Source organism: Oryza sativa, chromosome 4 (assembly GCF_034140825.1).
Source record: "Oryza sativa Japonica Group chromosome 4, ASM3414082v1".
Taxonomy (NCBI): Eukaryota; Viridiplantae; Streptophyta; class Magnoliopsida; order Poales; family Poaceae; genus Oryza; species Oryza sativa.
Genome location: NC_089038.1, coordinates 8,336,051 through 8,405,583, shown reverse-complemented (window position 1 = coordinate 8,405,583; position 69,533 = coordinate 8,336,051). Strand labels below are relative to the sequence as shown.

The following is a 69,533-nucleotide window of genomic DNA, read 5'->3' as shown; positions in this document are numbered from 1 at the left end:
CCTAATCAACTTCTTTGATCATCCATGCATTCATTATGCTCGCCCTCTTTTCCTTCGTCCAAGCAAGTACCTCTGCAAACGAAAACACACAAAACTCATTGTGTAGCAACGTTTGTTCAAATATATAACAAGCAAATCTAATGTAGAACATATGCACATTTGGTTGATTAATACATACGGTAGTCATGGTTATATCTGAGCTAGTTACGTCCTCATCAAGTATGACGGTGGTGGCATGGCTAGCACGTGATGCTCTCAATCCCATGATCTCCACACTTTTTCTTGGGATTTTTGGTGAGCCTGCATTGTGGGCAACTAGTTGGGCTGTTGACTCAGTCCATTAACTGGTTATATCCGGTCCGATTGCATGCCCGATCTTTTAAGGGGACCAGACCGATGGAGGCCTTGGTTCCGGTTTTTAAGGGGACCGGACCAATGGAACTGGTTTTTCCAATTGAACCGTCGGTCCGGTCTAGTCCTAATAACTACAGAGACTCAGTAAACCATCGAAACCAAAACTAGTGTATTGACGTGAAAAACAACACGAATGCCTGGGAGATCTGCTTAGCGGGCGTGTCAGTCAGCTTGATCCTACAACTAACAAGATATATAAATGGATGATCAAAGAGCCGATCGGCTATTAAACCGATGTAGTGATACTAGCTAATGTCGATAGGGTTTTTAACAATCGGCTATATGTCCGATCTAGATTCTGATACTTGGATAAATAATGATATAAAGGCAATTGGGTGATAATAATGTAATGAAATAAATATCCAATGATCCAATCAGCTGATATGATAGAATAAATGTTGATCTGATGGTTAAAGCCTATATCGGCTGGAAATCCAATGTCACTGAATCCAAATAATTAAGTAATTAATGAAGCTTTGCTGCGATCGGCTAGATTAACTTGTATATAATCCTTATAAGCCGATGCAATACTTCAACATATGACTCGTCGGCTAACACTCTTATGAAACATTAGTATGAACCTATCGACTTAACAAGATTTAGATTATCAACAGTCTAGTAGATCGAACCTAGCCGATGCAGCACCAGATTATATATAATAATAATATAATACTCAATAAGCCGAGAAATCTGTCTAATGTGATGGATATAATAAATTTATTTAAAACAACATTGTGGTTGTAGAGATATATCGGCTAAGGCAAAAGATCAGATCTAACCGAGATAGTCACAACTAAACCGATCCATCTCTAAACACAATGCGATGTTAGGTAGGAAATATATTAACCAAACAAGAGCAATTTAAGAGGACGAAGCGATGCAGCCTTGAACAATGCCAATGTAGCCAATACAATTGCTAGGGCTGATGGAACTAAGGACTTACTCCTTCGCCGGAGATCGAAGCCGATGTAGCCTCGTGTCAGGTACCAAGTTCTGCCGGTGATAAGTAAAAACCTCAGAAAAGAGGGTGACGATGTGCCGAAAGTAATTGTATTGATTTGTGGAGATAAATTACAGGGGACCTTGCATGTACATATTTATACCCATAGGCCGATAAGAGTCCTAATCGGACACGACACAAACTTTCTAAAGATAAAAAGAAAAAAAACATAAGTCTTGATCGGACATGACACAACATTTCCTAAATACGAAACGTGCCTAATAAATAGATAAACTCAAGCTGCCATGCATGCCATGGTCTTCGTGACTCCTTCTCGAACCCGTTCTCTTCTAGATAAGCTTTTCATCGGCTGATTGTAATCTTTTCTTAACTGAATTCACTAAAGAATCTTATCAAATTTTTGCATTAACACAATGTAAACTATTAAACTTACTTCTAGTGGATTGTATACAGAGACTCAATAAACTATCAAAACTAGTGTAAACTATTAAACTTGCTTTTAGTGGATTGTATGGTGGTTTTGGTCAACATGGCATCTATGTAGCATTATGACCTTAAAAAAACATATAAAGAGTTGAGACCTACACCTAGTGACACCTTCCCTTGATCTTCTTCCCCACTATCTCATGGTGGGCGGGTGTACAGCAACGCCTCTTGGTAGGCAATGGTCAATGGCAGCGAAAGCTGATGTACTCACAGTGCAGGTGGCGAAGTCAGAGGGACGCACAACAGAGGCGTGCAGCGCCGAGTTTCCATTGGGAAGACGAGGACCTTGATGCCTGGCAGTGGCCACTACGCTACTCGCCTCTCCCCCAAGGGTTGAGGCCCACTTTCGAAGCAAAGTCGTTCTCCTTGCCACCAATTGCCGCTCTAGTAGTATTGGGCCGCATCAAGGAGAGCCTATCCGCCCGGACCATTCCCCGTTCAGGCGTTCACAAAGCATCGAGGGACTGTTCGAGTGAGCTCCAACTCCATCGTAAAAAGCAAATCAACGCCGCCATGCTTAGGGAAAGAGAGGTAATCCACCACCATATCTCTATCTCCCGGCTTTGGAGGAAAGGAGGAAGAGGGGCAGAGCCTTTCCATCATTGTGGCAATCAAGATCCAAGTCCGCATTGTCCTCTATGAAGCAGCAGCGGTGATATTCTCTTCATTGATGGGGGATTGGAAGTAGCCACTGGCACAACGGTTGCAGGGATAGTAGGCAGTGACAAATAGGGAATGGGATGAGAGAGCTTGTTGCAAGGACCCACGGAGGAGATGGCAGATCTGGGCACCACCACTGTTACTGGCCAACAAGTGAATGGCCATCTCAAGACCGGTGGCTGAGAGCGGCTAGTGAATCTGGTTCTCTCAATTCGCCTTTGACTCCTATATCTAGTGTCATCGTCCACCACCGCTACCGCGAGACCATCCTGCTTGCTCCCCCTTGAGTGGTAGTGGACCGGTGGCATTCTCCATTCCTCGTCTCATTGTTGTGATTCATTTGGCCGAGAGCCAATTGGGAAATAGAGGAGTAGAGATCATGTTGCTGACATATGGGTCCCACTAAGATTTTTTATTTTTCTACCAATAATGCCGCGTATATGCCACATTGTTGCCACGTCACCCAGTCCATATGCCACATTGGACGAAACTAGCATCTCAATCACTGAAGGAGGTAAATTGATCTGATATTGATAATTGAGAGAGACTTGATATCTATCTGGTTTTGTGTCTGAGGGATGCGAATCAAACTAGGGTTATGGCTGAGGGAGGCAAAATAGACTATTTCTAGGAGAGAAAGAAAGTGAGATGGGACAGGCTGAGAAGAATTGGCTGGCGATAAAGAAGAGAATAGGCTGAGAACCGGGTAGTCAAATTTTTAGAGGGGGGAGGGGGGGAGGATATGGGCTGTGGTTTAGAGTAGGAGAAAGAAATGGACTGAGGCGGCTTGTATAAATGAATTGGACTTGATCAATATAGTTATAGAAATTAAATAGATTGTAGTCCGAACCCTATGTGTGCCTATATTATTTTGCCACTGGACACAAGGCCATCATATGCCATTTCTAGCTATTTTTGTGAGAGAAATATCGTCAAATGATGGACGTGGCTACACAGCTAGTGGTAGCTGGTTTACATCTTGTCTAGACCAGCTACCACTCCATCTATTAAAGAGAGTTACTTCTCAACCATGCAAAAGTTACTTCCAATTAACATTGAAGTTACTTTTAAAAAAAAATGTTAATCTTACTTCTGTTGATCTGTACTGATTAAATTTAATTTCTAGATAAAATCATATTTTTATCCTTATAATGAATTTACTTCTAATATCGTGACAAAGTTACTTCCGTTTTGTTTTAAGTTACTTTTATAATATATGTAAATTACTTTTAGACTTTATTGAATTTACTTTTATATGTCTAAGAAGTAATTTAGTCAAATCTAAAAGTAACTTATATATATGATAAAAGTAACTTATGTATATAATAAAAGTAATTTATAAATATAAATATTTTTTCATCATAATATAATCATGTAAGATCTTGTTGTGAAGATTTAATTGTAATGAACATAATGGTATAATCGGATTATAGATCGGATAAGTAATTTGAGAGAAAACTTTATTTGAAGAGGAAAAAGACATACATATCTATTAAAAAAAAGGCAGGCAGGCACTACGTTGATCCTTCTCATTGAGCCATTAGAGCGCGACCACGCGGATGTACGTCAGGACGACAGGCATGATCGAACGGCTGTGAGGCGTGTCGCGTGATACGACTAAAGCGGGAAGGATGGAGCCTACATTGGGGTAGAGCCGTTTCTTGACCTCTTCCTCTTTTACTATGAGTTACGCTGGATGGAACCTAAAAAGGTGTCCGGGTGTGTTGGTTTCCGACTTCGGGATGGCCTGAAGTCGCGACACATCCCCTTCCAGTTCCCCTCATCTCGCAGCAAATGGCGGGGGAGGTGGTTCTATCTTCAGATAGAGGATTCGGATCCGGTCTTCGTTGTTCCTGAGGAGCAACCAGACAAGATTCCACTTGGGCCACCAAACCCGCCTTGACCCTATCCCTCCAATCTTTCATCGATATCGTTGACGACCTCCGAGAACGGGGGTTGTCGGGGTATGAAGTCGCTGCCGACTTCATCGGTAGGCGGATCCAGCCACTTCAGGCTCGAGCCCATCCAGCCTTTGATTATTCTGAGCCAGAGGACGCGACCCGGGTTTGTCCTCGGGGTATTTTCCTTTTTAGTTAAATTGACTCCCTTATGCGCGTGTTGTTCCCGGCTTATCGGATTCTGGTCTCGATCTACAGGCTTGGACAGCGCCACCGTGGAGCGCCGCGTCGGCTAACTGATGATCAGTGGCCCGACAACGGCGAGCAACGTCCCCGTCCCCCCTTGCGAGAAAGGGGCAGCCGAGCGCGACGCTACCATCAATGTAAGTGTGCTCAGCGGTCCTTTTGCATTTTTCTTCCGGGATCGCATTATGACTTCATGAAGCGTAGGCTCTCCCTCTGACTGATATCATCGGGCCACTTGTGGACCATCAGGTGGCGGCGTCGCTGAGGGAGAAAGTCGCCAAGGAGGCGTCTGACGCTGCCGCTGCCGCTGCCACAACGAGTGGCGGCAATGTTCCGAAAAAGAGGAGGAGATTCTCCTCTGTGGTCGGACACCGTCGGAAGACGCCCACCCCCTCGGTAAGTTCTCCTGCCCTTTGATCGTGTAGTCGGAAAACTTCCACCTCACATCATATCGGTTGTACTCCAGGCCTCGGACGCGTCTCCCCCGCCTCCACGACGGCAGCGGCTAATGACGCTTGGCGAGAAGTAAGTGGATGACTTTGAGGTCTTGTCTCTTCATCAAATTTTTGTAGCCTGTTTCAGTTGCGGCTTTTTGCAGGGCGGCGCGGGCGAAGGCGGCGCAAGACGGGTCTGGAGGGACCTCCAGCGCGTCACACGCCATGGCCTCGACGGATGTCGTGGTCGCGCCCAGGAGCCGCGAGGCGACACCTAGCGGCCCAGCTATTGATCTTGCGGCTGGTCGGGGTCTGCTGGCTGCCGTTCTCACCTGGGAGGAGCTCCAGGTCGAGATGGGGCGCCTCCTCGAGGCTGGTGCTCACGGTATTGGCCGCGAGATCGCGGAGGCGAAGGCGGCATCGTCGGCGAATGAGCGCGCCGATCGGCTGGCGCGCGATTTAGCGGAGGTTCGCGAGGACCTCCAGAAGATGCGGGAGCTGGTGGCTGGCAATGAGCGACAACGGCAAGGGCTCGAGCACCGTATGTCGGAGCTTGAGAACCACTTGTCGGAGATCTGTGGCTCACTGTGGGTCACCTACACCGGCCTGCACCAGCTCGCCGGGGAGTGTGGCGTCAAGGCCACCATCCCGGCGAATCCCGACGAGTTCTCGTTGACGTCTTCGCTTGCGGAACTGGCAACGGCGATGGAGGCGATCCCCTCCAAGCACGCGGCCAGGGTCGGAGAGGAGACGTTCAACGGGATCTATACCGGGGTGTGCCATGTCCTTGCGTGTGTGAGGCTGGCACATCCTGAACTCGATCTGCGGAAGATCTTGGATCAGGGGGCGGCTAGCGATGCGAGCAAGGATGTGATGGAGGAGGTCGGCGACCTGGGGGAGTCCGTCCTCCCGCTATTTGAAGCGTAGGATCTTAGCTCTCTTGTACTCTTTAGCCATGCTTTGTAAAACTCTTATTGGTTCCAACCGCCTTTGTGTGTGCAGTTATCGCCTTAGCTTTCTTTAGCATTTTGATCTTGAGTACTTTGTTGTCGTTTGTAGAGATGTTGATGTCGAGGATGTCCAGCAGCACGGGCAGCCTGAGTTGCCAGTGGTCGTTCCGTTACTTGCGTTCGAGCCGCATGCGCCGGAGGGCGATGTAGCTCAAAATTCACCTGTGGAAACGAGCATGGCAGCGACTCCCTTAGGTTGGTTGTCTTTGTTATCATTTCCTTTACGCTTCCATCTGGGTCGACTTGATTTGTTGTATTCTCGGGAGAGAAGAGCAGCTTGACTTAATCGTTTCCATGCTGCGCAGACCAGGATCGTTGCATCCAGTATTGGAGGATGAAGTTTGAGGTCGCGGAACTCGAGAGGACTATGCTGGAAGTGAAGAAGGATCAGGCCGTAGAGACACTCCGGGGTCGTGAGGTGTGGTTCAACTCATATCTAAAGAGTTGCTGCACGTCCATGTCCAGAGTCTGTAGAGACCTCCGAGTACCCCGTGGGGATCCTGAGGAATCGGCGGCCGGATATATCTCGTGGCTGAATGGCGCCTGCACCCAGCTCGAAGGCATCGGTCAACGTATCGACGAAGCCTTGAAGCAGGAGTGTCGTCGGTCAAGCCGATATGCCGGGGGGCATGTGTTGGCTTGCATACGAGATCATCGTCCGCAGCTGCACCTCGAGTTCCTCCGCGAAGGGTTTTCTCGTTCTCGGAGAACTCCTACGGAGATAGATGGTCTAGCGAAGTCGATGGCGCTGCTGGCGGAGAAGGTCTTCCAGTCAATCACTGGCGTTGGCCTTCCTGGTAGTCTCCGTGTCCTGTGACAAATGTCTTAGGGAAAAAGTGTAATATAATTTTGGATTTTGATGGAAATGTAAGAAGTACTTGTGAAATAGAGAAGAAATCTATCTAACTAAGCTTTCTTACTCTGGATTTAGCGTGTATGAGTGTCTTCTCACTTCGCGACTTCAATTAGTCGTTTGTGTTATACACTCTCCCTAGCCCCCAGCCTTGTCATCGGAGAATTCTTCTCGGGAGATAAGACTTTTGGACCTTTGACCTGCCTCGGTTGAACCAGCACTGATCCTAGCCCCCAGCCGTGAAGTTGGAAAATTTATTTCCGGTTACACGGCTTGGTTAATACGCACGGCGAGAACTCTTACACGACCAGATCTTACATGGTCTTTCGTCTCAACAGGATCCGACAAGGCCTTATCGGCTCTGGGCGTCCCCAGCCGAAGTTCCCTTAGGTTCCTCGGAGGCCTTGTCAAGACGGCGTAAAGGGACATGAGGATAGGTTTCAACGCTAGGTGTCATTTGGGTAAGGGATCATCGGGAAGGAACACTTTGATTGTGGTCTGGACCTGAAAAATAGGCTTTATTGAAGCTGTAAGATGTCTTACAAGTATGGATACTATTGACTTATACATAGAATTTACGTAATTGATCAATGTTCCAGGAATTTGCCAACTCGCGACCATCGCCGTCTGCAATTTTGAATGCACCTAGCCGCAGAACTTGTGTGATCGTGTACGGTCCTTCCCATTTGGGTGAGAGCTTGTTTCGCCCTGCTTGGCTTTGAACCCATCGGAGGACGTAGTCGCCGATCGAAAGCGTGCGTGCTCGGATGCTTTTCTCGTGGTAACGGCGAAGGCCCTTTTGGTAGCTGGCTGCTCGAACAGCAATTCATTCACGATGTTCCTCGAGTAGATTTACATCGTCGTGTCGCTGCTCCTCCTGATCCTCATTGGAATACTTCTGTACTCGTGTACTGTGATGTCGTAGCTCGGTGGGGAGCATGGCCTCTGAGCCGTACATAAGGAAGAAGGGTGTCTACTTGTTGGACGTTGTCGGTGTGGTACGCACGACCCATAGTACTGATGGAAGTTCCTCGACCCACTTCTTGTCATGTGACATGAGCCTGTCGTAGACGCGGGTCTTGATTCCTTGTAGTACTATGCCGTTTGCCCTCTCGACTTGTCCATTGCTCTGAGGGTGAGAAACCGAGGCGAAGCAGATCTTGACTCCCAGCCTAATGCAGTAATCCTGGAAATCGGCACTGATGAACTGGGAGCCGTTGTCCGTTATGATACGGTGCGGCAATCCGAATCTGCAGAATATCCCTTTGATGAATTTGATGGCATTGTCGGCCTTGATTTCCCCCGTGGGTGTCGCTTCAATCCGCTTAGTGAATTTGTCGATCGCCACGAATAGGAACCTGTAGCCGCCCTGTCCTCGTGGGAATGGCCCGAGTATATCTAGCCCCCAGCACGAGAACGGCCAAGTGAGAGGGATAGTCTGGAGTGCTTGCGGTGATAGCCTTGTGTGTTTACTGTGGAATTGATAGGCTTCACACCGCTGAACCATGTCCCAGGCGTCTTTGAGGGCGGATGGCCAGAAGAACCCTTGTCGAAAAGCTTTTCCGACTAATGTCCGATCGGCTGCATGTGACCCACAGATCCCTTCATATATGTGGAGGAGGAGATGTCTGCCGTCGTCGGAGAAGACGCATTTTAGGAGTACCCCGTTTGGTGCCTTCTTGTATAGATCGTTGCCGATCATACAGTAGACTTTTGCTTTACGGGATATTTTCTTGGCTTCTGCGTCGTCCTCGGGCAACTCTTCACTGCCTATGAATTTAATGAGTGGGGTGCGCCAGTCGTCTGTGGTCTCGATATCGGCAACGGCGTGTTCTGCCTCTGTAACCCCGAGCTGATGTTGGGGGCGACCGGGCTACCTTCGCCGCTTGCCTCTTTCACTGATGGCCTTGTCAGGATGTCCAAAAAGGTGTCAGGTTCAAGTGGCTCTCGTCTGGACGCACGTTGTGCTAGATCATCCGGTTCGATGTTGTCTTTACGGTATACATGTCGGACCTCGATCCCATCGAACCTTTTTTCTAGCTTCCTGACTTCCGCGAGATACTTGGATAACTCGGGGCTAGAGCACTTGTAATCTTTATGCACCTGGTTCGCGACTAGTTCGGAATCCCCTTTCACAATTAGTCGCCTAACTCCGAGTGCAGCTGTAGCTCTTATCCCGGCGAGTAGTCCTTCGTACTCGGCTGTGTTATTGGTCGCCCTGAAGTTGAGGTGAATTGCATGCTTGAATTGATCTCTCGAAGGTGATGTCAAGATGAATCCTGCCCCTGCTCCTTGGCTATTGAGTGCGCCGTCGAACGCCATTGTCCACGTTTCGTTGTGGATTTGGTTATCTGACCTGTTATCAGGCATAGTCCAATCGGCTACGAAGTCGGCAAGTACAGCTGGGACTTGATGGCTGTTCGTGGCACAAAGCGGACATCAAACTGGCTTAGCTCGACTACCCATTTTGCAATGCGGCCGACAACGTCTTTGTTTCTCACTACTTCACCAAGAGGGAAGGAGGATACGACCGTGACCCTGTGGGCTTGGAAGTAGTGGCGTAGCTTTCTTGATGTCATGATTACCGCGTAGAGCAGTTTTTGGATCTGTGGATATCTTGTCTTTGCGTCGTGGAGAGCTTCGCTGACGTAGTAGACTGGTCGTTGCACCTTCTCTCTCTCGACAACAATGACAGTGCTAACGGAATATGGCGTGGCGGTAATATAGAGAAATAATTCTGCATTAGGTTGGGGGGCAACAAGTACAGGTGGATTTGATAGGTAGCGCTTGAGTGCAATGAATGCCTCTTCGGCTTCCTGTGTCCATACAAATTTGTCTTGCTTTTTCAGCAGAGCGAAGAAAGGTTGTCCTCGGTCTCCCATCCTAGCGACGAACCTGCTTAGTGCCGCCATGCATCCGATTAGCTTCTGTACTTCCTTGAGTCTTGTAGGCGACTTCATGTTCTCGATTGCCTTGATCTTCCCGGGATTTGCTTCTATTCCTCTGCCAGAGACGAGGAAGCCGAGTAGCTTGCCCGATGGTACTCCGAACGTGCACTTCTCTGGATTGAGCATGAGGCGATATTGTCGGAGGTTGTCGAACGTTTCCCGCAGATCGTCAATCAATGAGTCGCTTGTCTTGGTCTTGACAACAATGTCATCGACGTAGGCTTCGACATTGTTTTCGAGCTGGTCGCTAAGTGCACCTTGGACCGTGCGCTGGAAAGTGTTTCCTGCGGTTATTAGTCCGAACGGCATCTTAACGTAGCAGAATACCCCGAACGGCGTGATGAATGCTGTCTTCTCGTCGTCCTCTTTCGCCATGCTGATTTGGTGGTAACCGGAGTAAGCGTCGAGAAAGCTCAACAACTCACAAACCGGCTGTTGAGTCCACCAGTTGGTCTATTTGAGGAAGAGGGAAGTGATCCTTGGGACACGCCTTGTTGAGGTCGATGAAATCGACACACATTATCCATTTCCCATTGGCCTTCCACACCATGACTGGGTTGGCTAGCCACTCTGGATGGAGTACCTCTCTGATAAAACCGGCTTTGAGAAGTTTGTCAAGTTCTTCTTGTATGGCTTGTTTTCGATCTGGTGCAAATCTCCGCAGTTTTTGCTTTACTGGCTTGGCATCGGGTCGCACCATGAGTTTGTGCTCAATCACCTCCCTGGGTACCCCCGGCATGTCGGACGGCTGCCAAGCGAACACGTCAGCATTTGTCGCGGAGGAAGGTGATAAGCGCGAGTTCCTATTTCTCGCCTAGTGATGCCCCGATCTTGACGGTCTTGTCGGGGTTGGCACTGGAGAGTGGAACGATCTTGATTGCGCCGTCCGGTTTCGGCGTCTTGTTTGTTTTGCTCACTTTCTTGGGTGGCTCAGCTGTGGCGGGTGGGCTGGGCGTGTGCTCGACCATGTCAAGGCTCCGCTTGTCGCATTGTATTGCCAGCTTAGTATTCCCTAGAATAGTGATTGTTCCCTTCGGTCCTGGCATCTTGAGCACTTGATACGTGTAGTGAGATGCGGCCATGAACTTCGCAAGTGCAATTCTCCCAATGATGGCATTGTATGCTGTATCGAATTCAGCGACATCAAAGGTGATCTGTTCCGTTCGGAAGTTATTTGCTTGGCCGAAAGTCACAGGCAACGTAATTTTGCCCAATGGTTTGGACGATGACTGAGGAGTGATTCCATGGAAGGGTTGATCGGTGGGTGTCAACTTGCTTCGTGGGATCCCCATCGCGTCCAAGGCACTGGCGAAGAGAAGGTTGATTGAGCTGCCGCCGTCGATCAGAACTCGTGCGACCTTGATATTCCGAATAGTGGGTTCTACCACGATCAGATATCGCCCTGGGATGATAGCAGTCTTGGGGTGGTCCTCTTCTGAGAATACTATCTTCTGTTCGGACCACTTCATCTTGGGCGCAGCCTCCTGCCACATCGAACAGACTTCACGTTCCACCTTCTTGTATTCTCGCTTTGAGGAGTATGCCGTGGAACCTCCGAAGATGTGCGAAACATGGAGATCGGAGTCTGGATATGCTGATCGGAGTCTGGATATGCTGAGTCTGATTCCTGAGTAACCGCCTCAGCGTCCTTCTCGACCACACGTACTCGCTTGCCTTTTTCCAATGCCATGTGTTTTGCGAGCGACTTTTTGAAGACGAGGCAATCTTCTAGAGAGTGTCTATCTGACTTGTGTATAGGGCACCATATTTTCTTCGCGTCGCTGCCTTGTGGGTCTGGGCGCTTGGGAGGGTCCACGTATTCTGTTGCGAGAACTTCCGCTTGAGCCTTCCTTTTCCCACTCTTGCGATTTTTCTTCTTACTTGACTCAGGTGCGTCCTTGGCTGGTTTCTTCTCTCCTCTGGTCTTCGGTTTGTCGTTCTTGCGTCTCAGTGCGTCGTCAGCATGAGCGCATCGATCGACAATTTCGAATAATCTCCAAGTAGTCGTGACGTGCCTCATTGCCAACTCCTGAGTAGTATAGCAATCTCTGACACCGGACTTGAAAGCGCGAATTACAGAAGCGTCGGTGATTTCGGGGATTGTATTTCTGCACTCATTAAAGTGTCGAACATAATCCCTCAAGGATTCACCCGGGTTCTATGTCAACGCATGTAGGTCGTCTTCGATCGCGTGGCGCTTGTAAGTTCCTTGGAAGTTGGTGACGAATTGCTGCCACAGGTCTGCCCACGAAGAAATCGAGTAGGGGGGAGATGCATCAGCCATGAACGTGCAGAGCCTTTCAATGCAGTTGGCAAGTAATTCGCCAATGCGTTGTCGTCCGCTCCGGCAGCGTAGAGTACCGTGGAGTAAACCTGAAGGAATTCTTCTGGGTCGGTGCTCCCATCGTATTTCTCTATTGCTCGAGGTCGGAATCTTTCAGGCCATCGGACATCTCGAAGTGAACGACCGAAAGCTCTACACCCGGCGCTGGGGGCGGTGGGTTGTCGGCGATCATACGTCCTTCGTGGATGTCTATCTGATGATGAGGATGAGGAAGATGACGACGATGACGATGGGTCGCTCGGTTCCGGCGTGCGGTTACGAGGACGTCGGCCGGGTTCTAGAGACCCTTGTTGTCGTCGCCCGTTGTTGTCTCGGCGCCGATCTCCATCATCGTCGTCATTATGGCGACGTCCTCGACCAGTATCGCCCAGCACCCTCCGTTCGCGATCGTCGTGATCGCGGCGGTTGTGACGGTTATCATGGCCTCGGTCTTCGCTCGAACGGCCTCCTCGATCTTCGTTATCGTGACGCCGTGAAGAGACGCGATGTCGAGAATGGTTCTCGTTGTCTCGTGTGCGTCGCACCTCTCGGCGGCCATTCAGGTGATCGCGGAGATCACCGGTGCCGCGAGGTGGAGGGGTGGCTCGATGAGGCGATTCCCGGTGTTCAGGATTTTCACCATTAGCATCGCCAGTTGGTGGCTGTTCCGGGTGTGCTGCAGCAGCGGCCTCTTCGAACGCGTTGCTGAGGTTGGTCACTGACTCCCGTAACCGTTCTGTCCATCGTGCGAGATCGTTGTTCAGAACGGGGTCGTAGGGAGTTTCCCTCAATATTTCGTTGACGGCTCTGATATGCTGGGCCGGTGTAGTCACTTGATTCTCCGCTTCCGAATTGGTGCGTGCTGACGTGCCGACATCGTCAATAGCCAATACCTCACGCGGCATACTCGTTGTCGATGAACCATAGTCTTCGAGCAGGTGCAAGACTGATGGTTCGTGGGGATCGATGTCGATTACCCCAACAAATCGATCTGAAATCGGCGTCGCTCCTTGTTCCTTGTCCTCATCCCTGAGGGGGATGCGTGACTGCTGGACCTTAGGAGGTGGCATCTTCATGGCGCTGAGAAAGACCTTGCAGCTCGAGAGGTCGTGATTCTTTGTCTTGTGAATAGGACAATAGACATCACGAGTTGGAGAGGTACGCTGAATTCCACACTCTTTGCATGCACGAATTTCAGCATAGACGTTGAGAAAAACCCAGCAGGCTTGCAAGGTGTGTTTTCTGGTTTTGTGGATAGGACACCAGGACCTTGTCACCTCGGAAGTAATCCTCGTCGGCTCGTGATTCCTGTCGGAAAGACAAGGCTTGGCCGCACTAGGATCCTTCTCGGGCTCGGATGTCGTCGACGTTCCGATCTCTGCTTCGGCGGGAGGATCCTTCGACATGGAGTCGTCCCGGGTTGTAGCCACTGCGTTCTCATTTTCGGCCATTGGCGGACCAGCTGAGATCAGCACTGTGGTGTAAACCGGAAAGACGATTTCACCGACTTGAGTCCACACCAGTGTTGTTGAAGTAGGAACTCCTTGGTTGAGGTTGGTGTTGACGCTGTTGTCGACGAAGCTAGATGTCATAGTAGTAGAACCTTGAGCACCAAGTCCCCCTACCTGGCGCGCCACTGTCGACGGGGGATACCCGTAGACCGGATATAGAGGGTATTGGGGTACGCTGGTACGAGGATCTACGTAATACGACATCAAGCAGGCAGAAAACAAAGATTATACTGGTTCAGGCCCCTTGATAGGTCATAGCCCTAATCCAGTTGATATGGGATTATATGATGGAAACCACAGATTACAAAAGGAATAATGGAACTCGACGATACCGACGAGATCGTAGCCGAGTTGATTCGACTAGATCACCCGGCGACTTGGTTCCTGTAAGCTCCGGCTTCGTAGGCTGTGGTGGATGTGTTGGCGGTAAGATTCGATGCCTTAGTTCCTCCCGGGGGGTTCCTTTTATACCGCAGGTCAACTGGTCTCCAAGTAGGACTCGGAGACGTCGGACCCGACATGATACAATGACGACCCAGTTCTATCCGAGTAGGACTCCTTACATCTGTGGACTCCATAATGTAATTCCTTAACTTATGCCGAAAACGTCCGTATACGCGCAAGCATACCATATCGATATGTGACGCATATCGAAGGGTAGAGGGTATACCTCACCCATAACCCTAACATATGCCTCATGGCTTTGGTGTAAGGAGAAGTGCACAACGAGGGAGATATGCTGCTAGTGTAAGTCACCACGGTTACTGCAATATAATCGCCACCGCTACCATCGTTGTCATGCAGCTAGGGGTCATGAATGCTTGTGTGGAATATGGTCGCTATTGTAGACGAAAAATTCGTCATCGTCAGATGTGGATGCTGCTGCTGTTGTTGGACTCACTACCACCAGCTTTCTGCATAGGTTTGGCAAGGGGAATGTGCAACACATCCTAAGGGTTCAGGAGAGCTAGTATTGATTTATTCGATCCTAAGAGCATTTTAGTTATTTGATAAAAAATCTTTATCCAGAACAATTGGGAATGATAAACAGTGGGTGTGTTTTTCAACATAAAAAACCACATTCGATCTCCAGTTTGGGGATGGATTTTTGTTGCATGTAAAACGAGTTTTACAAGAAACCTCGTTGCACATGATTAAAAAGCGTGCTAATGGAAAACGACAAAGTTAAAGTTTGGAGTTGAGGAATAGGGTGCTGTTTGGGGGTTCTGCAGCTTCTCCCACAATTAGAAACTATAATTGTAGTTGTAGTTGTAGTCCAGTTTTTATCTAGATTATGAAAAGCTGTAGTTGTAGAATCCAGAAAATGAACTAGAAACTAAAAGCTGGATTCCAGATTCTTAGAAGCTGACTATTTGCCAGCTGTTTCTCATAATCTTAAACTCATCCAAACAGGTGAGCTAGGCCTAATGCTGTGTTCATTTGTTCGATTGGGATGAAATCTTCGTACGCAAGCAAAACGAGAAAGATCATTAGCGCATAATTAGCTAAGAATTAGCTAGTACTATGGAAAATGAGGAATTTGATCCCCATTGCATAGCGAAAACATTAAAAAAGAAAAGAAAAACGTTTGGCTCTAAACTCCGCTCTTTGATTGGAGCGGGTGTCACTACGTGCTTTGATTTGGGGGGGAATGGATGACTCCGGCAGCAGCTCGCCGCCGGCGCCGGCGCCCTCCTTCCGCAACAGGTACTGGATCCTCCGCCATGGCCGCAGCGTCCCCAACGAGCGCGGCATCATCGTCTCCTCCCTGGTACCGATCCGTGCATCCCACCTCGCTGTCTTCACCCTTCTTCAATTTCTTGCCTCCAAGAACTTCGTGTCCAGTTAGCAGTTTAGTTTGATTCGGATCTTTCCTTCTAACTGCTCCAATCCTCGCAGGAGAACGGCACGAAGCCGGAGTTTGGGCTGGCGCCGCAGGGCGTCGAGCAGGCGCGCTTGGCCGGCGAATCGCTCCGTAAGGTATCCGATTTGGTGTGCATTAGTCGTGTCTCCATGAGCTCTTGGAGAGGATGTGCCATAGTGATTTTGGGGGACTGATTGCGTGCAGGAGCTTGAGGAATTGGGTGTGCCACTGGATTCTGTTCAGATCCGATATTCCCCATTCTCACGGACCATGGAGACTGCCAGAGAGGTTGCTAGAGTGCTTGGTGTCCCCTTTGATACTCCCAGCTGCATTGTGAGTGGTTTGGTCCTGCATATAAAATCTGTCACTGTTTATTGTGCAGTTATTTGTGAGCATAGATATTCTAACGTTTAGGAACAAGTAATTTCGCATGGAATTTATTCGAGTTGTAACTTGTAACTTTCCCTATAGGCTTTGGATTCTTTTATCTATGATAATCATGAATGTGTAGTAAGATTTTATAATTAGTTACTGATTTATTGTCCAACTTGCGTGCATAAAGATTGAAAAAGGGCCAGGCCGCAGACAATTTTGTATGGAAGGATGAAAAAAGACATGCAACTGATATTTCCATGTGTGATATTTAAAATGTGATACTTCCCAGGAGTACCTGCTTCTGTTCGCTGGAGTTAAGTGATGCGCTGGCACTTCTTAGTTCTTATTAATGCAAAAGTTAAAATGAACAAATGTAGTCTTTTGTTTAATTCACTCTAAACAATTATGCAATTCTTTGTTTTCCCTTTTTTTCCCTGGGCATGTTTACATAAGTCATAGTAAACCCTGTTTAAACTTGTCATTCTTTAGAACAAGTTTACAGCTAGCAAGACCTGTAAATAATCTGGTAGGAGAGAAGACCTGTGAACCTAACAGAGGCATGCCAACTAACTTCTACCATTCAATAACTATAATCATCCCCTTCAAATGTATGATTTACAAATTTGAAATGTATTAACTCCAAAACATTGTCCAATTTTTTTGCTTTGCCAAATGTTTGTTTCCTGAGCTATTCAAACGTGAAAAGCAGTGTGGAGTTTCCTTTTGAAACACCTTTTACATTTCTATTCTGCTTTCTTAAGGTAATAATAATTTCTTTGCAGCCAGCTGTTGAACTTCGGGAACGCTATTTTGGGCCATCGCATGAATTGCTTTCACATGAGAAGGTGTGTTTTGCTGATCTATCAAACTGTGCAGACTCTAATTCGATATATAAATAAACAACTAAGCATACTTACAGTTGGTGGTACAAACTGAGACCTATTTTAACTAATAGCACTGGCATGATTTTTTTTTAAAAAAATACAGGAACTCATTTGAATCAGAATAATTTTCCTTCCTCATTATATTAGCTGTAATTTTTGCGAAATGCCATCTTCTAACGAACAGAACAAGAAATGCCCAGACTTTCTTTCCCATGTTTGTCTGAGCAGAACAAGAAAAAGCCCGATATTCTCGAATTTCTTTGTGTTCTTTTATCTTATTGAAGCTAATGACAAAAGTTAGGGAACTTTCATGAAGCTCTAAGCAATTTTTCCCAAAAGAATGATTTTAGAAACAAGCCCTCCTTGTTTGTCTTATTCAAACTAACTCCAAAATTTAGCGGTTTTCACAGACCGAGCTTGTCATATGAAGCTATAAGAAATTGTGCAAAAACATGTTATGTAACAAATACATCCTCCATTAAAAGAATAAAAAAATTACATCTATTAAAATTGATGAAAAGATCATTCTTGTTGTAAGCAAAGAAATGGTGGCTGACTTCTTCCAAGCCAATTTTCAAATTATAGTTCTCTAATCTGTTGTTATTAACTGAGCCTTTCTACGGATATTCGAGGATTGATTGCCTCTGTGGTCTGTACCACTAGAAAGAGGTTCAATTGTTACATTGTCATTGCAAAAAAGTCTAATTATCCTTTTCAGATGAATATAATTTATTTACCACGTTTGACATGAACATCAATCTCTATTATTAAAGAAGTGAACCTAATGGTGGTAATAGTGAATCTGCCACCTGCGAGCATGTCATTGGCATTGGGCCATGAGAACGAGGCCCAAGGTACCGGTTGAGGAAATGCTATCCCATCCTCACCTCGTACACACACGGTAGCTCAGTGGGTTAGAGTCGGTTGGATAAGATTAGTTTGGGTCCTTCCCTCCATTTATATAAGGATGGATTGTATCATCATTTGGATTAAGCAACTAATATCAATTAGTCTAATCTCTCTCCCCACGTTCTTCTTCCCAGTCTAATTCCCCTCGTCCCTAACAGCCGACTCCGCCCAGCTATCCTCCCGGCAGTGGTTATCTTATCTCGTCATGGCTTCGGGTCCGTCACAGAGCACCTCTGGAACTTCTGGATCTTTTAAGTACAATTTGATATTTGTGCATGTGGTTTTTAATAATGTAGCTATGGAATTATGTTAGATTGCAAATTACATATGATTTCTTATAATGATAAGTAATGATTCATCCAGCAGAGACTACCACAAATCAGTGGGTCTACTGTTAGTGGCAACACGCAAGGTTGCAACCCACCACAAATCTATTCATCCTCACATGCGGGAAACAGATGTTTCATCTCTTTTTCACGATTACAGAATGAACAAGAAGAAAAACAAGGCCATTTCCTTCTTTTCAGCTCAGTTTTTGTTGGACACTAAAATGAATCATAATAAGATCTTAATCTCCAGAAGGAGTTTTTCTTTCCAAATAAATGGCAATATGGTCCCTAACTGCATTACTGGTCATGCATATCTATTTCAGAGGTTTTAGCTTTTCCAAAATCCCACACGTCCACACCACATAAGCACATGTTCATCTTTTTCACATTCTTATGATCTTATCTTTTATTTAACTTACTAAGTCTGATATGATGTGCTAGTATGCAGAAGTATGGGCAGTAGATGAAGTAGATCCCTTAATGGCACCAGATGGTGGCGAGAGCGTTGCAGATGTTGCTACTAGATTCTCTCAATTCCTGTCTGCTGCAGAAATGGAGCTTCATGGGTACTTCAACTCAAATATTGAAATTTGGAATATATCTATTTTTCAAGTTTGATATTTGCTTTTTGCTGCGTTATCGCCATACCTATATGGACATTTCAGCTTCTAAAATTGGGTCTAGGCGTAGCCCTTCTATATGAAGACCCACGTATGCAGAGAACCATGCTTACAGTTTTGCCCTTATGTGATTAAAAAAAATCTCATTGTAATAACAAGCGTTGACTCCGTAGATCATTGTAAACTGTAAATGCCTTGACAACCCAGTAACCCACTAGTAATGATTATGGATATAATACATTCTTCTTCCTAGAATAAACATCAAATTTACTACCATGCCTCAGGGCACGCACATAAACTATTTGGGATATCTGTTGATTTTGTTCTGCTGTGTGTACAAATGTTAGAACAGATGCTCTATATTACATAGAAAAAATTAGGCTATTTTGGGTTAAACAAGTAACTGTAATGAATAATTTCTAGGGTAAATTTATTGATGTTTAATTTATCATAATGAGTCAACTCTTGATGAAAATAGGGGGAAAGATAGCACTGGACTTACATAAAACTTGTCACATGCTAACATGCTAGGATTGGATAGCCGTAGACATGAGAAGCCTGAAAATGCAGATGATCAGTAGCCTCACCACAAGGGTAGAGGAAAGATAGACTATAGGGTCTTTGATTTCTTCTTTCTTAGTTCTACACATACGCATGTCCGTATATAGATGACACTAATATGTTGCTGCCTCCTCCATGCAACTGCTGTCCCTCGCCGTGCTAGTTCCCGTTTCTCAGCGTGCTCAGCCATGACCAAAATCCTCTAGGCCATATCACTTGGTTGAACATATGAACTATGAAGGCATAATGTTGAATCACAATAGGGCTTACATTTTGTTACAGGACTTTTCAACTAGTAACAGTATTCAGGAGTCGATTGCACACAATGACTAATAACTGTCCAGCCATGGCCCAGACTAAATAAAAAGAGTCTCATCATATAAGGAGCATAGATATGCAGAAATAGGAGTCTCTCCTATATGTATTGCTGCCTTGGCAAGTTATCCCGTCCTTGGATTTTGGAGTCCTAATAATTTGTTTACAAGCTTGAGGAGGGGTGCCCATAGCTCTCGTAGACATGAGTACTATTCCTGGCACAATAGAACAACTAAATTAGACATAATCACCATTGTTCCACATCCAGTTGCTGCTTAGTATTTTTTTCAACACACATTTCCATATACTGTGTTAGGGAGTATTATGTGGAGTTGACTTGTATGTTCAATTCCATGCAGCTCTGCAATTCTTATTGTCAGTCATGGGGACCCACTACAGATCTTTCAAGCAGTACTCAAAGAAACAAAGGAGAACCCTTCTTCCCTTGATGAGGTAAGTGACCTTAAAAAGAGAGGCATGATAACACTATCCGTGTTGTCACAGCACCGTCAGTTCGCACTCCTCACTGGGGAGCTGCGCCGACTTGTGTGACTTGCTGCAGATATGATTTTATGTTTTTATTTAGTAGACAATTAATTTATGAAGTAGCAAAATTCAGTTGGGTGTATTTTTTTACAACTCGGCAGTGATCCAACAGCAGAAGGATGTTTATTTTGCCCATAAAATATTCTGTTCTTTAGTTGGAATCATTGTGTTACTGTTACCCCAGTTCTTCTATTCTTTAACCAATGCATAGATTTCCTGGTTCTGCATCCGACTGGCCATAGGCTGCAATTGGACTGGCTATGGCTAACAGCCTGATATGCTAGTAGTAACCTTCACCATCCAGGCTGATCTTGGTTCCCACATTCTCAATTTTGCCGATCCAGTTGTGTGGTTGCGTCACAATTTGGTGACTGCTTTTTATGCTAGTTGGAGTCTGATGTTCTTTAAGCAAATGGGTGTTTGTTGAAAGGGTCACTTAGGCCTATAGTGTGGGGTTAATAGGCTAAATTAAACTCAAGTAAATGCGGAAGCTGGAATTTCGGATATATCCGAAGGAGCTTCGGATATTTCCAAAAATAGCATAGCAGCGACAAACTCACTAGCAAAATGGATCTAGCTAGTCACAACCAAGAACATCAAGCTCAAACAAGCAAGCAAGCAAAGATAGTGGAAGGGAGAGGGAAAAGGATGTCACAGAAGTTCTTGCAAGATGAGTTGTTCCCGAAGTTCGAATCCTTGAGGGGATTCTAATCTTCGTTGAGGATCTCACAAAGAGCCGAGTCCCTTTCCTCGAGAGGTTACACAAAGCACTACTTCTTCCACTAGTGGTCTCTTATCTTTTGGAGGCAAGATCCAACTACGGGGTACACGGTACCTAGGTACCGAAGGTTAGGCGTTTGGGTTGTGTAGCATGGGGTGGGCGGACTAGGTTTAGGCCCATGCCGCATGATGTAATTTCGCAAGGGGATTAAAGATAAGAATACAAGTCTTATCTCATGTAAATAGGCGACATGTACCCAGATTATAAAGGATATCCTACTGACTTTAGTCAGCCTCCCCGGGTCTATATAGGAGCTGGAAACCCTAGCGCGGGTAATCCTTGGACACTACGTGCTACTCCATACGCCGTACCGCGCATACATCTATACAGATCCAATCTACTCTTCTGAGGGCCTGAACCTGTATAAACTCAGTGTCACCATCTCTCCTTGATCTAGTGCACCCTATAAATTTACTTGCTGATCTAGAGAATCGATACCAACCTTAACAAACTTCTCCTGGCCAACCACACGTAGATCGGTGGCTCAAGAATGACCTCGCTGTTTAGGAATCCTCGACCTCCAAGAGTAAAAGATGAAGCAAGAATATCCTAAGCAAGAAACAAGTGTTGAACAAATCTTCACGCAATCAACACCAAGCACTCACAAGAACTCAAATCCCTAACTCAAACACAGACACACAAAGTTTGGGCATAATAAAAAGAACAAGGCTCAAAGTGGATCTCGAGTGCAAAGCAAGCCAAGGGCATAATAAAAAGAGCAAGCCTTCACCGCGCTACCCAAGCCGTCGCCTCCTTCACCGCCTCTAGCCGTTCCCCACTGGCGAGAGAAGCCTCGCCCGGCCGTGCTGCCAGCACCAACGGCTTTGCCATGCCGTGCCGCGCCTCGGCCGCCTCTTCGCCTTCACCATCCACAGCCGGAGCCCTCTTCTTCCTGTCAAGGTCCATCCGGTGGCCGTCCGCCGCTTCGCACCCGCGAGATGCCGTGGAGCTGCCGCCGTTGTCCACACCCCGAGGAGCCCACCGTCACCGTTCCTCACCACCGAGCCCTCTTGGCCGCTGCCCCACGGTGAGCTCCCACTTTTCGATTTGTGTTTTCTCAGGTGCGGTGGTCCAATCGGCGAGATATCAGCGGTCAGACCGATGGCATCGACCCGGTTAGATCGGCGGCTCCATGGCGGTCAGACCGGTGGTGGCGACAAGCAACAACAGTACATCAGGCGGTTAGACCGGAACAACTACACCGGTCAGACCGACAGATCTACTCCGGTCAGATCGATCTCCATCAATAATAGGTTAACTTTTAATTTCGCTAAAAGTTTTGGATTTGGATACTTCAATCATTCACCTCCATTTTGGTTAGTTTAATTCTTGCCGTGCGATCTTACAAGTACCTGCAAGGGTAGGTAGGCGATCATGTTTTTGCGGAGTGCGTTCTTCACGTGACTGCTTTCGGCATTGTTTCATCTGCATCAGGCTATTCTTCCTCTTCGTCACCGGCAACGAAGGGAACAACGGCAATAGAGGAGAGAAAACTACAATGGCAACACGGCGACAAAACCAACAACACTGTCGCCTCCGGATTCGGAGCGTTCTCTAGGTATATTCTTCTCATCTCGGTGTTAAATGTGTTCTTAGATGCTATTGTTACTGGTAGCATATTCATGTGTACCACCATGGTAGAATCACTCTCTTTTTCACATGTCATGTTTATCACAAGTCATGTTTATTATGATTATATTTATGGATTAAAATATTTGGAATTATGACTATATTTCCAAAAACTTTTAGAAATCTCAGTCACCTATGGTTCCTATAAATGAAGCCTTTGTGCGGGTGCTTGCGTTTTTCTTCATTGCTTCCTACCGTTAGGAGATTTTCACCGTTTCAGGATTTTTCGGTTAATCCTCACAAGAAAGAGATCGGACAAGATCGAGGGGATTAAGTCCACGTCTTTTCTCTTAATTCTTTTCAAGTTTCTTAGGGGATTAACTGAACAAGGTTTCAAGGTTTCGGTGGAGCTGGACCCATGATAATCACAGAAAAAAAGTCACCGTCAATGCTTAGACATGCATGGCAGATAAAATATACGGAGTATATATCAGCACGGTATTATTGGACAATAAGAAACTGGTTACCCGATTGTAGCGTTGAAAATGCATAGTACATATACAGACAGATCCACAAGGTTCATGCAAGATATTCCCAGGTACACCTGATGATGGATACATATGCGCTGTGTTGGCACCAGATAAAATTCCCGCAAGAAAGAAAATATCTCAAAGATAGCTTTGTTCATGAAGTTGTGTTGAGCTCACAGTTCGCCAGCTGTGATCCGTGGCACTAGAAAATCTGCAATACTAGAATACAAAATGAATCATGACCACAATAAACTTCAAGTTGTAATAGCACGAGCCGACTAAATCTGAACCCATGGGACAAGAGATCTGACAATTTTCTTAATTAGAGGGATACATATGTGTTCCTTTTTTGGGCTATTTCACCGGATTATTTTACTTCACAACTCTAAAAAGGTAAAAAGTGTGTTTTCTTAAAAAATTGTATTATTTATGAGCAACTCTAACAGAGTGGTCAAATGACTCTCCAAGCCAAATTATATCCAACATAGGCAAAAAATGCCATCTGGTTATGCAACGAGGTCAGCTTGCTCCCAGTTGGGCTAGCCAGTTGATGTATGTGACATAGATAGCCTAGCGAAGGTGGTATTTGCCTGGGAGTAGTGGGCCACCGGAGCCAGCCCAAGAAGACCAGCCGAGGGGCGCTAGGCCGGTTGCTTGGCTAGCCAAGGGTTAAAACAAAGGAATAAGTTCATCTAAGGTCCCTTAACTTGTCAACAAATCCGATTTTCGTCCTTCAACCGCAAAACCAGATATAACAGGTACCTCAACTATCAAAACCGGTGCAGATTAGGTCCCTCGGCGGTTTAGATGGCGGTTTTGCCTGATGTGGCGCCTATGTGGCTAATTTGACTCGGTCTCGATCTGACGTGGTACCGATGTGGCGTTTACGTGGCAATTCAATCAAAAATAATAATAAACCTTGTGGGACCCACATGTCAGTTTTACAAAGAAATTAATAAAAAATGGTGGGGCCCACGCGGGCCCCACATGTCATTCTCAACCCCCTTCTTCCTCTCTCCCCATCCCCTCTCATCAACTCTCTCTCCCCTCTCCTCTCTCGCGACGGAGGCATGGCTCTGGCGACTGCGGGGGCCGGTGAAGAGGAGTTGGGCGTCGGTGCTCATGCCACCGCCTCCTCCATTGACCTCGCCGTCACCGGCGACCTCTCGCCCAATCCGCCGCCATGCCTCCGGTGGTGACCCACTAGCCCTGCTCGCTCCCATCCCCCATGGCTTCCGAGCGCCCGATGCCCGATGCCTCGCTGCTGCTGCCGACGTTGTCGCTTCTCCCGCCGACGTAGCCGGAGCCACCCATCCGTGCCGAACGCCTCGCATTCTCCCTCGAGGTGCCCGACCCCTTCCGCCGGGAGCCTGACCCGTCGGCCGTGTCACAGCGGGAGGTGGAGGAGGAGGAGGAGGAGGAGGGGGGCAGTGAGGAGGAGTCCCGCGCAGTTGTTGTCAGGGAGCCCTCCTCCGCGGCGCGCAGCGGCCGGGCGAGGAGAGGCGGCCCTCCTCTGTACCGTACTTATCTACTTATCATCTACGTGTACCGTGTTTATCCCATCTGTTTTCCCCTTTATTTCTTTACCGCTGAACTAATTTCCCAATCTCAAAAGGCAGGCAAAATTAGTTGAAACAGTGGCGGCGGCAACCCACTGATGAGCTCCGGCCCTCCGCAGATGGTGGACGAGCGCGCTTGGCTGGATGGTGGCGGAGCGAGCTGGAGAGGACGGCGGCCAGCCACCGCGAGCTTGTGTGGAAAGGAGGCTCGTTTTGCTTCTTCTTCATCCAACCCCCGTTCTTGTCTTTCTCTTTGTTGCTTGATTGTCTTCCCCTGGAATCGACATCAAAAAGGAATTTTTCTCACAGTTTTCCCGTGACCACTTACTGTGATCAATAGGAAAGGAAAATGGCGCCTTCAACACGCGGAAGCGGCGAGCCTTCTCGGTGGCGTCCTTGTACGTGCGCCCGTGCTCCGGCATGCTTCGGCCGCCGTTGTCGTCGGAGCTCGTAGGCGGCGGGAGTGAGGAAGAAGAGGGAGAGCCGAGAGGGGAGAGGGAATGACATGTGGGGCCCACGTGGGCCCCAGCATTTTTTTAAGCTGACATGTGGGCCCGTGGTTTTTATTATTTTTCGAGGTATAATTGCTACGTAAGCGCCACGTCAATGCCATGTCAGATCGAGACCGAGTCAAATTAGCCACGTAGGCGCCACGTCAGCCAAAACCGCCATCGAAACCACGAGTGACCTAATCTGCACCGGTTTTGATAGTTGAGGGACCTGTTGTATCTGGTTTTGGTGTTGAAGGACGAAAATCGGATTCATTGACAAGTTAAGGGACCTTAGATGAACTTATTCCTAAAACAAACCCAAGGCCCAGCCTCCAGCTAGGGTTGGCTACCCATGGCGGGCGCCGCCACCTCCACCACCCCCAGTCCAGCGGCCGTGCCCTCTTTCGTTCTTGCCGCCAGTCCAGCCGTCGTTGCCCTCGCGGTTGCCGCCGGCGTGGGCTTGGCCACCAGAGAAGTCATCGCCACCACCCTCACCATTGGAGAAGATCTGGCGTGCGCTGCCACCACCCCCACTGCCACCATCCCCACCAGGAGGGAAAGAGGAGCCGGGGCTGGCGCTTGCAACCAGCATCGTCGCTGTGAAGCTCGGGATGCGCAGCTCCTTCAGCAGGAGGGTATTGCGTGCCGATGTGAAGCTCGGGAGAACGGCCATGCCTACGATGTTATCAGCGGTGTTGGAGAAGTGATCGTTGAGGCATCGGAGAAGGTTGAGCACAAGTTAGGAGTTGGAGACGGCGTGGTCGATGTCGCGAAGGGCGTCGGTAGCGGTCTTCATCTTCTGCAGTAATCGGTAATGGAGGAGTCGCCTTGAATCATGGAGTGAAATTGGTGCTGAGGAAGATTGCTCAGCGTTCTTTGTTAGCTCGGAACATGTCTTCCATGGCGACCCAAAGCTCTTGAGCGGTCTGATCCTGCTCCATGGCGAGGTCAAGGACGGTGTCGGCGACTGATCCAAAGATCCAGCTACAGATGCAACAGTCAGCCTGTTTCTAGCTACGAAGGTAAGAGCCTAAACTCGAATACCATGTAGAAGAAGTGGAATAGATGCCTCACACACAATGTGGGGAGGTGATCTCTCATATATATAGCTGAATTGCAATCAATGCTAATGAGTTATATTAGACCAAAGGTCTGGGGGATTAACTATCTAGGAGAGTAAAGGTCTAGGAGATAAACAACCTATAAATAAATAATCCTATTATAGTCCAAATACCCTCTTTGCAAGCGTATTTGCATTTTCCTTCTCTAACCTTCAAATAAGATACCAATCATTAAGCCTGTATTGGTTGAGTGTCACATGAATGTATAAAGTCTGACATAAGACTTGATGTTTCCTTAGAAGTTCCATTTACTTGGGAGTTAGGATGTATAAAGTCTGACATAAATCTAGGTACTCCAGTAAACTGTTTAAGTTAGCTAAACAGGGATCATTTAATTAGAGGACATTGAAGCTGTTTCACAGCGCAACTACTTCCAAGAATTAAACTCCAGGTTGTATGCCATGATTAAAAGTGGTAACATCAATATATAGTGGGGAAAAGAATTAAAATCCTGTGTGATTGATATGACCATATATTTTGCACTTGTTCTTCACAATTAGAAATGTGCAGTGATGATTATTGATGTTCGTATGACTCCTGCATATGTATGGTTTCTATACTATGATTATTGCTCCTGGCTGTCGTTACCTGACCTGCATCTGTATATGGTTTCTATACTATGGTTTCCCGGAGCCAATCCCCTAGCGGTCCTGCCACCACGCCGCAGAACAGGAGCTCAGTTCGTGTTTCTCAGTAAAGAGGGAAGTGTACAGGAATTTTTTTTATAAGTTAGCAGGAACAAATGTGTAAGTTTGTTTTAGTTAGGGGATATCAAAAATCCTTTTTTGCCGGGCCAACCAAATTAACTGGAACTCTAATCACAGACTCCTTCAGAATTTCCTCATCGCACCTGCTGGACTGCATAATGAACTAGTTACAGACTCCTTCAGAATTTCCTTTGGCACTTGGCATTATAAAAGTTGTGCAACCTGTGGAAATCATTAAAAAAATGCATTTTTTAAGGAAAAAAAAGCGTTTTTGATGCATCTACTTAATTTCATGATACTGTCGATAGGTTGATCTACTGTCACGAAGCATGTTTTGGTTTTGAGTTGTTTTGATCTGTCAAACATTATTTTTCAACCAATAGGAATAAGGGAACATAATTTTATTTTGTAATCATAGTTTCTTTGATTGCAGGATTTGGAATCGGTAACGAGTAACTCTTAAAGCCTAAATTTGTACGATCTCTTACCAATTTGCAGTTAGGCCTAAGCGGAGTTCAATTTTTCTTTTCGTTCCTGCCACCGGAGGTAGATACTATGCCATGGAAGATATATCATCTTCAGCAAGTTATCCTTTCTCTTTTCACAAAAATGTGCAAAAAAAAAAAGGTGTAACAAGAAAATTTGTCATGATAAGTTATGCTGAAATATTGAGCATAATGGGAATACACGCTTTTGAGCATTATGGGACTGGAGAGTGCTATCTTTCTGTAGGTCCTACCGCTTGTTTTACAAGTTGTGGCACCTATGTTGATAGCTTTGGCCAAGGATCAAACTCACGTGAGCAGCACACACTCACAGAGCAGTAAACACACTCACAGAGAAGCTCACTCAGGGAGGGATCTACAGTATTAGCGTTGGTGTCAGGCGACAACGATGACTTTTAGCAAAACCTATGATTAAACTTCTTATCCAATATATTATAATGCTATAGCCGCCTAAGTATAATTAGTATGGTAGGACACCGATATACACATCTGCCACTGCTCACTGGAGTACACAGAAGTGCACATGCGCGCAGCGCGCACACAAGTTTTTCTCGGCAACTAATTCCTTTCCTTTTTCTCTGTAGCTCTCTCTTCGCTCAGAAACGAACACTTACAGAATGCTTATAAAGACCCAGGCATCGACGTGACATACACGCCGGCCAAAGTCGTGGTGGCCGAGTCTCTCGCACACGGCCGCACGATCCACACATGCATAGCCACTAAGCAGGGCCGTACATTAGCATGTGCGGGAGTGTGCGACTATTCAAGGCCCCCCAAATTAATTTTAATTGCATGGAGCACTAAGTCTATTTAATTAGTGGTATAAATAGAATGCTTAAGCCTGCAAAAGGTCAGGACTATGACACAAAACTAAAAGTAGAAGAGCATAATAGTTGTAACTAGAAATAGTTGGCCATCATTTTGTCTCCCCTGTTGTTCTATGAATCATATCACATTGATCGCGATAACAGGACCGTGAGAATTTACATGTAAAATTCGTAAAATTTTAGGGTTCTATCATGCATTTCGCACTGGGGCCTCCAGTTCGTAGCTATACGTCCCTGTACTAAGTCAAAAGGCCTCCTGTCCAACAACTTGAAGACTTATTCTCCTATAAGACAAGCAACACATGTATGTGCTAAGTGCTAACTAACTAGCTAACTACTTGGCTCATGTATGCAGTACGTTTCTAACTGCGTAATCAACGTGAACACTTCACGTTCAATCTCCTGCCACATGACACGTCTAACACATGACGTGATCCCTATATGCAAGACTCAAAACATGTACAAGTCATGATTAGGCTAACATATGTATTTTCTAAAAGGACCATCTGCATGTACTCATCCGACATATGCATGTTTATGAGATGTAATTATTGATGCTAGTAAAACTTTTACTACATCGTGGATTGGCGATTTTCATGCTCTATCTACAGTGGCTTTCCAGATTGCAGCGTACGGTTAGCCTAACTGTTGTCGTCACTATCATGCTTTTAAGAGTTGTTGTCTTTATTGACGCGATACTACTACACAATGCCCATAGGAATGAAAAATTTACAGGTTCAATCACACACGAGTGATAAAATTACTCACAAATGAATCAAATTAGAAAAATAAAAATGGTCTAGAAAAAATCCACCGTGAAGCTGAGATCATGGTAGCTTTGCTGGATCTTGCAACAAAGATGGGGAGGTTGGTATGTGGTGGAGAGGGCAACCAGGATGTTTTTCTTTTGCTCATCATCTCTATGACATAAACAAGAATGTTTTTGCATATTTTTTTTCTGTTTGCTAGATGATGGATGGTTGCTAATGCACATCGCCAAGCTCATCTCTATACCACGCCGCTACATCCTTCTATGATTTTATCGCTGACTGTCGCTCGCCACCCGGTTGCCCTCTCCACCATCTGTCATAAGACACAGATCAACCTCTACATCCTTATCACAAGATCTAGCAAAGCCATCAGGACCCCAACTTCATGATGGTTTTTTTTTGCTAGACCATTTTGTTCTTTTCTAGTTTGATTCACCTGTGAGTAATTTTATCACTCGTGTGTGATTGAGCCTGTAAATTTTTTACTTATTTGTTCATTTTGTTATTCATATTAACAATACTCTTACTATCAGTTTTTACTCCTATATTATTACTACATGGTGGCTACTAGACCATAGGCTAAATTAAGAGGAAGGTGGTAATTATTTTACGTGCAGACTATAAAGTCTAAATATTTATAGAGATAATCCCTTTTATGCCATTGAAAATCTGTCTGATCCCTTATATGCCACTGAAAATTGGCTCTTCCCTTATATGCAATTGGTCCGAATTTGCGCACTCTCTCATGCCACTCCCGTCGGTTGACCGTGTGTTGACCGTTAACTCTTAAGTAAAAAAGACATATTTGCCCTCTCTGAGTTGTTAGCCATGCCCGGCCTATACTCAGTGGCATATAAGGGATTCTCTCTTATTTATAACACTGGTAAAAGAATTACTAGCGTTGTAAGCTGGTAGTATTTTTTTTATGACCATCTAGGAATAGTGCCGAACGATGCGGGGGCATTCATGCAAGTAAATTTGTTACTTTTGAAGGGGGCATTTATGTGAGTAAATTTGTTACTTTTGAAGGTGCAGAGGTGGGATACTGGGAATAAATGGAAAACTCAGTAGAGTAAATTGTTAGATTTAATTGGGTAATTGATCCATTTAAATCAATTAAATCAAATAAATTCCAAGGCTCATTATGCTAGGAATTCATGTGAATTCATTCTTCTATGGGATATCAATGGGATGAAGAGTTTTGAGAATTAATCCATTTGATTAAGGAATTGGTAACTTATATCAATTAGTCCTAATTGATGGATGGTTGATGGTTGTGTAGTGGAGGATGGTTCATGGCTAGTTGATGACAATTAGTTGCTCTATTCCTCTTCCTATTCCATTGGTAACTTACATCAATTACTCTTAATTGATTGTTGGTTGATGGTTGTGTAGTGGAGGATGGTTCATGGCTAGTTGATGACAATTAGTTGCTCTATTCCTCTTCCTATTCCATTGGTAACTTACATCAATTACTCTTAATTGATTGTTGGTTGATGGTTGTGTAGTGGAGGATGGTTCATGGCTAGTTGATGACAATTAGTTGCTCCATTCCTCTTCCTATTCCATGACTCTTACTCTTCATCTTCCATTCCTCTTATAAAATGAGAATGGATTTGATCTCCCGCGAGAAGAAGAAGACACACTTTCATCCATTTTCCAAAGCTGTTGCTGCTACGGTAATCCCATCCCGACGAGTGTGTGCACACGCGTTGGGAGAGTAGGCCTCCGAAACCACGCGTTGCTGCGACGTTTGCACAGACGGGCGGGCGATCAGGTTTTTGGGGAGCGCAAGGCGCGACTACTCACTGTTCGTCAACATCTACTTCATCTTCACCAACATGTCGAACACTGGAGACAAGGAGAAGGAGACTCCCGTCAACACCAACGGAGGCAATACTGCCTCAAATTCCAGTGGAGGACCATTCTTGGGGTATAACCTTATTACATTATTTCAATTAGAAGTTTTACTGTTAATGTTCATCGCAATGTCAACATTGTGTCATTATGTGATTGTTGATGCTTATTCAACGTTAAGCATGCTCATGTTGATTACATTCACCACTATCACTGGATCAAATCCTATTGTAAATATCATGTTTATTATCTTGTTATTTTGGATTAAAATATGCCGAATTATGACCAAATTTCCAACATAAATTTCTTACTTTTGAAACTTGAAGAGACAGTAGAAAAACTAGATGGTAAATATTTTACTAAAATAAGAATACATAAAAAATCTGGAGAGAAGGAACGAGAAAATGAGAAAATATGGATGGTTAATATTTTATCAGCTCTTTTAATGAAGCATAACAAATCTGGAGAGAAGGAACGAGAAAATGAGAAAATATGGATGGTTAATATTTTATCAGCTCTTTTAATGAAGCATAGATGAGATGGAAAAGAGAAAAAAGAAACACGGAAGGTGGGGGTGAAAAAAAGAAAAAAAACGGACGAAGGAAAGGTGGATTGCGGCGGAAAGGTTGGGTGGTAAAACAACGGGAAAACCGGACGGAGGGAATGTTGTGCGCGCTCGAACTAGCATTCGGTGCGCAGCATGCGTATTAGCACCACTGATAAGTTTAACAAATTAAAAATAATAAGAATGATTTATAAGTACATATAACAAACATGCCATTATTATTTAATACTCAGTAACGCCATATAAAAAAATAGCACATTAAGCAATTCATGTTCCATAAACAATTTAGTGCATAATGCATCATTATAAAAAATATATAATTAAACAGTTAATGACATACCTCTGGTTTTATAATTATTGATGGTTTAGATAAAGTTGAGATCAAACTTTTGTAACTTTGATCATCGATAACTTTTAAAATATAGTTTAAAGGTATTAACACTACATATATATAACTTTTAAAAAACAGTAAAAATATTTTTATCCATTATATATATTATGATTAGATGACATGGTCAAAAGATATATTTCGAGGAAGTATAGCACTGACCAACTATAAATACCACCTCGCTCATCAGACTCCAAACAACTCACACAGCTCGCACTTTCCTAGCCCACTAGCCATCATGGAGAAGAAGCGGGTGGTCATCGTCGGCGCCGGCGTGAGCGGCCTGGCCGCGTGCAAGCAACTGCTGGAGCGCGGCTGCCGGCCGGTGGTGTTCGAGGCGGACACCGGCGTGGGTGGCGTGTGGGCGTGGACGCTGGAGGGCACCGCGCTGCAGACTCCGCGGCCCATGTACCAGTACTCCGACTTCCCGTGGCCGGAGACGGTGACGGAGGTGTTCCCGGACCACCGCCAGGTGATGGACTACCTCGGCGCCTACGCGCGCCGCTTCGGGGTGCTCGACTGCGTCAGGTTCGGCCACCGGGTGGCGGGGATGGAGTACGTCGGCGTCGGCAAGGAGGATGTGGCGGCGTGGGATGAGTGGGCCGGGAATGGCGACGCTTTTGGCTCCGGCTCCGGCGAGTGGCGGCTGGAGGTGGCCGACGGTGAGGGCCATCTTGAGGTGAGAATTTCGCTACGGCTTTGCGTGGAGGAAGTTTCCAAATTTGCTGGAAAAAAATAATTTATAAGTAAAACCTTATGCATGTGTCATTAACAATTTAAAAGCAAATAATAAAAATCTTAATCTTAACTAATTAAAATATTCGTAATTTTCTGTTCGTCGCAAGTCCGTCGGCGGTGCGCCTTCGCAGCCCCCGAATCCGAATTGGATAAGGAAAACACTTTCCAAAATCGGCACAACCGAATCAGATGCACACACCGCAAGGAAAAGAACAAAACCTAACCAATCTTTGCCCCCAAAAAATCAACCACAATCATCACAAAATCACAAAATAATCATCCAAGAAGAACAACAATATACACCACAAACTTCACTCGCCTGCCACCGGATCCGCCCTCGGCCATCGCCACCGTGGCCCTCGGCCGTTGCCACCGCTGCCCTCGGCCGTTGCTACCGCCACTGGGTCCATCCGCGGCCGCCGCCGACACCACCACCGCCGCCGGAGGGAGAAGAGAGGCGGCGGAGGGAGCCGCCGCTACCGGATCTGCCCACCGCCACTGTTAATGGATCCACCCGCGGACGCCGCCAACGCCGCCACCACCGTCGGATCGACCGCGGGACTTGGCGAGAGGGGGCGGAGGGAGCCACCGCCGCTTGATCCGCCTGCGGAGGCCGCCGCCGCCGGCGGATCTGCCACAGGAGGAAGGCTAGAGGGGATGGAGGGAGCCGCCGCCACCACCCTCGGATTCGCCCGCGACCGCCGTCAACCCGCGCCACCGCGGGAGGGAGGCGAGGAGGAGAGGAGGAGGGAGCGAGGAGGCGAGACAGGACAAAGGGAGCGGCCGCCGGCGAGGAAAGCGAGACAGGTCGGAGGGAGCCGCCGCCGCCGCTCGCGGGGAGAGGGGGAAGGGCACCGCCGCAGCCGCTCGTGGTAGGGAGGAGGGCGGGCGCCGGAACCGCCGCCATCGCTTTTCGATCAAGAGAGAGAGAAGGGATCGTGGGCGCGGAGGGTGGAATGAATTTTAGGGTTATGGTTTTGGCTACAGATATTTATCTTGGCTGGGATCAATCTGGACCGTCCATTCGATCGGACGGCTGCGTCTTCTCCCGCATCGGGCCACCGGACTGTTGGGCCTCTAAATGAGCCGCAATTAAAATCAATGTTTTCTCTCTTAGTAATTTTAAGCATCTTTCTATTATCAGAAATAGCATTAATACCATTTTTTTTGCGAGGGACATTAATACCATTTTAATTGTTTATGACTGCTTATTAATTTAATTCCAACTAAATTGAATAAACTAAAATTTTGGATAGATTTTTCTCATGATATGGATTTATTTGTCGACTAAAAATGTAAATATTTATTTGTCATGATATAGAATTTAAATGTAGACTAAAATTAAATAATATTAATTATTTTTTAATTTTATATGGACTCTATTCTTCTTCCAATATTCCTATTTTTTATTGTTCTAATTAGTTTTCTATATGGACTCTAAACTCTTCTTTCAATATTTTTTTATTTTGAATTTTAATTCTTTTTCTAAATTATATTCCTATATGCACTCTAGGCTCTTTTGGAGAATATTCTAGACTCCTCATCCAATATTATTTAATTTATAATTTATACTTTATATTAAGTTGTATTATTTATATAGATAGATTAATTTATTCAGTTTAGTTTTTTTTTTGGCAAAAGATTTGTTTTATGCATATATCCAATTGGATAGCGTGATTTTTTTAAAAAAAACAAAATGAATGAGTCATTGTGATGGGGAATAGGTCCCGATGTTCCGATAGGTATTGATAAACAGTCGATTTGGGCGGAGTCGTGACACAACTCGATCCGGCTTTTGAACGAACACGCTACTGAGCCCCGCAATCACAGCATCACATCTCCTCTGGTTATCAACCGTGCCAAAACTCGGTTGACCTCGCCGAGAAGGCTAATTCCTGCATGCGAATCGAAGAACACAAGCAAAAGCAAGATAGATTGCAACCAAATTGCATATGAATGATTAAGCATTCGAATTTGGGGTTCCACAAACTGATCTAGCGGCGAAACTGTTCTTGACAGATTAATCTAAGCAAACCTAACTCTAAACGATGACAGCTACTGAATAAATATGATTAGGGACGTCCTAGGTTTGCCCTAGGGCGCACACCCCCTTGGGTTAAGCCCACGACATAATTACAAGACCCAAAACTCAAATCAGATTCAAACTGGATAAGATACGTGGCTTTGTTTTGTAGATTTCCGACAGCTCGGTAGGAATTTTGACGTGGAACCAAAACCATTTGAAAGTAGACTCCATAAGATTTCCAACAAGTACTCATGGCCCCGAAATTCCTTCTAGATCAGAGACTAGGTCCGTTTGAAGTTGATGCTGTCAGGAGGCCCGAATCCGAATCCAAAACGTGTAGAACTTTATCTCTTGTCTTCTATGGACCAAAAGTGATGTGGTGAGATGGAAGTGGACTTGAGAAAATCTTGGTTTGGTCCCCAATCAACTTCTTTAATCATCCATGCATTCATTACGCTCGGTCTCTTTTCTTTCACCCAAGCAAGTACCTCTGCAAACGAAAACACACGAAACACATTATGTAGCAACGCTTGTTCAAATATATAACAAGTAAATCTAATATAGAACATATGCACCTTTGATTAATTAATACATAAGTTAATCATGGTTATATCCAAGCTAGTTTGTGTCCTCATCACATTGTCTACAATGAGTTCTCCTCATTTTTTATATTTTACTCCAACTAATATGAGAAATCTAGACCATAAGAGATAACGTGGATGCTTCTTTTTCTGTTACTTTACTAAGTTAATAACATTAGTTTTTCATGTTGCAACGCACTATTGAATAATAATTTATTATTAGCTACTATATTACTCTCTATCATTTGAGACTTTTTCTAACGAGCAAAAGTACCAAAGCAGTGTGAAAGTAACTTCGGTTAAAAATAAAATATTTTTAGTTTTAATACACCGTAGCGAAAAGACACTTTCTAGTTAACTATGATAAAATCTTAAAAAGTCAAACTATGGGAAGGGTATGGTCAGCTGGTTCCGAAAGAGGCAACCTTGTGGCGCGCAGGGGCGGATCACTTTCTAGCGCGAGACATCCAATCGCCCAGTCCCATCATCCATGCCGATCGAGAGATAGCCATTGGCTAATGTGTTTCTTTCTTTTTGTTTTGCCTTTCTATTTTTTACATAAAATTAAATTTATAAAATTCATATCCAAAAGTCTTTATTCTCAACTATATATACTTTCGTATCACATATATAAGTAATATTGCAATTCTTGGTTAAAATAGGCACCGTGTTTTGAAAGAAAGGGAGTACAATATAATTCATCATAGTTTCCTTATCCCTAAATTAAGTGACATTTGACACTCGAATTTCTCATATTCCAGACACACACTGCGGATTTTGTCATTCTTTGTGTTGGGAAGTACAGTGGAGTGCCCAACATACCAACATTTCCTGCATGCAAAGGTCCAGAAGCATTTGATGGCCAGGTGATCCACTCCATGGATTACTCCAAGATGGGCACCAAGAATTGTAAGGAAATGATCAAGGGCAAGCGTGTCACGATCGTTGGCTACCTCAAATCAGCACTTGACATTGCTGCAGAATGTGCAGAAGTAAATGGTACTGACAAATTAACAATCTGATTTCCATCAACCAATTTTTCAGTATTCTTTTCCCTTGTTAGATGCTGAATTAGAATTTCCCCACTTATTAAGTGTTTCTTCTTCGTGTAGGTACTGAGATTCCATGTACAATGGTGGTCCGAACAAAGCATTGGATCATACCAGACTATTATGCGTGGGGCGTCCCCATCTCAAAGCTGTATCTTAATCGGTTTTCTGAGCTTATTATTCACAAGCCTGGTGAAGGCTTACTCCTTAGCATCTTGGCCACCCTCTTGACTCCATTGGTATGGATATTCTGTTTTAATTATATTGCTAAAATATACTTTCTCTGGTTAAATTGAAGCAAGACTGATCCATGCATGTTTTCCTTCTTTGCACATGTTCAGAGGTGGATATTTTCGAAGTTTGCAGAAAGCTATTATTCCATTCCAATGAAGAAGTATGGCATGGTGCCTGACCATAGCCTATTTGAAGCTTTGATTACATGCTTGATTGCCATTACACCCAAAGACCATTACAAGAGATTAGAAGAAGGCAGCATCGTTCTCAAGAAATCAAAGACATTTAGCTTTTGCAATGAAGGTGTGCTTGTTGAAGGCGAATCTTCGCCGATAAAGAGCGATATAGTGATCTTTGGAACTGGATTCAGAGGGGGACAGAAGATCAAGGAGATGTTCACTTCTGAATACTTTCAGAGCATTGCAGTAGGCTCTGCATCTACAACTATACCTCTCTACAGGTCAACTCAATAACTGTTTCTTGCAAGGAGCAAAAATTTAATTTGTACAATTTCCAATTTCTATCCAGGACTGTGTCGTAGTTAATTAATTTGCTGCATGATTTCTCACAGGGAGATCATTCACCCTAAGATCCCGCAGCTGGCGGTTATCGGCTATTCAGAAAGCTTGGCAAACCTGTACACATCAGAATTAAGGGCCAAGTGGCTCGCACATTTCATGGATGGTGGCTTCAGGTTGCCAAGCATCAGTGTGATGCAGAATGATGTCCAGGAATGGGAGAAGTTCATGAAGCGCTATTCTCGTGCTTACTTTCGCAGATCCTGCATCGGATTCCTTCACATCTGGTACAATGATAAGCTATGCCGGGACATGGGGTGCAACCCGAGGAGGAAGAATGGATTTTGGGCTGATTTATTCGACGTTCATGGCCCTGTTGATTATATTGATCTTCACCCCAAGAAAGAGTAGTACTTTGGGCTCGGAGTCGTGTGGAATAATTTTATCGTCTGATCATGCTTGTTTTAAGATTATTACTACCTGCTTTCTTGGATTTCTGTTGTTTTGCATAGTGCAAATTCAGTAAACCGTGTTTAGGGGAGGATGAAAATTAAACTCGTTACTTGTTAGCTCGCTCAATTCGTGGCTGACTCGGCTAGGTTCGACTCAACTCGTTACATCTATCTATCTATTATCTATCTATTCTATTATATATACTAAAAGTCCATGAAACTTCCTACAAACGCTCCTATGCCGTCAAGTGGCACTCCTACAAACGCTCATAAGCCACCACGTGGCATCCTAATATTAAGGAAATTAATAAATAAATTAGAAAAAAATCATAGAAATTTTAAGGAAAAAGAAAAATTTCCAATCCACGTATTTATGTCTTAGCTAGGCCTGCAGTTTATCACGTTTCCGTATCGATCCGAGACTCTCAACAGATTGGAAAGAGGAGCTGCGATTAATCTCCGTGCATCGCTTGAATAATACGAGTACAGCTCACTAGGTGCTAACTGTCAGGAAAGGAGCCATCGATCATCATGATGCCCCCTTCCTATCGAGTTGTTGTGATGCCCCTTCCGTTCGATCTAGGTAAATCCATGAGACTAATTGCATTGTTTAGTCCCTTCTCTAAGTAATTAGTGAATCGTAATAGAGATTTGATTCGTCTGAGTGGCCACGAGGCATCTGCATTCTAATTCGATTGATGCCATCATCATTGCAGTCGAAATAATTAACAGCGGTGAATGAGATTGGAACACATAGGTGCTCTCAGAATTATGTGCGGTAGCATATGTAATGTAGATCTTTTGGGTCTGTATATAATATACGTCTACAAGGCTCCATCGTTTCACTTATTTGAGAAATAAGCGAAACAATAAATTTGTAAATTAAAAATAATTTATAAATAAAACTTTTATATACGTGTTCTTAGTGATCTAAAAACAAACGCTGAAAAATAAATTTAGATGAAAAAACTCCAAAATCAACTCCAAATTTAAGATTAAAAATTCAAATTAAAACTTTTATATACGTGTTCTTAGTGATCTAAAAGCAAAAGCTGAAAAATAAATTTATATGAAAAAACTCCAAAATCAACTCCAAATTTAAGATTGAAAATTCAAATTTTGGCTAATAAGATGCTTAAGCAAAAAAGATGAGGCCGGTAAGCAGTCAATCGTGGCATCGATCTGCATCCGTTAATTGAGCAGGAAGCTTCATGTGAAAATTAAACTCAGCCTCACAATGCTTAGCGAGACAACATCCCATCATCCATCTAAAAGCAAATTCCATATTTCTTCTCCCTAGGTGATTTGTAGATACGACATAAGTTTTGCAGAGATGATACAATACCAATATCCTTCATTAATGACATATTTTTGAAACAAAGATCATAATCGTTTTTGCAGTTATACAATTATAAAAAAACATTAATTAATTTAATATGGTTCAGTATAGTTTGTTCACATTATTTTTACTTTTCTCTTTGATGCTAAACTAACAATCACCTCCTCGTAACATTACAGGTTTTCTAAAGATGTTTATGCATATTTTGAGTTATTTGTTCCCATAACAATGGTACTTTTGAAATTTTGATCTTCGGGACGAAGGTATATTATCTTATTCGCTAAGCCAATTAATTTGGCATGTTTTTCTTCCTGCAGTATTTTGAAGGTTATTATAGCTTATCTTTATAAAGTATTACATCCAGATTTCCTTTACTGTTATAACTCTAAAGATTGAAGAAAAAGTGATAACATGAGAATAGCTAGCTAATGAAATTAATTTTAAAGCATACAACTCTTAAATTTTTTTATTTGAATTAATGACCCATATTTTAAACAAATTTGCATTGTTGGATGGTAGGGAGTGTTAACTAATTATTTGCGTAGAGCACCTGACCCTGTTTTTTCACATGTCCATATGCGCGGGCAGCACAATTTGTGTGCACATTGACCACCCTAAATTCATGAGCATACTTGCTAAATATTTGATCGAGCTTTAAATAACCATATTTAAACCCTTGATTTTGGATAGTTCAAATATCCATATTAAGTATGTTCTTACAAGTAAAATATTATGTCGCTACAACTAAATCAATAGTTCACGTATCCACATTATTATAAACATGCAAGGCCAAATTAATCTACATAGGTACAAACAAACCAAATAAATCCATCTATAAATGGTGCTCTTCAGCTCTTGATACTTTCTATCATCTTTATCCTATAATGTAAGGGATCATGCTATTTTAGGAGGAATTAAGGGGAGGAAAAAAAATTATGACAACTCTCATTAAATAAAGGATACATAGAGAGTGGGATGGCGGTTGAGATAAAATTGGATAAAAAATAAAGATGGTTGAGGTAAGATTAGGAACAAAATAAATGAGGGGTGGTTCGATGGGACAGTTAGTACTTTACAACCTTTATATTTTGGGATATGACTTGAATCGTCGGAATTATGAGACGGAGAAAGTAGAAGTAAATAGAGGTATATCTATAGTTAGATGAAACAGTCTCTTAGCCATATTTTTAATAGAAAATATCTTCAATTAATATGCCCTAAAATCTGTAAAGACATATATAGCATACAATAAAATTTTACCTTAATTAAAGTTTAGAAAATCCAAAAATAAGATGTGCTAAATATTTTAAAAAGTAAATACACATAATACAAATGATATATAATTTCATGGTAACCAACTCCATTCTTATGACACAATATTCTTTTATAAATTTCGATTTTCAAGTAAGTTTAGTTTAGACTTTATTTGCTTTAAGGGTAATTAGAAGGGAATCAAAACCAGCATTCAAAGCAATCCAAAATGAATTGTTGGCAAAAAAGAACAGATTTAGAATTGAGTAAAAAATATTTCAGTAAAAAGTCACTCAAACATTTGTATTATTACAAACACATTAAATAGGTGCCCGCGCATATGCGCTGGCTAACTTCCTAGTTGAAAATAATGGGAATATCGGGCTATCGGTTTTTGAGCATTATGGGACTGGTTTTTGATCGAGTGCTTTCCATAGACTGCTTGTATTACAAGTTGTGCCACCTATGTATTTTCTAAAAGGACCATCTGGTGCTATCCTCCTTCAACATGCATGTTTATGAGCTGTCATTATTGATGTTAGTAAATTTTTTACTACATCGTGGATTGGCGATTTTCATGGTTTATCTAAAGTGGCTTTCCAGATTGCACCGTTGTCATCACTATCATGCTTTTAAGAGTTGTTGTCTTCATTGTATTCATAACTATTTCCAGCATAATCGCATAACAGGAGCTTTGGATTGTCATCTTCTGGCAGGGTATGTATTTTCCAAGCCTCCATAACATGTGAAGTTGAATGAGAAGTAGGTTCTCGTGGAGGTGTATACAAGTAGCAGAGTTTGGATTCCCGGACAACTTTTTTACCATGTAACGCCGCAACAAGCTTAGATGATTTTATATAGGGAAAGTTATAATTAGGATGACAAGCTTTAACAGAAAACTTTATACATATGGAAAAGGAACGATTTGGTTTTACTATTATTACATGGATCTTGTAATTGTTTCAGAATTGGAGAGTTCTTTTGCTTCAAGGTTTGCATCTTGTTTTTGCTCAACTGGCACTGTCAGACTGTGACTGTCTCCAATCTCATGGAGCTGCTCTGTTGCCTCTGTTTTGGACTTTTGGTTAGAACGGTTACTGTGTCTCAAGGGCTCTGTTTTGGGAACCAGGATTTTTCTCGATTCATGCCATAACTGAACTATTCGGTACTATACCTCCGATCCAAAATATAAATTTTAGCTATGTATTTGCATTGTCAAGATCTCTTATATTTTGGGATGGGGGTAGTATTTCGGTATGAATTCAGGCATTCTGGACATGACCTAACACCTGGATGGCTGGATCCTTGTTAAGACAGCAAGATTTGAAAGCTCTGTATGTCTTCTGATATCTGAACCTGAAAATGGTAATTATCTGATTGCTACTGGCAACTGTTCATGCATGCTGGAACGTTGAGTAGGTCCCAAGATGGCTCGTGTTCAGACAACAGCATGGAAAGGCTGGGTGATTTAGGTCAAAAGTATGGCCATTGCCCTATCACCACAAGAAAGCTCAGCCAGTTTTCTGAAGGTGCACGTATCTGTTAGTAGCATAATTTTGGCTTATGGTTCGGTCATTTTAGACAGGCCAATTTATGTAGAATAACCAGTATAATTGCCTAATAATTTGCTGAAGAAAATAACCTTAATTTCTATGTGCAGGAGTTAATGTATTCGGGAGATGATGTGTGCAAATTTTGGGTGCGTGACAAGAGCGAATTTATGGTTGGGGCTTGTTGGGGCTAAAGCCCCAGCTCCAACCGGACAGAGCATAGTAGCAGAATATTAGCAGAGCACTAGGCCATAAGCTGGAGCAGCAGTTTGCAGAACAAGAGCTGCCACTTTGGTGCCACTTCGGTGCCTTCCTATCCTAGGCCGTAGGCCATGGTAATCTAGGAAATCAAAATTTCAGATTTTAGGACGACTAATTTATTTTATTTTTATCAAGAACACAAATCATTTTTCCATTTTCTCTGGTTTGGTACTAATTTGATAATTTGTGAGCATTAGACTATAGCAAAAATTATCTTGTGTTAAGCAGTATACCTAAGAGCACCACCTCTCTTTTCATTCTAGATTCGTCACTGGTGCGTGAAGATGGTTTGCAAGCACATGGGTGAGAGAAGTTATAATTTTCAATCCAGTATAGATGCATGAAGGTAGCTGTGAAGATGGAGTAGCATTGCTGTTCGTATATTATATATACACAGCAGTGGTGGAAGGCTGATGGCCGTGTTGTGCTGGGTTTTTAGCTGCACGGGATTGCAGAGAGGGACAGAGCTGAATTATGTGCAGAGAAAGATTGCTGTTGAGCTATCTACGGGAGGAGGACCGAGGTAAAGTGCGATGCGGGCGGGTGTGTTGTGTCACCCGTGTGTTCACAGTAAAGGAGATTAATCCAGTCTCATAGCGCGCGAGTTGGAACAAAGGAAATTAATCTGAGTAATAATCTTTTCGGTTAATTTGAGTCGTAGTCGGTTAGCCGTGTTGCGTGGAGTTTCCATGTAATTTTTATATAGTACGTTCGGTGTTTAGAAGTGCTCATATACGTGTTGATAACTTTTTTGACAAGTCGACAAGCACGATCGCAACACCTAAACGCCTTGCGGTGATATGGAGTCGCCAACCACCTCGATCTAGCCAAAGGGCCAAATCAAGATGGGTTTTGCAAAAAGAAAAGCTAAACCGGCTAGCGGAGCCGATTTAGATATCAAAATCAGTTTCTAGGCCGATTTAGATCGATATGAGGATAACTACCCGTCTCGTGGGCAAAACGGAAGGTTTTCAGGACAAACCTACAAAGAGGTGTCGCACTCTCGCAGCGGCGGCGGACGGTTTACGGCGCAAACCGACAAAGATGGACTAAACTAGGGTAAAATAGAAAACATAGTAAAAGAACGATTCAAGTAGATTGTATTGGGGGGTTTTACAATGAACCGGCCTTGTCCCTTAAATAGGGGTTGGTCTTGCCCTCTACAGGCCCTTCTCCACATCCAACTCGGGATAGAAACCAAAGGAAACACGAAACCTGCCTTCCCGAGTAAGGAAACCCGTCACTTTCCAAACTTTGGCAATTTTCCCCTATTTCGTCCATAGGTGCTAAATTTGGGTGTAAACACATGCCCCCCTGCCTTTTTGGTGAACAGACGTGAACCTAAAAGCATAGAACATGTTATCTCAGGGCGATAATCCAATTACCGGCCATAAGACTTCCTAAGCATCTTGCCAAATACTCGGGAAGTATTTCTTCAAGTATTTCCCATTAATTGATCTCTGAAAACACCATCTCGAAGTGTCTTCATCTCCCTCAAAGTCTTCAAACGCTCGTCGATGACATCTTCAAAAATTACTTCCCATCAAGGTCTTGTAATCTTTAACCGACAAGTCGCCTTGCTTGAAATACCGAAGAGAGCCAAGATTTACCTCAACTGGCAAAACGGCAATTTCAACAATGTTTTATTACTCGACTCGGCTTATCCATTAGCCTGAGCGTAGTAAAGAGAAGAACTCAACAACTTAATATCATAAGATTCGGCAAAACTTCTCACTTCTTTGGACATAAAAGAAGCTTCTTTAACGTTTGAGGAATACCGAATCTATGAACAATATGCTTCAAAATAAAGTCAATTACCTCCGTACAAGTAATATTCTCGAGCGGCACGGCTTCGGCTCACTTAGTGAAGTAATCCATTGCAACTAGCACGAACCAATGCCCTTTCGATGACGAAGGATAAATTTGACCAATGAAATCCAAAGCCCAACCTTAGAACGGCCATGGTTTGATGATAATATTCAATATAGCGATAGACGCTAATTTGAACATTGCCGATCCGTTAACAAGCTTAACTCCCTCTATAGCATTTGAAACAATCATCAATTATTTTCGGCCAATGAAACTCCACTCTCCTAAGCAACCAATTTATCTTACGGCCGATTGATGAATTTCACGAATCCCTTCATGTACTACTCTCCTAGCAACTTTAGATTGAACATTATCTAAGTAATACTCCATCTATTTTTCGGCGATATAATATTTGAACACTTGCCACCGAATCTTTCGATCAACCATAAATGTAGGATCTTTCAAATATCTAATCTAAGGAATTCTCCAAGCTATTTCTAACTCATGGGCACAAATGTCCGAATTCACAATTAATTCGGCCTTTTAATCAATTGTAACGTGCCCCTAGCTCTCTGCTCGAGATCGGTCAGACCGGCCGTGCAATGCCAGTCAGACCGCCCTGTCTACCCGGTCAGACCGGCCATGCAGAGCCGGTCAGAGCGCCGGTATCACCAGTCAGACCGGCCGTGCAATGCCGGTCAGACCGCCCCTGGTCTATGACTTTGCCAATTTCGTCCAAACCTTTGAAATCAAGCATCGACCTTTAGTATATAATTTTTCTTCACATAATAGCCAGATGCTTGGTGTATCAAATTATTGGACCAAACTTTCTTCTTTCTAGACATATGAAAAATTATGACATCCAACTAATAGGTCTAGAATTCAAGTGGCTTTTGAGACAATAATCATCATGGCATCAAAACACTTAGCCAATTGAAGTATGATCAATAATGAATCACCAAAGTCATATGTGTCACATGCATAGATTCCAATAAACTAAAAATGTAAGTAATCGGCTTGAGCATGTATGCAAAATATTAACAATGCCAATGTTCCTAAATACAATAACTCTAGAACAAATCATTACATTGACCATTGACATTAGCCGAATTACTAATAAGCAAAACTTTCATGGTGCAATAAATATGAAATCTATATATTATATGGTGATCCATAAAAACACATATGATTTGGCTTTAAATAAATATCAAAGACTCATGAGCCAAATCATACTTCAAACAAACTATATGCCAACCTACCAATTCCACTACCTAGAACTGGCATTTGCAACATATATGCATAATATCAATTTGATAAGCAAAAACACACATGTGCTATATATCAATCAATGTTCTAACATGGCATAGGCATATAATATAACGTTGAACACAATAAACCCATACCTTGCCTTAGCATCCAACAAACGGCGGCTCAAAGATGTGATGTTGTATCCATCGCCGTTCATCTTCTCTTGGTTCCCTCATGAGCATATTAATGTCTTGCCCCCCGAGCAAAATCGGCTTTCTTGACTGCACGATTTCGAAGGCAAGACAAACACCGCACCAACATTCATAGCACCATGCGAAGGAGACTTATCTCTAATGATCGATGATTCTTCTCTCATCAAATTGGATTTATCTCTACTATGGGAAATCACCGGTCTCTTAACTTTTACTTCTTTAGGTCTCCACACTCTCTTAGGAGTCGTTCGAGGCTCTAAATTATTACATGTTTTGTTCTCTACAGCTTCGGCCTCCTTTTCTTTTTGACCTATGGCTCGAAGACGTTGTAGCCTCCTCTTTTGAGAGCGAGATAAGCCAAAAGGTATCCACTTTGGCTGTGGTTGTTTTTCAGGAGCTAAGCAATGATTCTTCATATTTTTGGTCGGAGTGGAAGCTCCTATGTTGCTCTCAATTTTCCCACTCTTCTCCAATGCCCCCCAGTCAGACCGACCTCTGGGCCCGGTCAAACCGGCCACAAGCCGTCGGTCAAACCGGCCAAGAGGTTCGAACAGACCGGCCACAGGTTGGCGGTCAGACCAGCTAGATGCCTCGATCAAACCTCCACTTTTGACAATCACGGTGTCGGCTTCGATCCCCTTTGCTTGTATGGTTTCCACCACATCTCCAGTAGGTACATGAACAACTTGAGACTCCTTATTGATAACGACCTCCGGAGCTTTGGCTTCTTTCCTCACCCACACCTTCTTTACCTCTTTCACCTTTGATCCACCGGACCGATTCTTTTGTGGAAAACGGTCTTGTCTTGGGTTAGAATGACTTGGTACTGACCTAGGTGATTGCTTCCATTCCTGATGACACGGCATAGATGGTTGAGGCATCCACGACATGTAATACATAAAGGGATAACCATATAGTGACATTGGATATGGATACCATGGCATCACAACCGGAGGTTTGTATGGAGTTGGTATAGTTGATGGCTCTGATTGCTTTGGTGTTTGACCAAATCTCTTCCTACGAGATGATCTTGGTCTTTTTGAATCACTAGTTTGGTTATCAAATCGTTGACCGGCTAATCCTTTCTTGTACTTAGCCATAAGCATCTCAAAAGCGAGCTTCGGCTTTTTGGTCTTTTGGGAACTAAATGACTCATCTTTTGTAACCTTACGATATTCGGCCTTTGCATTATTGATCCTATTCTTGGGCCGAAGATCCCCAATAACAACACTTTTCCCTTTCTTTTTGTCAACATCAGTAGGACTAATAGGGAGAGGATCACTAACAATTCCGGTCTTAAGCATAGGTGTAACCGAAATCGTTTCACAAGTGACCGATGAAGTATCAATCGGTCTTTCTCCATCAAGCTTGCATCTTTGAAATAATCATGAAACTCATGCTCCATTTATGACCATGTAGAAATTGAATTAGGAGCAAGCAAACTATACCATGTAGATGCAAAGTTTGACAAAGAAAGGGGAAACAACTTCAACTTAAGCAAATCATCGCTACCGGCCTTACCACATTGATCAATAAATCGGCCGATATGCTCCATTGTTGTTCTAGCATCCTCACCTGTGAATTTCGTGAAGTTGGGCACCTCAAATCCTTGCGGGTATGGGACCGAATCTATGTGTTCAGGATACGGCCTTTGATATATATGCATAACTATTTTAGATTCTATCTCACTACTATCCCGCAAGACATTATCATTATCTTTTCCAACATCCATATGACCGATTTGTGATTCGGTCTTAGGTGACAATGCTATTTCACTTTCGCTTGTGATATAATCCGAACCGTCACTTAGTTCGGCTATATTTTCAATGATGTCATTGTCTAAACTAGCAACACAATCCGAACCACTACTTGATTCGGCTATTCCATCATCGTTTAAACTAATAACACAATCCGAACCGTTGCTTGGTTTAGCTATAATGGTTGTTGCATCATTATCCAAGCTAGCAAGACAATCCGAACCAACATTTGGTTCGGCTATACTTATTATGGCATCATTGCACAAATTATTAATACAATCCGAACCATCGCTTGGTTTGGCTACACATGATATTGCATTTTCGTCTAAACTAGCTTGTAAGCTATTATCATCCACTCGGCTTTCCTAAGCCAGAGCTTCATGCAACACATGATCAACATCAAGAAATATCTGGCCATTCAATTTCTCTTTAATAGAATCAAGCAATCCATCATATGCAATGTTGGCCAAATCTTTGTCAGTTATTTTCAAATTGAAACATCGGTTTTTAACATCTCTAAACCTTTCAAAATAATCAGCAATGGATTCATTGTATTCATGCCTAACCGATGTTAAATCAGATAACTTAAGCTCAGTTTCATTAGTGTGAAAATAATCATAAAATTTTTGTTCTAATTAAGCCCAAGTATCAATAGAATTTGCCGGTAAAGAAGTAAACCATGTAAAAGCAGTACCGGACAAAGATAAAGAAAACAAACGTAATTTAAAAATATTACTATTAATCCTACCACATTGCGCTAAGAATTTATCTACATGCTCGCATGTAGTCCTACTATCCTCACCACTAAACTTGGTAAATTCAGGAATTTTATAATCACGAGGATATGGGAAAATGTCATAATAATCAGGATACGGCTTTTGGTACTCCCTAGCGCGATTCCTTAGCTTTGCTAAATTCTCCCTGATAATATTTCTAAACCAATCCTCCACAGTTTCAGGCCTTGGTGGATCTGGTGGTGGACTTGGTGGCCTAAAAGGTGGTTGTTGCGGCACAATATTGTTATATTGGCCATACCTAGTATCGGGAGGATATCCCCTATTAATATCATTGTAGGCATTAGGGATATGTGGAGTAGCATGACTAACAGTATTAACAGGTGATGAATAATAATTAAAATCAATATTGCTAGTCGTGGTATGAAAACCTGGAGAAACTCCCAGGGAACCGATCTGACCGGCCCATGGCCCGGTCTGACCGGTGGTCAGTGGTGCGGTCAGACCGGCCACAGGAGGTCCGATCTGGCCAGAATAGGGTACAGTCTGACCGGCTATGGTAGGCACGGTCTGACCGGCATAGGACGCGGTTAGACCGGTGTCATGACCGGTCATACCGTTAGCTAGGTTTTGCATATAGCCGATTCCTGTGCAATCGGCTGTATAATCACCCATTGACCCCCCGTAGCATTATAAGCATATTGTATAGGAGCAAAACTAGAAGTAGCATATGCATCTACACAATGGTTATTAACGTTTTGAATAGCAAAGGACGGGTTGGGCGAATCGAAGGTTACCTTTGGTGAAATTACAACTTGAGGTAGCGGGACGTTTCCTTTCATGATGCCTTGATCGGTCCTAATGTATTGTGTAGCAATATTGTTGAACCCGTTCCCGCTCGTCAAAGTTGATGAAGAAATTCCTTGATTAAATCCGGTCATATAGCTCATAGCCGAAATATTGTCGACCGAATAAATTAATATACGGTCTTAGAATTTTTTCCTTGTATGCTAATGTGCTTAGCAAAAGATTGGAGAGTTTGAAGCTTCACAGAAATAACCGATACAGTGAATTGGTTTTGATTTTTTTTTCTAATGTGAACAGTAATAGATCAGCTTGGATTGTTTTACTAATACAGTAGTTGATAACAAATACCGATACTACTGCTGCTCGTACCTGACTTGATCCAGCGAATAACCGATACAAATATGAATCGGCTTTTGTGTTTTCTGATCTTTTTTCTCTAGAACACGTATGGACAACAAACCGAATAGGATTGGTTCCTAATTTTCCAGACCGTGTACAACAAGCTGCTGCCGGCCTCCTATCGCTGTCTCCACACGCGGGCGGGTGTAGATCGGTTTCGGCTGTATGGCCGAAACACCTGGATAGAAGAGAATCAATGAAGCAACTGCAGCGATTAGCGTGGTAGATTGATTTTCGGCCGGTTGAAAGGCCAAAAAAATTCACGTCCCCAGCCGATTGAAACAGGTTCGGTGAGGGCGGCTGCGATGACAACCAACGGCGGCAGAGCAGTACACAATTACTTGACTGGCTTCAAAGGAAAGTGGCACTGCTATACGACGACGTCGGCGATGGTATAATGCGTAGATCAATTTCGGCTGTTTAGCCGAAACTCTCGATTTTGACGAAACAGTAATTTCTAGATTAAACGAAATTCGGCCGTGATATGGCCGATTAGATCGTTCCCCAGTGGAGTCGCCAAAAATCATGTTGGTAACCTTTTTGATAAGTCGACAAGCACGATGTGTTGTGTCACCCGTGTGTTCACAGTAAAGGAGATTAATCCAGTCTCATAGCGCGCGAGTTGGAACAAAGGAAATTAATCTGAGTAATAATCTTTTCGGTTAATTTGAGTCGTAGTCGGTTAGCCGTGTTGCGTGGAGTTTCCATGTAATTTTTACATAGTACGTTCGGTGTTTAGAAGTGCTCATATACGTGTTGATAATTTTTTTGATAAGTCGACAAGCACGATCGCAACACCTAAACACCTTGCGGTGATATGGAGTCGCCAACCACCTCGATCTAGCCAAAGGGCCAAATCAAGATGGGTTTTGCAAAAAGAAAAGCTAAACCGGCTAGCGGAGCCGATTTAGATATCAAAATCAGTTTCTAGGCCGATTTAGATCGATATGAGGATAACTACCCGTCTCGTGGGCAAAACGGAAGGTTTTCAGGACAAACCTACAAAGAGGTGTCGCACTCTCGCAGCGGCGGCGGACGGTTTACGGCGCAAACCGACAAAGATGGACTAAACTAGGGTAAAATAGAAAACATAGTAAAAGAACGATTCAAGTAGATTGTATTGGGGGGTTTTACAATGAACCGGCCTTGTCCCTTAAATAGGGGTTGGTCTTGTCCTCTACAGGCCCTTCTCCACATCCAACTCAGGATAGAAACCAAAGAAAACACGAAACCTGCCTTCCCGAGTAAGGAAACCCGTCACTTTCCAAACTTTGGCAATTTTCCCCTATTTCGTCCATAGGTGCTAAATTTGGGTGTAAACAATACGTTCCATGTAATAGGTCAATTAGGATCCCCGAATAAATTATCAATCTACTATTGTTTTTCTTTTTTTCTGTTATTTTCAGTTTTTTTTTCCCGCCGTCACGTAATTTGGTTAGGCTGTATCATTTTGGGGAAGCGACATATATGTGGTCCCATATGTACCGTTTCTTCATTTGTTTCACACGTGGAAGCTTGGGCAGATGAGAAATATCTCATATGTGTTGTTGTGTAGTAGTAGTAGTAGTGAGCTCCAACCTGGAAGTTTTGACTCTAAATTATTTAGTGTTTTCAATACATTATCTTGAATAAGTTTAACAAATTAAAAATAATAAGAATGATTGGTAAGTATATATATATCAAACATGCTATTATCATTTAATACTCAGTACCGCCATGATCCAAAAAAAAAAGCATCACATCAAGCAAATCATGCTCCATAAACAATTTAGTGCATGATGCATCATTATCAAAAACTATATAATTACACAGTTAATAACATATCTCTGACATTCTGAGCTAATGAGCTATACCTCTGACCAACTATAAATACCACCTCGCTCCTCAGAGTCCAAACACAACTCACACACAGCTCGTATTTTCCTAGCCCAGTAGCCCACTAGCCGGCATGGAGAAGAAGCGGGTGGTCATCGTCGGCGCCGGCGTGAGCGGCCTGGCGGCGTGCAAGCAACTGCTGGAGCGCGGCTGCCGGCCGGTGGTGTTCGAGGCGGACACCGGCCTCGGCGGCGTGTGGGCGCGGACGCCGGAGTGCACCGCGCTGCAGACGCCGCGGCCCATGTACCAGTACTCCGACTTCCCGTGGCCGGAGACGGTGACGGAGGTGTTCCCGGACCACCGCCAGGTGATGGACTACCTCGGCGCCTACGCTCGCCGCTTCGGCGTGCTCGACTGCATCAGGTTCGGCCACCGGGTGGCGGGGATGGAGTACGTCGGCGTCGGCGAGGAGGCTGTGGCGGCGTGGGATGAGTGGGCTGGGAACGGCGACGCTTTCGGCTCCGGCTCCGGCGAGTGGCGGCTAGAGGTGGTCGACGGTGAGGGCCATATTGAGGTGAGAATTTCGCTACTACTACATCCATTTTTTAAACAGACGACGCCGTTGACTTTTTCTCATATGTTTTACCATTCGTCTTATTTAAAAATTTTATGCAAATGTATAAGATATAAATCACATTTAAAGAACTATGAGTGATAAAGCAACCCATAACAAAATAAATTATAATTACGTAAATTTTTTGAACAAGACGAATGGTCAAATATGTGAGAAAAAGTCAACGGCGTCATCTATTAAAAAAAGGAGGGAGTACTTTGCATGGAGGAAGTTTCCAAATTTGCATTTATCATATTGTTTGGCCTACATTTATGACACATAACAAACTTATTGGAAAAAAATAATTTATAAGTGGAAGCTTTATACCTGCGTCATTAACGATCTAAAAGCCAATAGTAATAAAAATAGACTGTAATAAAAATCTGGAAAAGGGTACGGTCAATAAAGCTGAATAAAATAATATTTATTTTCATTTTGTCAAAAATTATATGTAAATAATTATTAAAATAAATACTCTTGTGCAAAGGAATTTTCCTAAATTTGTATTTCAAACTTTTTATGTAGGCATAGAATTTTGTCTTTGATATTTGAAGTTCTGTCAAAATAAGTTACGATTTTATCAACAGTTCGAAAGCTACACTTATTATTTAAAACATGTAGGCGGACACTTTAATTAATTTATTTTACCGCGAGCAATCAAAATCATATGTCAGCAGAGAATGTTCGCGTCGCTAGTAGGAGATATTTATCAGTATGGAACAATTTGTGTTTCTACTAGGAGAAAAGAGACGCATAGCGCCAGGAACAAGGGAAAAAGGTCGGGGCGCCGCATCATATCATTTTGGATAGGCATGGACAGAGGCAGAATCCGATGTGATTCAATCAGACGAGCAATCTTACACAGAAACACAGTAAGGGCATGCTTAGATCTCACCTCAATCCAACGTGGTGCTACAGTCTACAGCAAACATGTGCTAATGATAAATTAATTATGTTTAATAAATTCATCTGCTAGATTACTGACGGATACTGTAATTAGTTGATTTGTTAGTATCAGAACACCCTATGCAACACCCTATATAATACCTGACGTGATACAGTAAAACTTTACCCCCTAAATCTAAACACCCCCTAATCTAGACTAGCTAGGTGGCACCCTTTGTGCATGGGCATGAAATGCAGGCCTGGGCCAGGCTAGTATGACATCTGCACCCTAATAAAGAAACATTATATGACACATCTTATAGTAACCTTTTTTATTGAAATGGAGGGAATAAATATATCGGCTCATGAATTTATTTATATGTTAAATAAATAATAAGCAGCATGATGGATTACCATTTATTTAACCTATAAGCAGTTCACGGATCGACCTACTTATACCCTAAAACTATTAATATAAATGTTGCAGCTAGCATTTAAAATTTATTCATTAATATGTATAATTACCTAAAACTATTATTTATCAACCAGTCATCTTTATCCCATCCATCTTCCACTTATATTCATCCTTTATTTAATAACAGATATTAGAGTAGTTTCTTATCTGTTCAAAATATTTATATTCGCGGATGTAGGGAGTACATATAAATATCATTGTGTGGCACAGACGCACAGTGCTTTGGTTTATAGGTTACATCCACTGTTAGAAAAAAAGCATTTTTCCTGATGTGCGGGTCTTTTTTTCGCAGTCGAACATGACCCTTGGAGCCAAATGACCGTCTACAAAAATATAAATCGGGGTAAAGTTGGACCACTTAAGCGGCGCCTGTGAAAATGATTTTCGCAGGCGGACCACTTCAGCGACGCCTGCGAAAATCTATTTTCATAAGCGCAACTTATATGATCCGCCTGCAAAAATCGTACCTACCCATAAAAAATCTAGTCATCCTTATCCTCTCCTCTCCACCACTCATTTCCCTCCCCCTCCTCTCTCTCTCACTCAGAAAAAAATCCTCCCAGCAGCCTCCCTCCTCCCCGCCTCCACCGTCGGCTCCCTCCTCGCCACCGGCGGGCTCCCTTCTCGACGATGACGACGATCACGATGCCGCCTCCGCGCGCCGCCGGCTCCCCTCCTCGCCGCCGGCGTGCTCCTTCCTCGACGACGACGACGACTGCGACACCGCCTCCGCGCGCCGACGGCTCCTTCCGCCGCCGGCCACGCCGAGCGACGACAACGGCTCTCCTCCTCCGCTAGCTTCCCTCCTCGCCCCCTCCGTCGCCGGCCATGACGAGCGACGACAACGGCTCTCCCCCGCCGCCGCTGGCATCCCTCCTCGCCGCCTCCGCCGTCCGCTTCTCCTCCTCGCCCCCTCCGCTGCCGGCCACGACGAGCGACGACAATGGCTCGCCTCCTCTGCCGCCCGCTTCCCTCCTCACCGCCTACGCCACCGGCCACGACGGGCGACGACGACGGCTCGCATCCGGCCGCCGGCTCTCCTCGTCGATGCAACGACGATGACGACGGCACTTATGCAGCGGCTCGGCTCCTCCCTCTCCTATGTGGGAGCAGTGGATGGAGGAGAGCCGTGGCCGGAGGGTGAAGCCCCGCCTGCGAAAACTGTTTTGGACCGCCTGGAAAAAATCTTTTTCCTAGTAGTGATCTTGTCTCGTTGTTATCGTTTTATTAGGTTAGAAACCATCAGTGCGATACATAAGAAAGTTGACATGTACTTATATGGTTTTTACGGCAGTTTGGCACTATTATATATCCTACTAGTGAAACCGCAATATAGAAAATGAAATAACCTAAAGCTTCAACAAATATATCCCCTAGGTATATAGGCCATCAAACGTACTCCCTCCATCCCAAAATATAAGCATTTTTAGTTATGAATCTGGCCAAAATATAAGCATTTTTAGCTAATCCAGATTCATTGCTAAAAGTTGTTACATTTTGAGACAAGTTAATTAAAGAAATTAAGTGGTAATAGTAATTGATGCAGCTACTTTCCTTAAGAAAAAAGTAAAAGCCGTAACTTCCTTCGAAATCTATTTTTTCATCCTAAGTTACAAAACCAGTTCTCTCTCGCTTTCAACTTTTAAGAAACAAAAGCACATGACACCATAAAACATATTTCAACGTTGATCAACGTTAACGTGGTTTGATCAAGGTTCCAGTGGTTTTCACCTTCAAACTTTTAAAACCTACTAACATTTACTATACCCTGAAACATATTTCAATATGCTTTCTATTGATATGGAAGTGGTTTGAAGTGTTTAAAGTATGTTCGCATGTGGATGATGGGAACATACTGCCTCCGCATGGAAAACGGAGCGATCCATTAGCACGTGATTAATTAAGTATTAGCTAATTTTTTTAAAAAAAATAGATTAATTTGATTTTTTTAAGCAACTTTCGTATAAATTTTTTTTGCAAAAAACACACCGTTTAGCAGTTTGAAAAGCGTGCGCGTGAAAAAACTAGGGATTTGGGTTGGGAACCTAGAGGTCCGAACACACCCTAAACAGTTCGCTGTGTCCTGCGATTCTACGACCAGAGTCCGTCGATCGCAACTTGATTCCTAGCCCAAAGTCACGGCAATATTTCTGATGTCTTATCCTCTCTGACATTGAGCAGTCTCAGTGCTTTTCTTCGATATAGATCATTCCTTTATAACCTGGTGGTCACCATCCAAAGAAAAAAAACAAGGTGTTCACCATCAACAAAGATCCTGGAATGGGCTAGCTCTGCTGGTTGCGAAAGAGGCAACCGTGCAATTTGTGGCGCACAGCGGGGGCATCGCTGTCTAGCGCGAGACATCCAATTGCACAAATCGCAGCATCCATGCCGAGAGAGATCCATTGGCTAATGTGTTTATTTTTCTTTGTTTTGCCTTTTTTTTACATAAAAATTAAATTTATTATATTCATATCCACTAATATTTACTCGATCTTGATTATACTTTTGTATCACATAAATGATATTCTAATACAGTAATTCTTGGTCAAAATCTTGTCCTAATATAAAACAAAATATGCACCATATTTTAAAACAAAGGAAGTAATATAATTCATCATAGTTATCCCTAAATTAATTTAGTCACACATTTGTTACTCAAACTTCTCATATTCCAGACACACAAGGCGGATTTTGTCATACTTTGTATTGGGAGGTTCAGTGGAGTGCCCAACATACCAACATTTCCTCCAGGCAAAGGTCCAGAAGCATTTGATGGCCAGGTGATCCACTCCATGGATTACTCCAAGATGGGCACCAAGAATTCTAAGGAAATGATCAAGGGCAAGCGTGTCACGATCGTTGGCTACCTCAAATCAGCACTTGACATTGCTGCAGAATGTGCAGAAGTAAATGGTACTGACAAATTAACAATCTGATTTCCTCCAACCATTTTTTTCAGTATTTTTTCTCTTGTGCAACTTTAGATGCTGAATTAAATTTTCCCCACTTACTAAGTGTTTCTTCTTCGTGTAGGTACTGAGATTCCATGTACAATGGTGGTCCGAACAAAGCATTGGATCATACCAGACTATTTTGCATGGGGCGTCCACATCTCAAAGCTGTATCTTAATCGGTTTTCTGAGCTTCTTATTCACAAGCCTGGTGAAGGCTTACTCCTTAGCATCTTGGCCACCCTCTTGACTCCATTGGTATGGCAATTCTGTTTTAATTATACTGCTAAAATTTGCTTTCTCTGGTTAAATTGAAGCAAGACTGATCCATGCATGTTTTTCCTCTTTGCACATGTTCAGAGATGGATATTTTCGAAGTTTGCAGAAAGCTATTATTCCATTCCAATGAAGAAGTATGACATGGTGCCTGACCATAGCCTATTTGAGGCTTTGATTACATGCTTGGTTGCCATTACACCCAAAGACCATTACAAGAGATTAGAAGAAGGCAGCATTGTTCTGAAGAAATCAAAGACATTTAGCTTTTGCAAGGAAGGTGTGCTTGTCGAAGGCCAATCTTCGCCGATAAAGAGCGATATAGTGATCTTTGGAACTGGGTTCAGAGGGGATCAGAAGATCAAGGAGATGTTCACTTCTGAATACTTTCAGAGCATTGCAGTAGGCTCTGCATCTACAACTGTACCTCTCTACAGGTCAACTCAACAATTGTTTTTTGCAAGGAACAAATATTTAATTAGTACAATTTCCAAATTCTATCTTGGACTGTTGAACTTAATTTGCTGCATGAACACAGGGAGATCATTCACCCAAAGATCCCGCAGCTCGCGGTTATCGGCTATTCAGAGAGCTTGGCAAATCTCTACACATCAGAATTACGGGCCAAGTGGCTGGCACATTTCATGGATGGTGGCTTCAGGTTGCCAAGCATCAGTGTGATGCAGAATGATGTCCTGGAATGGGAGAAGTTCATGAAGCGCTATTCTCGTGGTTACTTTCGCAGATCCTGCATCGGAATCCTTCACATCTGGTACAATGATCAGCTATGCCGGGACATGGGGTGCAATCCGAGGAGGAAGAACGGATTCTGGGCTGATTTATTCGACGTTTATGGCCCTAGTGATTATATTGATCTTTTCCCCAAGAAAGAGTAGTACTTTCGACTCGGAGTCGTGTGGAATAAATTTATCGCCTGATCATGCTTGTTTTAAGGTTGTCACTACCTGGTTTCTTGGATTTCTGCTGTTTTGCATAGTGCAAATTCAGTAAACCGTGTGAAGTGTAAGGTACAGTTGTGTAATATAAGGAGATGGATTTTAATCTATCTACGGGCATGTGCCTTAAATAACAAAAAGGAAAAAAAATCCAAATAACCCCTATAAGTAACTGGTCTTTTCAATCTCTCCCAATAACTTAATTTTGTGCAACATATGCTCCCTACAAGTCCATTTTCTTCTTCTAACTTCCCACCTCTGTCTAGTTTTCACTGATTTCTGGCCGCGCTTAGCAATTTCTCACATCTTTGTAGATCTCAGCATGGCTAGTGAAGTTGCTTTTGTCTTCTCTTGTTGGGCATAAGATTCAATACACATTTTTATGAAATGAGATAATTATCATGTCTTACCGTCACATAGTTGGTGGAATTAAAGTGTGTAAAAGTGAAAGGTAAAATAATGCTATGGTACACACACCTTTGGTGGAAAGGAGCAACTACCCTCACAGTGATGGAGGGTCATAGGGTGTGAGAAATAGCTAGAAATGGATAGAGGTGGGAAGATGGAAAAAAAACAAACTTATTATGAGTGTTTTGTATGGAATTAAGTTGCAAAGGAAGTTTGAAAACACTAGTGACTTGTAGGAGGTATTTGGATATTTCAAAAAATAAAAACAAAACACTCTGTATCCATGCACAACATATAAGATAAAATTATTAGTCCAATTCAAGAGAGGTCTCACTTTTAGTAGTATGATTTAGTTTTTCTGATTTATTGAGGGATATGTATTATGCTATATTTCATACCCAACATTCTTGAAACGTCCTGTAAGTCCTTATTTCGAAATAAAACAAATTGTGTATTTTATTCCTAGTACTCTTCTTTCAAATTAACTTATAAATTTGATGCATGTATTAAAAAAGTAGGTGGAATTAAATTGGAGAAAATTGTGAATCATTTAGGAGGGGGAGTAGCCGAGTAGGGCTGAATAAGACCCCTATCCAGATCTAGAATGTAGTACTAGTTTTCTATATTTAGGCCCGGTTTAGTTGGCAAAAAAATATTTGTTTTAAGGTGTCACATCAGATATATGGATACACATTTAAAGTATTAAACGTTGTCTAATAACAAAATAAATTACAGTTTCCGCCTAGAAACTGTGAGACGAATTTATTAATCCTAAGTAATCCATCATTAGCAAATGTTTACTGTAGCACCACATTGTCAAATCATGACGCAATTAGGCTCAGAAGATTCGTCTCGCAATTTACACGCAAACTGTGTAATTGGTTTTTTTCCACATTAAATACTCCATGCATGTATCAAACATTCATGTGATGGGTGAAAAATTTTTGTTTTGGGAACTAAACAGGGCCTAGGACAGAGCCAGCGAAAAACTTCCTCACCTGAGGGTTTGTTTAGTTCACGAAAAAAAAATTTTGGCTGTCACATCGGATGTTTGACCGGATGTCGGAAGGGGTTTTCGTACACTAATGAAAAAATTAATTTCATAACTCGTCTGAAAACCGTGAGACGAATCTTTTGAGCCTTATTAATCCGTAATTAGTACATGTGGGTTACTGTATCACTTATGGTTAATCATGGACTAATTAGGCTCAAAAGATTCGTCTCGTGATTTTCTCCCTAACTATGCAATTAGTTTGTTTAATCTATATTTAATGCTTCATGCATATGTCTAAAGATTTAATGTGTCTAAAATTTTTTGGAAACATTTTCGAGTAACTAACCCAGGCCTGAATCAGTAATCTCGTCAGAAATCAAGAGATTTTCCACCGTGGCTGTGTGTAGGCCCAGTGATGTGCATACCAGAGAAATCTCCCACAGATTCCTGGGCACGTTGCCTTCCTCTGGAGACATCCCTTGCCTTCTCCACACCTCCACTCCATTCGATTCCTCCCGCCCTTTCCTCCCCGCTTTTCCTACAAAAACCCCTGTGTCGCTCCAAAACCTGAGCTCCTCTGTTCTGTTCCCTTCTCCACCTATCACCTCTCCTCGGATCGTCAGCAACAGCGGCGGCGATGTCGGCGGCGCCGGTAGTGGACGCGGAGTACATGGCGGAGGTCGAGAGGGCGCGCCGCGACCTGCGCGCCCTCATCGCCAGCAAGAGCTGCGCTCCCATCATGCTCCGCCTGGCGTGCGTTGCCGTTTCATCTTCTTCTTCTTCTTCCTTTGTCTCTGCTGTCCTTGCTATGCTCCACGATCGTGTATGTCTAGCTCGCCGCTGATGTCGTCTGCTCTGGCGCCGCCGCCGCCGCCGGCCGCCGCTGTTTTTGCGCAGGTGGCACGACGCCGGCACGTACGACAAGGCGACGAAGACGGGAGGGCCCAACGGCTCCATCAGGTTCCCGCAGGAGTACAGCCACGCCGCGAATGCGGGCATCAAGATTGCTATTGATCTGCTAGGTCTGTGCATGTTTCTGTCAGATTCTTGTTCAGGATGTGAACTTGTTTTTTGATGCTGTTGTTGTTAATTTTGTTCTGACCTTAACAAGTTTGATTTGAGATGATATATATGGTTCTTTCATGTGGTGCAGAACCGATGAAACAGAAGCATCCCAAGATTACCTATGCTGACCTGTATCAGGTAACTCAGCTGCATATTTGAACACTAACAAGTAACCTTACAATGGGCCTGTTCGGCAGCTCGATTACGCAGCTGTTTTGGCTGTGCTGTACAGCCCAGCCGTTCGTCTGCCTGTTGGCTGGCAGCGGCCTGGCTGTTGGCTGCCTGCAGCCTCTACAGCCGCTGTTAGCTAGCTGCTGTAGCACTGTAGCTGCTGCTGCCGTGCAGCTGCAGCGCTGCAGCAGCAATCTCATCCGAACAAGCCCAATCCTACTTTCCTGCTGGTAAACTTCACCAATCACATACCAATTATAAATCTCATCACCTCTAATTTCAGCTTGCCGGAGTTGTTGCCGTTGAAGTCACCGGTGGGCCAACTATAGATTATGTTCCTGGCAGGAGGGTGAGTTGATGCATCGACATTGATTTTTTTTCCAGACTGAATATCTTATGAAACCATCTTGAGTTCTCCTTTTTTTTTTCTCATTTATCTACAGGATTCTTCAGATTCCCCAGAGGAAGGCCGTTTGCCAGATGCTAAGAAAGGTTGATTCATGACCCGTTATCTCTGCTCCTATCTACTAATCTAAAATAAAATATCAGCTCCAATGCATTGATACTTTTTTCTGTGATTTCTTGGGTTAATTTTGCTAATTATAAATGATTAAATGAAATGAGCGCTGAAACCTTCCAATATGTTGTATGCACAAAGTTCAGATGATACAATTAAATTCGAAATTTTGTTTTTCTGGATAATTTGCTTCAAAAATGTCAAAGGTATTTAGTTTCTTGTACTATATTTTACTTTTTTGAAAAGGTGCTGCGCATCTGAGGGAAGTCTTCTACAGGATGGGCTTATCAGACAAGGACATAGTAGCACTCTCAGGCGGCCATACTCTCGTATGCAACATCATCTTTCTACTGGTGTATATAATATATCAACTACTATTTTCCAGCTAAATTAGAGATCATGTTCTGAATAGTTCATTTTCAGGGGAAAGCTCGTCCCGAAAGATCAGGATTTGATGGTGCCTGGACAAAGGATCCACTGAAATTTGACAACTCCTATTTCATGTAAGATTAAATATGACTTGTCCCTCCACAGAATTAATTATTGATGGTGCTTGGACAAAGAATCCTCCGAAATTTGATAACTCCTATTTCATGTAATATTAAATATGACTTATCCATCTATAGAATTAATTAAATATCACCATTTGCTTCAATGCAGTGAGCTTCTGAAAGAGAATTCAGAAGGGCTTCTGAAGTTGCCTACTGACAAGGCTCTTGTTGAAGATCCTACATTCCGCCGCTATGTCGAACTATATGCCAAGGTACATCGCATTTATATCCCAAATCTTTTCTATTCACTGTAACATTTCAGGTAGCTTATCAGGATGGTAATTAATTTTTTTTCTTTTCTGAAAATCGTAGTGCTTCTGTAAATGTCATGTTTTCCTTTGTTATGGTAATCACAATAGTTTGTAAACTATAAACTTTCTGATAGATTGCATTAGTATTGCACAAATAGAAACCTAACCAGAATGATGTGTGCAATGAGCAATTGAGCATTCTCTAGTTAGTAGTTAATGAGTTCTTGATTTGCTAACAATAATTTGTATTTTTCTTTGTAGGACGAAGATGCATTTTTCAGGGACTATGCAGAGTCGCACAAGAAGCTATCTGAGCTGGGGTTCACGCCTCCTCGCTCTGCATTCATCTACAAATCATGCCAGAAACCAAAGTCCCTGTTGATGCAAACTGCAGCTGGGGTTGCAGTTGCTGCTGCAGTTGTCGCATGGGCTTACCTCTGTGAATCCAACAAGAGGCTTGGCTAATTTAATTTGCATCGATCACAATGATCGTTATTTCGTCTCAACCACTAATGGCTGTACAAAAAGAAGGTACTCGATTGGAACATTTGGATGATGTATATGTGTTTGTTGGTATATATATGTGAGTGCTGCTAAGTCTGCTATGTTGTAACGGTGTACAAAGAATGAAATAAAACAACAGCCAATGGTTGTAGTTAGATTGTGAGCGTTATTTTACTCGATTACACAAGATGCGCGCGTACACCTGCGAATCTGCCTCCTAACATGCTGTAAGAGACGGTTGTCAGCGGCAAATCCTGATCTCTGCCCAACAAGGTTTGTGCCCTAGAGCTAACCTTAGGATGCTATATTTATTTAGTAGTCGTCATCGTTAGAGTCGGGTTTTTCTTAGATTAGTCAATCCGCCAATATATGCAATAGTTTCGTCATCAACAAGTCCAGTTTATGGAACCCCAACTTTAAGTGCTAATCATTCATTAGAAATTTAGATTGTGTTCTTCCTTATTCTTTGAGTTTCTTCAATTGCTTGTAGGGATAAACTTTCATGGTGAGGTCAACTACGTGAGAGCATGGTTGATAACAACTAAATGTGTGGGTGTAGCTGTTCCGAGATGATAACGTGAACGTCTTCATGTCGCCAAGTCGAACCTATTGGAAGATCGGGTACCTAGGCACATCAAGTGTTATTAGAGCATTAGGTTGACCGATAGGTATCATCTGTTTTCCAAGTGTTAATTTTCATTTCCATTACCTAGAGTCCAGAAAAGGCTAAAAAAAATACTACCATGTTCATCTAGTTTTAGTTTTCCCTTGTTCAAACCACTTTGTGCCTATGCATGAAGAACTTGAATATTTGGAGAGAAACAAAGTTTGGACTTTAGTTGAACCACCTTCTGGACAAAATATTATTGGAACCAAGTGGGTTTTCAAAAATAAACAAAATGAGGATGGTTTGATTGTGAGAAATAAAGCTAGACTTGTTGCTCAAGGTTTTACTCAGGTGGAGGGTTTGGATTTTGATGAAACTTTTGCTCATGTTGCTAGAATTGAGGCAATTAGACTTTTGTTGGCTTTTGCTGCTTCAAAAGGTTTTAAATTGTATCAAATGGATGTAAAAAGTGCTTTTCTAAATGGTTTTATACAGGAGGAAGTTTATGTCAAACAACTACCAGGTTTTGAAAATTCTGATTTTCCCAACCATGTTTTTAAATTGTCTAAAACTTTGTATGGCTTGAAACAAGCACCTAGAGCATGGTATGATAGACTTAAGAACTTTTTGCTTGCGAAAGGTTTTACAATGGGAAAAGTTGACAAAACGCTTTTTATTCTTAAGCATGGTGATAATCAACTATTTGTTCAGATTTATGTGGATGATATCATCTTTGGTTGTTCGACTCACGCTTTGGTTGTGGAGTTTGCTAAGACTATGTGCAGGGAATTTGAGATGAGCATGATGGGTGAGTTATCGTACTTTTTGGGATTACAAATTAAGCAAACACCTCAACGTACATTTGTGCATCAAACGAAGTACACGAAGGATCTTTTGAGACGGTTCAAGATGGAGAATTGCAAACCAATTTCAACACCAATTGGTTCTACAGCTGTGTTGGATCCTGATGAAGATGGTGAAGCTGTTGATCAAAAGGAGTATAGAAGTATGATTGGATCTTTGTTGTATCTAACTGCTTCTAGGCCAGACATACATTTTGCTGTGTGTTTGTGTGCACGCTTTCAAGCTTCTCGTCGTGTTTCACATCGTCAAGCGGTCAAGCGAATAATGAGGTATTTGAATCATACACTTGAGTTTGGAATTTTGTATTCTACTTCATCTTCTATATGCTTAAGTGGATATTCCGATGCTGATTTTGGAGGTTGTAGAATTGATAAGAAAAGTACTAATGGAACATGTCATTTTCTTGGTACATCATTAATTGCATAGTCTTCTAGGAAACAATCTAGTATTTCTCAATCAACTGTTGAATCTGAATATATTGCTGCTGCTAGTTGTTGTTCACAGATTCTTTGGCTTTTATCTACTTTGAAAGATTATGGTCTTACTTTTGAGAAAATACCTCTCTTTTGTGATAATACTAGTGCTATTAACATTGCTAAGAATCCTATTCAACACTCACGCATAAATCACATTGATATTCGTTTTCACTTTTTGAGGGATCATGTTGAGAAGGGAGATGTTGAATTGCAGTTTTTGGAAACAAAATTACAACTTGCTGATATTTTCACTAAACCTTTGGATTCTAATCGCTTTGCTTTTCTTTGTGGTGAATTGGAAATAATTCATCCTTTTGGCATGTTTTGAAGGGGAGTTTGTACCTCATGGTTTTATCAAGCAAAAATATGACAATGAGAAAAATTGAGAAAAGAGAGCTTTGTTTATACATATGGTATTTTCTTGTGCATGCTAACAATACTTTGAAGGTTTATTTGTCTCTAGCATAGCTTGTATGTATTCTAGTATTTTCATGAGATTTAGATTTTGCTTTTAAGGGAGATGATGCATGACACTTAAATATGCAATGTTGATGCTAGCATGTGGTTTGATTTCTAAATGCTCTATATATATGCTTTATTGAATTATTATTCCTCAAATAGCTTTAATTGCTCATTGTGAAAAGAGAATAAAACTACGAAAAAAAATGAATACCGAATCCTTGGAAACAGTCTTGACGACAAGGACGTATTCGATGTAAGCAAAATAATGGGTGCCGAATCCCTAGAAACAATCCTGACGACAGGGACGCACCCGGAATAAAAGAGAAAAATATGAGCAAAAATGCTCAAGAAAAAGAAAAAGTAAAAAATTCTCTTGGTTGTTTTGTGCTAAAGGTTATTTGAGAAAGAGTGATAAATGCAATAGGTATATGTGTTTAGTGTCCATTCTTCAACCTATGTGCTTGTTAAGATGTTGCATTATAAATCGTATGAAATCATGAATTTTGATTGTTGATTCAAGCTTAATTGTAAAATCTTTGGTTCATGGTTATACTTTAATTCATGTTTGTTATGTTATAGATGTGTTCATCTTCTTTTTATTGCAACACATGACATGATATGCTATATGTCATTAATGAACATAATTCCTATGCTTGAATAAATCATTGTCAAAAGGGGGAGAAGCAAGGTGAAAATTTTTGGAGAGCATGTTGTTTTTGCATGTTGTTTTTGATTCGATTGGGAATTTCTTTCTTTTCAAAAGTGAGAGAAATTTTCTTTTGGATTTTCGAGCACGATGTGTACGTTTGTACGAAGTGTGCTTTTTACCACTTTTGTTTTTATTTTTCCAAACACCAAAATATTTTTTATGGGTTTGCCAATGTGTTCATCAAAGGGGAGATTGTAAAATCAAAGGTGTTTTTGATTATTATTCTGTGATGAACAATTATCATAGGAGATTATTGGTTTTGTTATTTGAAATTTATTTGCGAAGTGGTTTTGGAGATGATTGGATTTTACAGGTGATCTACAGGTACTGCTGTCTGTTGGGACCGGTCAGACCGGCGTATATCGCGCGGTCAGACTAGCGCAGCCCGCGGTCTGACGGGCCGACTCTGTGTCGGTTTCGGTTTCGGGTTTTTTGTTTGGATATCCGTGATAGTTTCATGATTATGGCTTCTAGATGGATACTATGCGTATGCAATACTGTTGTTTACTAACAATGAGTCAAGTTGGAGATAGCTTGGTCTCGGAATATGGTTTCTTTGTTTATTTCATGTGTAGGTGACTCGATACCTCGGGAGAGTATTTACGGTGATGGACCGGGAGTCGGCTTGGGGATAAGACGACGTTCGTGGTGGTCAGAGATCATGCGAGATACTTAGGCTAGAGTTGATGCACGTGGTTGGTGAAGATTCCATATGGCATACGATGGAGGTATTGTGTGCGTATGGAATGCGGAGTCGAATTTGGAAAGAGTCCAAATTTGGTATGATTAGTTATGTAAAGTTTGTTTCTTATACTAGAGGGTTTCCTAAGGTGTTTAGGACTTTAGGCTGCCTACCTCGGGTATAAATAGAGGGGAAGCGTGAGGCTTCCCGGTATCACTTTTGAGAGCAATGGAGTTGAGAGTTGAGTTAGGGTTTCGAGTTTAGTCGAAATTTTTTGTAAGGAGTGCTGTTGGTGCACTTTGTAAACACAGAGATAATCAATAAAGTTGTCATCCACTTTAAGAGTTATTCGATTGGTGTTTCACCAGGTTTCGGCGGTCGGTCAGACCGGCGGGCACACGGCGGTCAGACCGGCCACGGCGACAGGGAGTGGCATGCAATCTCAGCGGTTCGACCAGTCAATCTTCATCGGTCAGACCGACGTTCATTAGGCGGTCAGACCGGCGCAACACTTTCGGTTAGACCGGCGCAACACCTTCGGTCAGACCGCGATTCGTTGAATTTGAGGGTAACTTTTATTTCCGCTAAAAATTCGAATTTGAATGGTTGGTAATGGGTATACCAACCATAGTACAAAAAACCGGACCGGACCGGCGGTTGAACCGGAAAAAACCGGAACCAGCACTCTCACCGGCTCGGTTTGCTCTAAAGACCGCCCGTGCAATTGAACCGGTATAAACCCGGTGAACCGGACGATTTTTTGCTTAAAACCGGCGACCAGGCTATACTAAACCGGCAGGTCAGCTAGGAGATGGGCCGGCCTTCCAAGGCCCACTTCACTTCCGGCGGCCCATGTTCGTTTTATTGCCTAAAAATGAGAAAAAGTGCTACTTTGGGGGTTTGAACTCTGGCTGGCGAGGAGCAAGAATGTGATCCTCACCACTAGGCTAACATGAGCTCCCTGTTTGAAGGGAGTTATGCATAATATATGATGGTTCCGGTTCAGCATTAGACCGGTTGACCCAGCGGTCCAACCGGTGAACCGATGAACCAAGGGTCCAAGCGGTTCGATGACCGGTCCGGGTTTTTCTACTATGATACCAACCATTCACCCCCCTCTGGTTGGCTTAGTTGTTGTGATTCGATCCTACAGTAGTGACTCTCCTTTATTCCTTTCTACTCTCTTTTCTATCTCTCCCTGAGGCTAGCGGCACAAATTGTGCCAAAGAGACCACAAGTAATCGATGTTACACACCTCGCTGGCTACAACATGGCCGTGGAGGCCCCTTGGCTTGCGCGGTAAGCTTGTGGTGTCCCTTGGCACCCAATCCCTAAAAGTATGGAGAAGCACCATGGCGTCCTCGATCAGCCTGAGGAGGAAGCAAGCAAGCAAGCACATTGGTGATTTCCACATCAAGAATAAAATGAATGTAAATGAATCTAGATAGTAATGGTCAAGATTATACCTTCATTAGGTGTTCGTGTTGGCATTCTTGGATAGGCTGGCGAGAATGCAGCGCTTGAGTTGTGAAATGTTGATGAGGCTGATTGAGCGAGAAGCAGTGGTGCCTGGTTTAGCCGTGTCGAAGTGATGGTGGTCAAGTGAGAGGAGTTTGGTACAGGATACTGTGCCGAGGTCGCCGGAGCACGTCTAGGCACAACTTGGGGATGTAATCATGGAGCATTACCACCACATCCTGGTAAAGCTGCAGCATGAGGAGCACGCAAGCCCGAAGCTCTAGTGCAGACTCCATCCGCGACGATAGCTCTAGCGCTATGTCTATGTGACCTTGACCATCTAAAGCTACTCTACGACATCATGCTCCGGTACGGAAAGCTTCCCGGTCGTAGGTGGCAACTATGGACGATGTCCTGTACCGTGAGACTGTGCACACGTGCACTGCAAGCTTACCGCACGCATCCAAGGGATCCACGACCATGTCACTACTGGCGAGGCATGTAACATCGATTGCTCGTGGTCTTTTCAGAATGATTTGTGCTACCGGCCTCGGGGTGAGATGGAAAAGAGAGGAGGGGAATATATAGAGAGAGATGATGTTCGCTGATTGGCTGACATGTGGGTCCTATTGAATCAGTGAGTCAACCACAGCCAACTTATCACGTCAGCAGAAACCGCTTCCCAAATTATTGAAGGAGTTGATTTACACCGGGTTTCAAAGATGGGGAGGCGCATTCAATCATGAGAAGGAAAAGGAGGGACTCCAAATAGACTTATTTCGGCCTGTAATGGATTCAGACTGTGATCACGCACTGGGCTATAGAAAGCACCCGGCGCTGGACAGCCCAGCGTTCTCTCTTCTCTAGTAGACTCGTTCTCTCTCCCCCTTTCCTTCCCCTCGGCCTCGACTCCCCCGTCTCTCCGCGCCAGCTCGTTCCCCGCCGGCGCCGCCCAGCGCCGATCTCCGTCCCGGGGGCAGCAGCGGGCGCCGCCGACCTGCTGCTTCCGCCCGCATCCTCGTCGCCGGTGAGCACCCGTACGCAGCATCCTCTCTTCCATCCCCTCTCTACCCCGCACCTTTTCTCTTCGCCTTAACCCTTAGCTGAAACCGCATGCCGCAGGTTTGGCCCGGCTCTGAAGTAAGCAGGATTCTGAATCTGAGAACGAGGAGTTGGATTGGGGGACTATGGCTCAGATCCCCAATCTCGACAATGCTCCTCTCAATCTCGCGGCCCTCAGGTATCTCGTGATGATCCCCACTCATCTGCTTACCCTTGTGTTTGTTCCTGTGAATTTTAACCTGTATGTTTGATGTGCTTCGACTGTGAATTTCAACATGTATGTTTGATGTGCTTCGACTGGTGGCATGCAGGGAGCAGTCGCAGAAGGACCTGCTAAACATCCTCAAGAGTGTGCGTTTCTCAACATCCCATTTTCAATTTTTCATACTCGTGTTATTGACGGTGGAAACTGAAAAGTTTGTATTCTTTTCCTGTGTATCAGATTAGGGGGAAGAAGTGTGTAGTTATTGATCCCAAGCTCGCGGGTACCCTGTCTCTGATTCTGCAGACCTCACTGCTAAAGGTGCGATGAGCTGATCATACAGTATGGAAATGTTAACAGTCAATTGTTTTCATCTTAAATGACTTAGCAGCTTCTGTGAAATTTAGCATTGTATCAATAGTATGCTTACATTGCATTTCATGTATGGACAATTAAGCTACTCTCACAGTTAACATATATGGTCTACTAAAGGTGCGATGAGCTGATCATACAGTATGTATATGTTAACAGTCAACTGTTTTCATCTTAAATAATAACTTAGTAGCTTCTGTAAAATTTAGCATTGTATCAATAGTATGCTTACACTGCATTTCATGTATGGACAATTAAGCGACTGTTGCAGTTAACATATATAGATTTTTGGACATGCACACAGCTCATGCATGGTTTTTTGTGCTTGTCAGGAATATGGTGCAGAGTTGCGGCTTCTCTCTGCTGAACCCCTCCAAACTGAGTGCGCTAAGATCCTATATCTCGTACGCTCTGAGCTGAAGTTCATGAAATTAATTGCAAGCCAGATTAAGAACGATGAGCCTAAAGGGCTTCAGAGGGAATTCTTTCTTTACTTTGTGCCACGGCGCACAGTTGCCTGCGAAAAGGTGACTATTGTTTTCGTACTTTGCTGGTTCTATTGTTCTATCTGTGGCTTAGGATTCAATTATATTAGAATAATTTGCTAGCCTCAGACACAATTCAATTATTCTTAGTCTGATTGTAGTAAGAATGACAACTTATGCAATCATCGCTCCCAACATGGATACATGTAAATTTGTGTAGTATAATGTATTGTTACTTATATGTTACTGAGATACCATATAGAAAGAAAGTCCACCTTACAGGCCTTAAATCAGGATAATTAAGATTGAATGAGTCGTATAGGCCATACCGCATAATGTATGCTTAGATAGTGACCTATTTTGGAAGATAAAGAAGGCTTGCAATATAACCATTGTTATTTGTTCATCCGATTAATCGCGATTAATTGTCCTGATCGCTCCCCTACCTCCGATCAGGCACAGGTAAGTCGATCAGACGATCAGAGAGCTGATCGTCCGATTAATCGATGATTAGTCGCAATTAATCGTCCGATCAGGGTGGAAAACGAGCAGTTTTCGTTCATGGGCTGCCTCCCTGAGAAAATATAATTTTGGGCCTGCCAGCCCAGCCCATGTTCCATTTTGGGCAGATGATGGGCAGCAAATGATGCTTCTTCTTTGACCAGATGATGCTTGCTTTTTACCATATACTACAGATTATATATTATTGAGTACATACTACCTCCGTCCTAGAATATAGCAACCTAGGATGGGTCCCATCCTAGGACAATGTATGTCATGTCCACATACATTGTCCTAGGATGGGTCTCATCCCATCCTAGGTTGCTATATTCATGACATACATTGTCCTAGGATGGGTCTCATCCCATCCTAGGTTGCTATATTCTGGGACGGAGAGAGTAATATATAGCATATATGGCCAGCTGGACACTCCTG

General features: G+C 43.3%; 6 protein-coding genes and 1 long non-coding RNA gene across 24 annotated transcripts in view; 6 read left to right on the top strand and 1 right to left on the bottom strand.

Annotated features, from left to right (window-relative positions):
• Positions 1-3,724: 3,724 nt before the first annotated feature.
• LOC136355936 (uncharacterized) lies at positions 3,725-6,992 on the top strand. The gene is made up of 7 exons (XM_066309245.1): positions 3,725-4,598; positions 4,678-4,802; positions 4,915-5,061; positions 5,132-5,190; positions 5,264-6,022; positions 6,159-6,304; positions 6,415-6,992. The coding sequence occupies exons 2-7, from the start codon at positions 4,719-4,721 to the stop codon at positions 6,924-6,926; spliced, it is 1,707 nt and encodes a 568-aa protein (XP_066165342.1). The 5' UTR covers positions 3,725-4,598; positions 4,678-4,718; the 3' UTR covers positions 6,927-6,992.
• Positions 6,993-15,367: 8,375 nt separating this feature from the next.
• Positions 15,368-27,605, top strand: LOC4335209 (uncharacterized). Of its 15 annotated transcripts, none has more exons than XR_010740576.1 (10): positions 15,368-15,515; positions 15,644-15,724; positions 15,813-15,941; positions 16,766-16,828; positions 17,935-17,991; positions 18,547-18,671; positions 19,961-20,054; positions 21,990-22,181; positions 22,363-22,486; positions 27,339-27,605. XR_010740576.1 is itself a non-coding variant. In XM_026024879.2 (10 exons), the coding sequence occupies exons 1-10, from the start codon at positions 15,396-15,398 to the stop codon at positions 27,352-27,354; spliced, it is 975 nt and encodes a 324-aa protein (XP_025880664.1). In that variant the 5' UTR covers positions 15,368-15,395; the 3' UTR covers positions 27,355-27,493. The 15 variants fall into 15 exon arrangements, 11 of the variants coding, with proteins under 11 accessions (XP_025880664.1, XP_025880663.1, XP_025880661.1 ...); XM_026024879.2 differs by having other exon boundaries at positions 21,990-22,155; positions 27,339-27,493; XM_026024878.2 differs by lacking the exon at positions 27,339-27,605 and adding an exon at positions 24,643-24,700 and having other exon boundaries at positions 21,990-22,155.
• Positions 27,606-31,886: 4,281 nt separating this feature from the next.
• On the bottom strand, positions 31,887-33,521 carry LOC4335206 (uncharacterized). 2 transcript variants are annotated; one of them, XR_001544886.3, is made up of 2 exons: positions 32,628-33,521; positions 31,887-32,543 (listed from the first exon to the last, which is right to left on the bottom strand). It is a non-coding gene; the product is annotated as an uncharacterized lncRNA (long non-coding RNA). The 2 variants fall into 2 exon arrangements; XR_010740579.1 differs by having other exon boundaries at positions 32,876-33,521.
• Positions 32,018-37,543, top strand: LOC9267722 (probable flavin-containing monooxygenase 1). The gene is made up of 5 exons (XM_015777872.3): positions 32,018-32,497; positions 35,925-36,162; positions 36,276-36,451; positions 36,554-36,906; positions 37,018-37,543. The coding sequence occupies exons 1-5, from the start codon at positions 32,057-32,059 to the stop codon at positions 37,373-37,375; spliced, it is 1,566 nt and encodes a 521-aa protein (XP_015633358.2). The 5' UTR covers positions 32,018-32,056; the 3' UTR covers positions 37,376-37,543.
• A 13,137-nt stretch (positions 37,544-50,680) lies between these two features.
• On the top strand, positions 50,681-56,924 carry LOC4335203 (probable flavin-containing monooxygenase 1). The gene is made up of 5 exons (NM_001419108.1): positions 50,681-51,172; positions 55,250-55,487; positions 55,608-55,783; positions 55,886-56,238; positions 56,340-56,924. Exons 1-5 carry the CDS (start codon positions 50,732-50,734, stop codon positions 56,695-56,697), a joined length of 1,566 nt encoding a protein of 521 aa, NP_001406037.1. The 5' UTR covers positions 50,681-50,731; the 3' UTR covers positions 56,698-56,924.
• A 1,819-nt stretch (positions 56,925-58,743) lies between these two features.
• LOC4335202 (probable L-ascorbate peroxidase 3, peroxisomal) lies at positions 58,744-61,373 on the top strand. Its single transcript, NM_001419109.1, has 9 exons — positions 58,744-58,912; positions 59,057-59,181; positions 59,313-59,362; positions 59,679-59,744; positions 59,839-59,887; positions 60,159-60,241; positions 60,336-60,415; positions 60,573-60,675; positions 60,976-61,373. Exons 1-9 carry the CDS (start codon positions 58,797-58,799, stop codon positions 61,177-61,179), a joined length of 876 nt encoding a protein of 291 aa, NP_001406038.1. The 5' UTR covers positions 58,744-58,796; the 3' UTR covers positions 61,180-61,373.
• A 6,004-nt stretch (positions 61,374-67,377) lies between these two features.
• The window catches only part of LOC4335201 (vacuolar protein-sorting-associated protein 33 homolog), a 16,722-nt gene continuing 14,566 nt past the window's right edge, over positions 67,378-69,533 (top strand). For 2 of the 3 annotated variants that reach the window (XM_066309288.1, XM_015781547.3), the window contains exons 1-5: positions 67,378-67,503; positions 67,599-67,716; positions 67,850-67,889; positions 67,981-68,061; positions 68,445-68,639. In XM_066309288.1, the coding sequence (XP_066165385.1) occupies positions 67,664-67,716; positions 67,850-67,889; positions 67,981-68,061; positions 68,445-68,639 (369 nt within the window). In that variant the 5' untranslated portion in view covers positions 67,378-67,503; positions 67,599-67,663. Of the gene's footprint in view, positions 67,514-67,598; positions 67,717-67,849; positions 67,890-67,980; positions 68,062-68,444; positions 68,640-69,533 lie in introns of all 3 variants that reach the window. The other variant, XM_015781548.3, reaches the window with a different exon arrangement.

What these genes read in the sequence shown, in the direction of transcription:
- LOC136355936 (XM_066309245.1), top strand. Translation starts at nt 4,719, where the DNA reads ATGATCAGTGGCCCGACAACGGCGAGCAACGTCCCCGTCCCCCCTTGC. An exon ending in AGCGCGACGCTACCATCAAT is followed by an intron (nt 4,803 to 4,914) that starts GTAAGTGTGCTC and finishes GTGGACCATCAG; the next exon opens with GTGGCGGCGTCGCTGAGGGA. An exon ending in GTCCTCCCGCTATTTGAAGC is followed by an intron (nt 6,023 to 6,158) that starts GTAGGATCTTAG and finishes TGTCGTTTGTAG; the next exon opens with AGATGTTGATGTCGAGGATG.
- LOC4335209 (XM_026024875.2), top strand. Translation starts at nt 15,396, where the DNA reads ATGGATGACTCCGGCAGCAGCTCGCCGCCGGCGCCGGCGCCCTCCTTC. An exon ending in GCATCATCGTCTCCTCCCTG is followed by an intron (nt 15,516 to 15,643) that starts GTACCGATCCGT and finishes CAATCCTCGCAG; the next exon opens with GAGAACGGCACGAAGCCGGA. An exon ending in AATTGCTTTCACATGAGAAG is followed by an intron (nt 16,829 to 17,934) that starts GTGTGTTTTGCT and finishes CGTCCCTAACAG; the next exon opens with CCGACTCCGCCCAGCTATCC.
- LOC9267722 (XM_015777872.3), top strand. Translation starts at nt 32,057, where the DNA reads ATGGAGAAGAAGCGGGTGGTCATCGTCGGCGCCGGCGTGAGCGGCCTG. An exon ending in ACGGTGAGGGCCATCTTGAG is followed by an intron (nt 32,498 to 35,924) that starts GTGAGAATTTCG and finishes CTCATATTCCAG; the next exon opens with ACACACACTGCGGATTTTGT. An exon ending in AGAATGTGCAGAAGTAAATG is followed by an intron (nt 36,163 to 36,275) that starts GTACTGACAAAT and finishes TTCTTCGTGTAG; the next exon opens with GTACTGAGATTCCATGTACA.
- LOC4335203 (NM_001419108.1), top strand. Translation starts at nt 50,732, where the DNA reads ATGGAGAAGAAGCGGGTGGTCATCGTCGGCGCCGGCGTGAGCGGCCTG. An exon ending in ACGGTGAGGGCCATATTGAG is followed by an intron (nt 51,173 to 55,249) that starts GTGAGAATTTCG and finishes CTCATATTCCAG; the next exon opens with ACACACAAGGCGGATTTTGT. An exon ending in CCACCCTCTTGACTCCATTG is followed by an intron (nt 55,784 to 55,885) that starts GTATGGCAATTC and finishes GCACATGTTCAG; the next exon opens with AGATGGATATTTTCGAAGTT.
- LOC4335202 (NM_001419109.1), top strand. Translation starts at nt 58,797, where the DNA reads ATGTCGGCGGCGCCGGTAGTGGACGCGGAGTACATGGCGGAGGTCGAG. An exon ending in TCTCAGGCGGCCATACTCTC is followed by an intron (nt 60,242 to 60,335) that starts GTATGCAACATC and finishes GTTCATTTTCAG; the next exon opens with GGGAAAGCTCGTCCCGAAAG. An exon ending in TTTGACAACTCCTATTTCAT is followed by an intron (nt 60,416 to 60,572) that starts GTAAGATTAAAT and finishes GCTTCAATGCAG; the next exon opens with TGAGCTTCTGAAAGAGAATT.